The sequence below is a fragment of the Equus quagga genome, chromosome 22, assembly GCF_021613505.1.
Source record: "Equus quagga isolate Etosha38 chromosome 22, UCLA_HA_Equagga_1.0, whole genome shotgun sequence".
Classification (NCBI taxonomy): Eukaryota; Metazoa; Chordata; class Mammalia; order Perissodactyla; family Equidae; genus Equus; species Equus quagga.
Window position 1 is genome coordinate 12,862,422 of NC_060288.1, and position 72,089 is coordinate 12,934,510.

Here is a 72,089-nt window from a genome sequence, read left to right on the forward strand (position 1 = left end):
GATTTGATGTTTTCCTTCTCTTGTTTGAGAAGTGGCCCCCAGGCCGCCCCTGCTTTCTGCCTTGTTCTGGCCTGTTTGTTGGCCCAAGCAGGATAGCATTTTGTTAAACCATGCTTATCCCCTACAAATGCAAGGAAGGGGCCAGCAACGTCTGTCCCGTAGGCAGCAGCCCTGGACAAGTGAACTCGATTCTGTGGGCCAAGTACTAGAGCTAAGTTACCCATGGCATCAGCCCCAGTGGGCATACACCTCCTGACCCCTGGCCTCCCAACCTTTTATCAGCCAAATTACTCTGAAGGGTTTGGTAGGAGCCCTTACAGACCAGGAGGTCTCATCCAGTTGTTTGAAAGTATTAGGTGTGATTCCGGTGATTAAGAAATCCTGAAAAATGGGATAAGCCATGATAACTGAAAAGCTTGTTTGCTGCAGGACTGCGGGTGGGGAGGATCATGTATACTTAGTCCCCTGGAAGCGCGAGTCACGGCACTCTGGCAGCGTTTATGAGATAATCAGCAGGCCTTCTTGGTTAACTTGAAGTGCTGCAATGAATGACCAGGAGCAAGGTGGCTATGGCATTTCCAAGAGACACTGAGGCTGACAGAGTGACTCACGTCTGCAATATATTTTATGAGACTTGATTGTTAAAATGTTTTTTTGTCTTGTTTTGAAGAATTTATCTACTTGTATGAGAAGAGAACTGCTTAGCAGTACAGAGAACTGGTAGGAAACATGGTAATAACAGCTAACACTTAACACTATCACTGTGAACCCTCTGCGTGTCACATTTAAACCTTACAACTACCTTGTGAAGTAGGTACTATTATCCTCATTTGACAGATGTGGAAATGAAACAGAGAGGTTAAATAACTCAGTTGAGGTTACACATCTAGTCTAAGAGCTAGAAGTCCAGCAGTCTGAGCCCAGAGGCCACAGAGTAACCACTATGCCAAGATGCGTGCTACAATGTCAACCCTCAAGGAATCTATAAAGTAGTAACAAGGTTATAAAGTGTCACAAGTCTCAATAGTATTGTTTTGCCTGGTAACGGTTTTAAACAAGGCAAATGATGGTAACAAACATATGAAGAACCAGTAGTTGGGATATGTGGTCCAGACCTTGGTTATTTTTTTCCCAACTCTCCCTTACTACTTCTTCACCCCCCCATCCCCTGACATGGATAATCAAAAACTTGGTCGTCATCCTCAACTCTTCTTTCTCCCACACAGTTCATCAGCAAATCTGCTTGGTCATTCCTTTAAAATATACCCTACATCTCAGCATCTCTCACATCTCCATTGTCTCTGGGATCCAGAGATCAAGGTGTCAGAAGCAAGAAGCTCCTGTTACCACTTTTGCTGCCCCAACTGCTCCCTGAAGGTCAGGAAGCTGAAGGACCAACACCAGAGCCCTGCTCCCGACAAACACTCACCCCTGCCTGCTAGCGGACCGCCAGCTGGAGCAGAACAAGGTATGTCCCTCCACCTCACTTCTGCTCCCCAAATCTTCTCCTCCTATGAACCCCCATACTTCTCTTTTGGCATGTATAGGAATCAGCTTCCATTCATTTTTGTGTCTCTGTCTTACCTTACTAGATTGCTAATTCAGAGAGGGACTACATGTTCCCATTGTTTCTTCTATTCCCCAAAGTACCTAGAATGCTGTCATGTAGCATATAACTGCAACTGGGAACAAAGAACTTTTCTAGATGAAAAGCTGGAACCAAACATAAGAGTTTCAGCATAAGCATCTCAGTGACATAGCCAAGGTGAAGGACAGAGGTGTGAACACCAGACCATTTCTACCTAATTAGTTGGACACTCCTCAGTATCTAGAAAGTTTTTTTCCTTCTAAATAATTTATTTTTTGAAGACACTGTTTTAAGAATTGGACTGTGAAAATATCACTAGGCCATTTTTAAAGTCATTTCTAGTATGGAGTATGGCTTAAAACCATCTTTCTTTAATCCTTAGGAGATGTGGGGGAATTGGAATTTGTCACCTGAAAATGTGTCTCTTTGGCTTATTTTGAAGACTCAGAAAGAAACATTGACCTCCCCCACTAACTGCCTAAAAGAATTTAAGATAGAAGGCCTATTCTAGGAAGGAGCTAGTATCATAGGTAACTATAGTATAATATAAACTAAGCATGGTAGGCAAGGAGGAACCTAGCAAGGCCCATTTGATCAAAATCCTCCCCACGTCCCATTGTCTTTGAAAAGTATGGCAAACATTTATTTACCAAAAATTTGCTTTTCCATCTCCATGTGAATTGCCTTCCCCCCCTCTGAAGACCAAAACTACTACCCCCAACATCCTCCTTTGTCTTTAGCTGAAGATGGTATTTAAGGTGGTGGCTTCAGCCATTTTGGTGAGTTACTCAGTTTTCCTGGGTTTCCCCTACGTAAACATGTTATTAAATTTGATGTTCTCCTGTTATTCTGTCTCATGTCAATTTAATTCTTAGACCAGCCAGGAGAACCTAGCAAGTAGAGGAATATTTCTTCCTCCTCTACAAGCCTAATATCCTCTTCTTCACTGCTATACTCATAACTAGGTTTTAGAGCTGACTCTAACCTATGTTTTGGGAGTTGGTGATTTAGATTATGACAAAAATAAACTAAAATCCATCCATCTTAGTTTAATCCTAGGAAGTTGTTCAATTGTGAACACTTTAGAAACAAGTCTCAAATGTTCTGTGTAAGTGTACCTAGCTTTCAGGAAAACATCTGTCTTAATTTGGGGAGGTTCACAGATCTATGCCAGTTTATTGGCTTTTATGTCATAGTTCTATTTACATAATATTAAACAATAAATTGATCTGCCAAGAGAAAAAGATTATTTCTGATACTAAATGCCAAACTATAAATCAAGATAATTAAAGTAGTAATGCTCTTACAAACACATATGGAAATACTCATGTTTATTCTTTAATATTTTATTCTATTTGATGTTTTCTGTGGTTGTAAACTGCAACAAAGTTTCTCTTTCGTAGTATTAGCCCTTCTACTGGCTCCTGAAATAAAACATTCTTGATTTCCCCCTATTAGTACGGCCCCTAAATACAAACGAGAAACAGAACAATCATTGAAAAAGGAACGTTTTATGGTCATAATTTCTCATTTGTGGAAACACTGTTTGATTTTCTCTGTTTTATTCTTCCCAACGGGAATTTACAAGTTTTAACAATTAATATTTGAATTGTTGTGACTACAGTAAATAGTCCTAAATCCAGGGATGAATTCAAATAATCTTTAAGAGACTGGAAGCAAAATACATGGTGCAAAGTTTCTTGTAAAAATAAACTGTAAAATTGTCTTCATCTTCAGACTGTTTTAGTTAAAAACAAATGGTGAAGAGAGAGAGAAGATCTTAGCAATCAGAAAAAGTGTGATTAAGATTAAGATGAGTATCTTAAGCTCAGAATAACTCCTACATGAAAGTGGAGAAAACGAAACTCTACAGCTTCTGCGGCTGCCCTGCACGGTAACAACTTGCTGCCTGGTGCTCCCCCTCACAACCTCCCACTATCTGGTACACAGTTAAGAACGAGAGTTTTTTAAAAAAGCCTTTCAGCAGGAAGATTACTCATCACAAAGTGTTTCATTTGTCTAACAGGTGGGAGACATCCTAATGAAGGCCGCTGACGTACTGTGTACAGAACTATCTAATAGTCGATTCAGCCAGCTTGGTTACCTCATTTTTTCCCTCACAACTTTCCATTCTTACTAATATACTATAGATTAGACAATTAGAAACAAAAGAAGTTAAGAAGTGGTAGGAACAAACAGTTGTAAGAAAAGCCAGCAAAAACACAATTCCAGAAAAATACAGGTCTGGGGCCATTTAAAATAGGGGAAGAATAATTTATGATAAGCCTAAATTACCATGGAAAAATCAAAATAATGTTTTAATATATTCTAAGAAAGTACAAACATATATGATCCATTTAATACTTTTGTTAAAATAAAACAAATGTTAGCTCTTTTTGAGTTAAGCTTGTTATCTGGTATACTTATTTTATAAGATATGTTCTCGTCCCTGGGAATTCCAGAAAATTAGGAGGCCTGCAATAAAATAAGAACTCCCCAATCTCCACTGAGAGAAACGACAATACAGGCTTATATGGAAGAAATATGAATTTGAATTTCTCACCAATTTTATGTACCATAAAGCAAACCTGAGATCTAAAACATACATATCACTTAATAGTAATGTTGTGTGACTGCTTGTTAAATTTGATGAACTGGTTTAAAGTTATCTGAAACTTAAGAATCTAGTCACATTCAATGTAAGTATTCTAGCGTTTACTGTAGAAATCTGGATTATTTTCACAATGTCCAAAAAATCATATTAACACAGACACGAAGAACTCATGATCTGAATTTTTTATTTTTCATTTTTGGAGGAAGATTAGCCCTGAGCTAACATCCCTGCCCATCTTTCTCTACTTTTTCTATGTGGGGCGCCTGCCACAGCATGACTTGATGAGCGGTGCCATGTCCGCACCCAGGATCCGAACCGGTGAACCCTGGGCCACCGAAGCAGAACGTGCAAACTTAACCGACATGCCACTGGGCCGGCCCCCTGAAATCTTTAAAGTATATAATGAGATAATAATTAAGACAATTTGTGACAAGATTCATGTTTGATAAAAGAGAACAGTACGTTTCTCTGTTCACATTGCACCACACGGATGAATGTGTTTACCTTTATGTTTGAAATGTTTGCAAAAAGCAAAATGTTCTAATAATGAATGGTAATACGTACATAATAAAAGATGCAGTCATAAAAAAGTTCTGAAAATTTAAGAACAAATACAACCTTGACTTTAGACCATTAGTAGTCTTTTTATGTCAACAAAACCTTCTATGGCTGTTTTTGTAAAAGTTTAGGTAAAACCTACTTCTCCAGATTAATAATCCTTTAACTATAGCTCAAAATCATAGGGCTTCACTGTAATATTTATTACTATGGTTTCAATTTTATTTTAGAAGTGAAAGTTCTGCGAGTCTAACATTATAACTAATGTCATACTTGCTTTATATCACATTATTAAAATGGATAGTACACTTCAGGAACTTAAGTGTGTAGTACACTTTCATTTCAAAAACACCCAGAAACTAAAATAGATATTTAAAATCTTTATTGTTTCATCATCAAAAGTCTTCTTTCCATAGAAGAATGGCAATGCAATATCAGTGCATATTCTATGGAAAATTCATACTTCAAGTAACTAGCCTAGAAATCAGAGACAGCACTATGTCAAGCTAGTGTGCAAGGTCAAAGACACAATGCTGCCAATGCAGTTAGTATACAGAAAGAATATGCAGCTGTTAGAAAAAGAGTCTATGGCCAAGTGAATAAAACAGTAGCAGTGCACTGCACTGATGTTCTAGAACAGAAAATGGGGAAGGACCAGAGAATGCACTTCCTGCAAAAAAAATCGAGTAGATCACAGGCACTGAGTTCCCAACTGTATCGCCAGCTAATACACGTGTGCCTGTCCCTTCCTCTCTAGGTCTACAGCATTGTAACACTGCAAGCCAACTTCAGCCTAACGTGTAAATGGGACAGCCACAGACAGATATTCCACTCTGCCTCCCATCTCACAGCTAAAAGTAACAACTTCGGTTTAGCAATAAAACCTGTGGCCTTTAGGCATCATTAGTAAAAAGCTGAACAAACCCAAATTTTGTTCCCATTTTCTTGAGAAATAAACTTTATAAAACAACAAGACAGTTGTCATGATTACTCAGTTTTGTCTGAAGGCAAAACAATTTTTATGTAAGTATACTGAACAAACATCCAAATATCCTTAACAAAATACTGTCAGACCAACTTGAACATTTTCATAACTAGCTCCTGAAAAAGGTACTGATAATTGTGAGATGCAAATGACCACTACACTTTGGTCATGCCTGGTCACTGGGAATTTTTTGGTCAGGTTTGTGTCTGAAGCTGCTATACAGCTGGATTTGGCTACTTTGCATTAAACACACAATAAATGCCATTTGAAAAGAGACAGCAGATCTATCATGAGGAAATAAAAAATCAAAATAGTTGAGAGGTATACAGGAAACTTGTCTTAAATATTTTTAAATTACATATGATATAACCCTAGAGAATAAAAACTGCAATTAGCATGGTCTAAATCCTAAATTGTTAATGCATGAATTATCTGCAAGACTAACAAGTTGCTTGTTAATCATGGCAAGGCCTTGTGGGGCAGGGGGCGCTCCGCATGTATGCCATAGCAATGACTTTCCGGGTGAGTTAAACACCTCTAATTTAAAATGTTATTAAACTATATTTGAAAAGTTTTTTTACTTAATATATACAACATATAAAATAAGTTAAAAGGAGGAAGCGGGGAAAGGTTTTATGGTATATATGATGCAAACATATAACTTCCCTTATCAGTAGTTCCATGTATGTCCATTTTACCCACGGTAAAACATGAAAGGCTGATAGAAGAATCAAAATTTCACTTATAAATAGAACAGGCGTCAAAAAAATGGAATTTCAACGTCATTTCTCCCCACAATGCAACTCACTCACTTTAACTATAATAAACATAAATAAAAACCGTATCTCAAAAATCTTTTTACATCCTTACCTTTAACAATAAATTCTTCTAACAACTGAGAAGAAAAGCACTTCTTTGTAGCAATTCCATAAAATAATTTTCAATTCACAAAACACCTGCTTACAGGCAAAACCAGCAATCCTTATGGAGGGCGTGGGCATGAACTTGGCCCTTCTGAGGTATAGATACAGCTAGATTTGCAAAGAGTACATAGTCTATAAGGTGTGCCAACGGCCTGCAAGTCTGCATATAATCAAGAGTGATGTCATCCTGACTGACTGAAAACTTATTTTCATAACTTTTTGTAATAATGGAGGTTAAATAATTTTAAGAGAAAAGATGTCTTTTAGCCCAGTAATAGCCAGCAGAAATCCAATTCCTAACCAATGCAGATGGTTATTACATTGAAAAAATGTTTGACATTGCATATTGATTAAAAAAAGAAAATGAACAGGGAAAACACATAAATATTTAAATTCAGCAGGACACCACAAAAAGCATACTATAGATAAGTGTGAAATCAGTCAAGCTTTTTCAAAAGAGAAAATCCTTTTAATCCTTCAGCAAGTCTCTGTGAAAATAGTATGCTTACAATAAAAGTGAGAAGGGAGCACCTCGAATACCCCCAGGAGGCTTGCTATACCACTCAGCATGACCGCCCATCTCCGGTGTGCATGGATGGCCAACAAATGACAACAAGTCCACTTGGCGACAGTTCAGTAACTCCTTTCACCACTGCTGCCAGCTGAAGTCGTCATTGCTTCCAAAGACCAAGAAAAAGCCCAGTATAGTTGCAAAGATGACTGTGTTTCCTGTGAGAACAAGTGCACAAGCTCCCCACTCAATCTATGGAAATAAGATATAAACACTCAGTTAATACACATGTGAAAACAAGAAAACAAAAAGCAAATCAAGGTTCTAGCTGTATGGCAACCATGATTTAAAACAAATAAGAGACTTGTAGTAATGACTTTTGCACTACCGAACACTCAATGGCATGTCTGTTTTGCTGTTTCTATTTATCTCTGGTTCCTTTAGAAAGACAGAGTCATAGATGATGATGATCATTCAAAAGCAAGCCTGAGTTCTGGGCTATGAGGCGGTAGCACAAAATTCTGCAATTTTCTGTTTATAAAGAAATTTGCTCTGACTCTTCCTTAGCGAAACTAAAATTTTATTTAGAGAGCAGATCAAATTTAAAGAATCAGAGATGAAAACACACTTGCATACATTCTTTTAAAGGGGCAGCGGGAGTAATCGCCCGCTCCATGTGGAAGGGTGGCCAGCCTCTGTCCTCTCTGCCTTCTCTGCCACCGTGGGGATGGAGGAGAGAATCTGACTAGTGAGTTTTGGTGGGGGGTGGGGGGGTGGGGAGTGCATATATATAGTCCAGCCCCTTCCCCTCTTCGTACTTCCCCACCTGAAAAGAACACGAGATCTCCTCGGGTCTTCTGTGTCCTGTGGTTGCTCAGCACTGGGCGAGCTGATGTGCCCCACTCTGAGAGTCAAGTGTTGGCAAGCCAACAGCTGCTGCAGACCCCAGCCATGCTCTCCAATATCAATTTTATCAGTTAACACCAACAAAAGTAAGATTTTTATCTCTATCCTCCTCTATCCTCTAGGTTCCTATGTCTCTCATCTCTTCATGTCATTTAACAAAAAATTTTTCCTGAGAAAAGTTTCACACAGTCAGAAGAATGTATTCACTTACCAGATGTGCTCTGGCAAATACAATAGGGAGTCCAAAAGCGGAGACAACAATGCCTGTGGTAAGAAATATGGCAAGTTCCTTACAAGCATTGCTCATAGCGTCGGTGTCATCCACCAGCCTTCTTGCTATGCAGTATGGAATAGGTGAAAGGATGTAAAAAAACAGAACAAAGAGGGGCCAGTATTGGCTAGAAAAAGAAAAATAAGATAATGTAGTTTTTGCTCTCTCTGTCATTTTCTTACACATAAAGTAGGCTTTTATAAAATACGGACCAAAGGAACATTGCAAGTTACAAAACATGGCACAGTTTTAAAGTAAGCTACAACCTGAACACTGAAAAGAGAAACATTTAGAGTCACAGTATTCCTAAAATCAACTAGGACACAATGGTTAAATATTTCTCATATTAAAAGAAAATGTTCTATAAATTACAACAGTTGGAATTAAGACCCAAAATTAAAAATATTTTTCAATTTATGTTATAAATAGACACATGGAAAATGGGAATATTAACATGGCAATTTTTAAAATTTAAGATTCATGCCTTTCCTACTTCTAATGTATGATATCCTGTTTTAGCATAAAGCTGGAACACCCCAAAACTTTCTTTAAGTCACTAGGAACTCCCAAAATACTGAAACCAAAATGCAGAAAATGAACTGAAAGTAACAGTGAAGATTTTCAGTCAGAATACAGAATTTGTCACAATAAAAATAGATGGCGTTTAGCCTATAGTCTAGCTATTGTATTGTGCCAACGTCATTTCCTGGTTTTGAGAACTACAGTTATGTAAGATATTACCACTGGGGGAAGCTGTGTGAAGGGTCCAGGGGACCTCTGTACCACATGTGCAACTTCTTGAGAGTCTGTAATCATTTCAAGATAAAAAGTTAAAAAGAAGTAGATGGTCTTTAAAACTGCTATAAAATAAAATACACATCATACTGGAGGTTTGTTTGTACTTAGAGGCTTATAATAAGCAAAGATTTATCTTTATGTTTTTCCTAAAAATCTTTTCCTAAATATTTTGAGAATAAAAAAAATTGTAAATGGATACACGCTTAAGGAAAAAATTCAAAAAATACAAAAGCAGAGAAAGTGAAAACAGAGTTGCCCAAGTCTCCTCCGCCTTCTCTTTCCCACTCTCCTATTGAGCTTCTTCTGGATCCTTCCATATTTTCATACAGATAAACTTTAAAAATGTGAATGAATCCTGCACTTTTTCATTTAACAATGTATCTTAAACATCTTTATATATTAGCACTTACAGCTCCCTCATCCTTTTCAAGACTGCCTAGTATTTCCATTGATGGAGGTATCATAACTTAACCATTTTTCTTATGATAGAACTTTAGGATGCTTCCAGTTTTTTTTGGTTATTCTTATCAAGGCTGCCATGAACATCCATATTCTCCCTCCACTACACATATCTGTGCAAACAACTACAAGGAAATTTGTATGAGAAATTCTAAGAAGTGGAAGGGCTAATTCAAAGGAAATAAACATTTTGAGAGCTACAAACCCACTGGCTCCAAGAAGACCACATCTACTTACTCTTCCTCCCAGACACCACAGCGCCTGTCTGTACGTATCATTTCTATCAATGGATTTCACTTAATTTTGAGAGAGGATGAGTATATTTTCATGTGCTTATTAACAATTTTCAGTTCTTTTTTCATATTTGTTGTTCATTTTTCTATTTAGTTGTCTACATTTTTCTTACTAACCTATCTTAGTAATTTTTAAAAGCTCTTTCTATCCTAAGGAAATGAATTGCTTACGTGACTTTTTTTCTTAGGCAATTGTCTCTTGACTCTGCTTATGGCATTTTTTGCTGAAAAGATATTTTTCATTTTCTTGTATTTAACTGTATCAGTAGGTGCTCAAAATTGGGTAGTAGCGCGGGGCTCCTGCTGTGTTATCTTGCCGTTACAGACTGAGGAGTAGGCAAGGAGCAACAGCCCAAAGTCTTTTTCGCACCTGGTGTCCTAAAAACTTTACAAACAAATTTTAAGTGAAGACTTTTAAAAAGATTTGTCCTTGGTAAAAGAACTTTTTGCAGGATTACTTCTGCAGAAAAGCTTTAATTTTTAATTTTTTTAACAATTAAGTTTTAAAAATTAAAATTTTTTTAACGTTTTTAAAGCTTTAATCTAAAAGTAGAAACATTTTACCCATAAATACTCAAAAAGACAAAAAATTTACATACTTGTATACTGGAAGGGCACAGCCAAGCATCAAAAACATCAGCCCAATGGCTCCTCCAAAGGACAAACTAATCAGAGCTGCAAAGTAAATAAAAAGTCAAATAGAAATACCAATTAGATGAAATTAATGTTTTTAAAATTAATATTAATATTAGCAGTCTGAACATTACCTGTCATCCTAGAAGCAAAAAACAAAAGAAAACATGCAAAAAATCAATGTAGTCAAAGCGAGTTATTTTCAAAAGTGTAAGTTATCTAGTCTCAGAATAAGTCTTTTGTGGCATCCTCAAGGTAAAAGAAAGCAGTACTGGTTTTCAAAGCCCTGAGCTATTGCTAGCACCCACATGTTCCCCAGTTACTGGTCCCATTTCTAGCGAGCATTCCAGCCTGCAAGATCAATGCTCCTCCAGGTGTTCGTATTGTTTACTCCACAGATCATTACAGTTTGGAAAAAGCAGGATGGGGAGGGGCTCCACACTGTCAGCTTTACTGGACTTTAGAAGCTGCATCCTAGTGAAAACCTCTCCTGATCAGCTCCCGCTTCTTGTACGTACACTCGCAAGGGGCACACAACTGCTAAGAAAAAAAGGTCCCCGGATATCTGCAGATAATCATTTTAATTGACTTATTTTGTTACAGATGTTTAAATAGCGTGCAAAACTACTGCTGGGCTTCCTTCCCTAACCTCCCACACATTAGGTAGTGCGCAGGGTAATGGGTACAAACCCTTCTGCCGTCGGGCTATTTTAAGGCATTATCACAAGCAACAGATACATTCTATACGTGGAATAAAGTTTCTACAGGTGAAATACAGTATCTAAAGTTACACACACACATACTTACACAAAGCATTATATTTTATAAAGTGTTTCCACATATATCAGAGAGTAGAAACAACTTTCTTGAATAGACACATTGTTCATCAGTGGCCTAGAATTAAGCAAAGAACTAAATGATCAATTTATTTTGAGTTCTATATAATCTGTATTTCTGCAATTGCAGTGGCTAAGAGAATAACTGCCCTTTTTCTCTAAACGATGCAGTCTACTAACCTTAACAGAAATGTTAAAATTCAAAAGAGCTGCAGAAGGTCTAAAAGTTACCAAGACAAAAGCTACGATACACAAACCAAAACTAACAGTAAAGGGGTTAAATGCTGCCAAGCACTACTGATACACTTCTCTGAATTAAAATGGTCATAATCAAGGACACCACTGACATGGTAGCCTGGCAGATTTTGTTTTCATTAGATCACTGACGTAGGTCACGACAAGCCTGAACACATTTACTTCGTCCTTAATGCCACTATATTTTCAGTTACAAAAAAAAAGAGAAAAAGAAAAATTTGCAAAAAGAAAAAAAATTTTTTTTTTTTACAGCAAACGAGAAATTTTACGTTTACAATGGAATGCAATGGAAATTGTGAGGAAAAATGCTGAGTTTATCATTCGCTTTTTCAGTTCATAACAGGTGTCATCATCTGCCCTGCTTACTTCTCCTGACACATATCCCACCAGGCTGCTCCCTCCAGCTTTCTGCACTCCTGTTACACTGGCCTATCCTTTCCTGGAAATCAGCAGGCTCCCTCACCCACAGGGCCTTTGCACATGCTGTCCCGTCTACCTCAGACACCTTTTCATTTATTCATTCCATTCAAGAAATATTTACTGAAAGCCAAATACATAACAGGTGCTAGAGGTCTGTTAGTACACGAGACAAGGCCCTTGCAAACTCAGAGAGCTTGCATTCTAGTCCCACTCCTCTCCTCTTCCCTCCAAGTTAACTCCGACTCTTCCTCAGATCCAGCTCAATTATCTCTTCCTCAGTGAAGTTTTTCCAAACCTCCTGACTAGACCAAATCTCCCTATTATATTCATTCATTCTTCACTCAACAAATATCTACTGAGCACCTAAAGTGTGCCACATACTTTTTTTTTTAAAGAATGGCTCTGAGCTAACATCTGCTGCCAAGCTTTTTTCTTCTTCTTCTTCTCCCCAAAGCTTCCCCATCCATAGTTGTGTATTCTAGTTATAGGTCCTTCTAGCTCTGCTATGTAGGAGGCCGCCTCAGCACAGCTTGATGAGCAGTGCTAGGTCTGTGCCCAGGATCCAAATCGGCAAAACCCTGGAAGCACCTGAACTTAACCACTACGCCACCAGGCTGGCTCCTCACACACTCTTCTTGATGCTGGAGACAGAACAATGAAAAAGCTCTTGCTTTCATGAAGCTTACATTTTAGCAGGTGAATAAAATGATTAAAAAAAAAAAGCAAGCAAATAAATGTCAAGTGCTATGAAAAAAATCAGGCAGTGTAAGGAGATAGGAGTGCTGTTCTAGACCCAGTGGCCTGGAAAGGCGTCTCTGATGAGGTGACGCAGGAGCAGAGATCCATATGAAATGAGAGAGTAAATCACAGGCCCACCAACGGGGGGGGGGGGGGGGGCACGCCAGACAGAGGGACATGCATGGGCAAAAGCCCTCTTTGCACTCTACTCCTCTTTGCTCAGTTATCACAGGTGTAATTTTGTATTGATTTCTATTTGTCTTTCCTTCTAAATTGTTCTCTCTGCCAGAGCGGGGGAAAAAGTTTTTTTGTTGTTGCTGATGCTCATGCCCCAGCTCTTAACACTCAGTGATAAATATTTGTGGAATGAATGAAAGGAACCAAAAAGGAAAACCAAAGAGAAGGGGAGATAAGCGGAAGCAAGATAAAGATGTGTCTAATGCAGCAGAGAAGAAACAGCATAGAACTGAAAGTCAGGCGACACTGGGTCCTACCGCCTACCAGCCACTTCCTAGCTGTCTGCATGAGTTATCGGAGTGGCAGTTCTTTCTTCTATAAAATGAGAGATGGACTAGATCTAAAATGCAAATCATTCTCTGAACACCAAAGACACTTAAGACGTGGTGAAGAAGTAAAAGCCATCTCCACTTTTTGAATGTAGCTGTCAAACAGCCAAGTTCACCACTATAAATAGTCTATGTTAACACCTTATTTATTCAGAAGCCAGAATATAGCTTAGAATCCTGGAGGAAACAAAGGTCACTAAAGAGACACAATAGATGTCACGAAGCCTATACATTAAAGCTAACATTCTTTATAAGCAGACCCTTAGGCTCTTATTCAGAGGTTATTTATCCATTTTTTTTGGTGACAAAATTGTGTGTGAATTTCAGCAGAATAAAAAATTTTTATTTTGTGGGGCCAGCCCCGTGGCCAAGTGGTTAAGTTCTCATGCTCTGCTTCAGTGGCCCAGGGTTTTGCTGGTTCGGATCCTGGGCGCGGACATGGCACCGCTCATTAGGCCATGTTGAGGCGGTGTCCCACATGCCACAACTAGAAGGGCCCACAATTAAAATATACAACTATGTACTGGGAGGATTTGGGGGGGAAAAAGCAGGAAAAAAACTCTTTTATTTTAAAGAAGCATCTATGCTCATTTATATATATATATTTTCAACAGCAATGCATATATCCAGAACAAAATTAAGTGAAAAGTAACTTCCCCTTCCTAGAAATGATCACTGTTGCCTGTATCTTGTAACAAAAAGTTTTCTAAGTTTGAGGATCTTGTTTCCCATTTTGAAACAAATGAGAAATAGGAGGTAGAACTGCATATAAGCAAGATCTGCCCTCTGACAGGAGGGAGGAGACTGGAAAAAATTCATATCAGGCCGAAAAATCTCAAAAAGCATGCCAGTTTGCAGTAATCTTGGCTAAGAGGCAAGCAGACTTAGGACTGGATGCTCTCTGAGGGTAACTATGTTCCATGACAGAGAACAATTACTTATGTTCCTATCATCAAAAAACAAGTCTAAATTCTTTGAGTATACTTTTCAAAGTTAAGGAAAGATGATTTGTTAAAAAAAATCAAGGAACTAAAATTCAGGTATCAAAAAATAATTTTATGTGACATTTCACTTCCCAATCATACTAAGATAAAAGCCAATGGGGTTAACAGTGCTCAAAAAGTACTCTTCGAAAGTTTCTTCAATCTTATGAAGTCAGTAACTAGGCTGATTTACATACAAATTTCATCATTTGTATACAAATGGTTGTCCTGCATGACACATCAAAAAGGCCAGAATTTATACCGTAATTGAGTGATGCAACACTTGGAAGACAAAACTTAGATGAGTCTGGTTTCTACTCCCAAAGCCTCTCGGCTAGGGATGGACCAGCCCAATTATCTAAACTCTCTAGAGACAGGGTGCTGGTTCTGTGATTACAAAGAAATTAGAGTAGGAGAAGGGACCAGTTCCCCAACCTGGGAGTTACCAGAAAAATCCAATCTATAACAAAGTAATAGGCAAACAGCTCAAGAAATAAGTAATGGACTCCAATTACAGCAACACTTCTCCTTAATATAAAGGTAGGCCAACAGGAAGAAAATATCCTGGTAAACAATCATCATTCCTGAAACCAAAAGTGGAAGCACAAGTCCATCTGAGACACTTTCACCTGATTAATATTTACCTCTATCTGGAGAAGAGAATCACAAAGTTGTTTAAGACAGTGACTCCTGCATTAATGACACCGAAGAAACGGGGAAGAACAGGGAAACTGGCAACATCCTAAAAACCACAGCAGTCTACCATAACTGCCTTTTTTCATACGAGGATTTGAAAAGATCTACTATAGTCCAAAAAAAGATCGGAAAGTATGCCAGTTGCTCAAATGACAACGTTTTACATGGGAAATGAAACGCTTTCAGACATTAAAGTCAAAATGTGACTCTGGGAAAGCAGCTCAACAAAAGCTGTCCTTGAGGGAAATAAAATACGCAGAAAAACACTGCTATCAAAGTTCTCACTTCCTGTTCGCCCCTTCTACAAAGCCGCAGGTCAGGAAATCAATGTAATTCGTTGTCAAGATGTTTAAGGCGAAAACGCTTTATTTGCTCCTAATCGAACTAACAAAACATTGGAAAGAATGCAACATTCTTTTTTCTCAAGAAAATGCACGAATAAACGAGTAATTTCTCATGAAATTTTAACGCTATTTTATCTTTTAAAAAAACCCCAACTAAATAAAAACTTTGAAATGTGAAAAAGCCTCAACGTGCAACTGAGGAGAGGGAAGAGAAAAGGAGAACTTTGGGGTCGCTTATAGGATCTCCGCCATGCGACAAACACGACAAATCAAAATGCCTCCGTTTTAGGAGCGGGTCAAGCTTCGAGCACCGGTCCTGAGAGCGGATGTGATGGCCAAGGTTTCGGAAAGAACGGTCCCTAAGCCCTTCTAGGGCGTTCCTGGGGGACTCGGCTCGGCTCGGCACCCGAAGATCGCACTCGTGCCTTCAAGTGGGAGATGACACTGATTTTCCGTAACTGGCATCCCTAGCGGCCTCCACCCCCTCCAAACCACACTGCGCCCGACTCTCTGTCGGATGCAAACTCCTGCAAAACGAGTTCGATGGCCCGAGTCGCTGCGGGACTCCTCAGAGCCCGCGGACCACTTCATTCCCGGCACGGGGGTCGACGGCGGGGTACAGGCTGCTGAGATCAGCAGAAAGCGGGGTCCCCGCAGGCGCCGTCCTTCCCGAGCGCGCCGCGCCCACCTCCGCTCCGGGGCTGCGCGGGCGGCGGCGGGGGTCGGGTCCGGGGTCGCCCGCCGGCGCAGGGACCCCGCGGCGCGCGCCCGGCCGGGGCAGGCGGCGTGGGGGAGCCGCGGGCCCCTCCCCTCGTTCCGGCCCCCCGGCCTCCGGCGCCCCGCGCCCCCGGCCCACCTTTGATGCCGGCCATGGCGCTGACGTCGCTCCTGGCTCCAGGACCCGAGGCGGCTGCGGCCGGGAGACCGGAGACGCGCGGCGGCGGCAGCAGCGGCGGCGGGCAGACAACACCCGGAAGTGCGCGACGCAGCACTTCCGCCGGCGGCTCGCGATCGCGCGGGGGCGCGGGGGGCGCGCCGGGCTTGGGGGCGCGGGGCCGATCCCTGCCTTCCGTGCTCAGATCTCCGGCCGACCGCCGCCCTGCGAGGCCTTCCGCCCCCGGCCCGGCTCCGGGCCGTGCAGGCTGGCGGCCGCCTCCAGGGTCCGCTCAGGGCGACGGAGCCTCATGTCGAAGCCCCATCGCGCATCCCGCAACCTCGCGCATCCTTGGAGAAGGGAGAGCGAGCGGCCGCCGTCCTTTGGGAGGCGGGGTGTGATGTCTTTGGCGGATAACTGTGCGTTCGTTAAAGCGCATCCGTTTCTGTCTCCTCCCCAGCCTTGGACTAAAGAAGTGAGGCTAGGTGGGTCGTCTGCATTTGGCTCCTCGGTGTCTTGCACAGAATCGGGGTTCCTCTGAGAACCCACCTCCAGAGACAGGATCAGCGGGACCCAGGAAAGGGCGGATTCAGTACAAATCCGAGCTCTTGGGAGTCTGTGAGAATCGCTGGGTTTCTTTAGTAGTAACAGGGCTAGAAAAAAAAAAAACTGGAGAAAGCAGAGGTACAAATGCATTTAAGTCAGCCTGCAAATTTATTGAACATTTGCTATGTGTGGGAAGCAGGGCTAGGCACTGAGGTGAGCAGAACTAGGTATGGTTTCTGTCCTGACGGAGCTAGGAGCTTGCAGTTTAGTGAGAGACAGAGAGAGACGAAAAGGTGTAAAATTGCAACTATGATCATTGCTAGGAAAATGGGTCGACAGTCTTATGATAGCCTTTGATTTAGATCATCAGAAAAGATTTTCCCGAGGGAGGGGCAATGGAGGGATGAAGAGGTGTGTAACTACAAGAGAAAAGGGAAGCCCAGAGGGGATAGTGTACTGGGGGGGGGGGGGGGGTGAGCCAGGGGGCAAACTCTGGAAGCCAGGAGCTTGGTCTGTTGGAGAAAGGCGGCCAGTGGAATTGCTCCCGGTTGGAGTGGGGACAGGAGGGTCCTATACTATAAGGAATTTTTTTTTTTTTCTGTCTCACAAGGAGACTCTTTTGAAGGGTTTTAAAAAGATTCAAGAAGAGATGGGTGACATAAGATTCGAATTTTTCAATCTTTTGAGTCACCACAATAAGATAAACTGGCATATAAAACTCTGTTTTGTGAATGGTTGGAAGAGATGTTCCCAACATACTTTAAGATGAGAACCACTGGGAAGCGAAAGTTATTGTCCACCCTGCTTCCCTCCACTACTTCTGGAGTTGAATTACAATTTTTTTTAAAAACAGGTCACTTGAGGCTTCATGTCTCAAATAAATCTATAGATATCTTGTGGAGTAGAATTTTTTTCTATTCAAGTTAGTGCAGAAAGTTCTGCCATCTTCTGTACATGAAGAAAGAGTTTCCATTTAAGGATTGTGGTAGCAAAAACACTAGGCGCACTTGAACATGTTATGGAAATGCTGTTGAGACAGTCTGCGAACCACGAGCTTCATTCTCTAAACTGAAGCTGACATCTGCCTCCTCCTCCCAGCCATCTTGAAAAGAGTAGGTAGAATTCCTGGAGAAGTAAATGATTCCATCCCAAGTAGTCACCACTAACATTTTTTCTTGATTTGTTCCACAGTATTCCATCCACAAAAGCAGGGATGGCTGAGGGAACATAGTAGAGATAGCTGATCCGTGGTGTTGGTATTGGTGGTGGAAAGTGATAGGTTCTCAACTCATAGGCTCATAGCTTGACTTCTGGGGGGAAGGACTACATTTTAGGGAGCCTTTTGGGGCTTCCACAAGTCCCAGTGGCTGAGTTAAGTGCTAGTCCTCTAATTTCCTCTTGTGAATACAAATGGGATAGGCATTACAGACATGCATCCTTCGTGACATTAATGGGCAACTGGGATTGTTCTTCGGGTTAGAGAGATCTATGGTCTTTTGCTTCCAGTGTCATGGAATCCTAAGAGATTGTGCTCCTTTGACTTGTCCATGAGATCCACAGTATTTCTAGCAAGAAGAAAACACTCATTACCCTAAGGACTATTTTTGGTCTACAGAGGCTGTCTGGAGTCATTTGAGACCTTAAAAACAGTGTTTCCAAATGTTGTAATTCAAAGACCACCTATAACAGAATTCTTTGGGATGCTTCTTAAAAATGCAAATTCCTGGGTCCACACTCCAGACCTTCTGAATCAGAACTTTCATGGGCAGAGCCCAGGAATCTGAAACTTTAATAAGCACCCTAAGGCTTTCCTATGCAAACCAAAGCTTGAAAATAATTGTCTGAAAAAGGTAGAATGTCAGTTTTCTTCAGTTTACCAAGTGAACCCTAGAGATTAATGTTATATCTTTTAAATGTTCTCTAAGTATTCTTACATAATAATCAGTGTTACTTTTCATAGTTTCAAAATTTTTTATTCAGATGGCTTCCCATCCTCCAAAGTTAATTCGCAAAGATGGGGATGGGGTGAGAGGAAGAGAGCTGTGGTTTATTGAGCAGCTGCTATATGCCTGGTGCTTTAAATATTTCTCTGATTTAATCCTCTCCACAATTTTGTTAGCTTGGAATTACTAACTCTTATAGATCAGATCAGAGAAACCTCAGAGAAGACTTTAGTTTTTAAAAAACTTTTTATTATGCAAGAAGTTAAACATATAAAAAAGTAGTCATATTAGTATAATGAACTTCCATGTACCATCAGCTACCCTCAACAATTAACACACAATGTTGTTTTGTCTATACTCTCACCCACTTCCCTCCACCTCCCATATTATTTTGAAAAAAATTCAAGACAATTTTTCATCTTTAATATTTCAGTATGTTTCCAAAAGTATTCTTAGAAATAACATAGCCATAGTACATTTATCACACCCCCAAAATAATGCTTTAATATCATCATATATGAATCATTGTTCAAATTTCCAATTGTCCCATAAATGTCACTTATTTTATAGTTTGTTTGAATAAGGATCCAAATCAGATTGACACATTGCTATTGGTAGGTCTCAGAGACATTTTAAGAAACTGCCTCTTAGCATTTAGATCTCAGCTCAGATGGTAGCTTCTCAGAACCTTTCCTGGACATCCTGTTTATTATAGCACTTGAAATCATATTACCTTGTTGTCTTCTTGAGAGCACTTATTTATCTTAACTATATTATTTGTTGGCTTTCTCTCCCACTAGAGTGTAAGTTAGTACAACCTTTTATGTTTGTTCACCACAGTCTAGAACTGTACATGGCAAATGACGGGATGTCAAATGCCAGAAATTCTCTTGTTAAGGTAATTAGTGACCTTTATATTGCAAAGTCCAAAGGTCACTTTTTGATTCAAACTTTCAACAACAGTGCACACTGTTGACCATTCTCTTTTTCTCTCAACTACCACACCGCTACTCTCCTGGTTTTTCTTGTACCTCACAAGAGGTTACTTTTCAGACTCTTTCTAGGATCTTCTTCTGCTCAAGGTCAAATGACAGTGTTCTCTTCGTTTGGTCCTGGGACTCCTTTGCCACATCAAATCGTCTCCCTATGCATTGTATCACTTCCTGTGGCATTAAATACTTTCTTCATTTTGATAACATAATTACCAAGTTTACCTTAGCTTTGAAATTCAGACTTGTATATCCAAGTGTCTATTTGACCTGTTTACCTGGATGCGTAATGGTCACCTCAAACATAACATGTTGAGAACAAAATTCTCCATTACCTTTATTCCAATCCTGCTCAGTTCTACTCCAAGCTGCCACTGTTCTGCCTCCTCTTGTTCCAATCTTCCCCTAATTTACATTGCTTCAATTATACTGGCCTGTTTTCTTCTCCCAACCCTGGAATTTTGTTTTATTCACTGCCGTATCTCCAGAACGGTGCCTGGCAGGTGCTGTTAGGTACTGGTAGGTGCTCGATGTATAAAGGTATTGGTTGAATTGGTGAATGACTGTTCCTCAAAACACAGAGCTAAGGCTTTTGCATTTACTGTTCCCCAGGCCATGAAGGCTTTTATGGCTGGTTCTTTCTCATTATTCAGGTCTCACGCTTCAAAATCACTTTCTCAGCAAAGTCCTCCCTGAAGTTGCCTCTCGGTCTCTATTGTATAACCCTGTTTTATTTTAATCAATGCCTTTATCGCTGCCTATTATCTTTGTTTATTACTTTATTATTTAATGTGGTTTATCCTATCCTGCTTCAGTGTAAGCTCCATGAGCACAGGGACCTTGTCTGTATCCTCCGTGCCTGAAACAGTGCCTGGCACACATTAGGCATTCAACCTCTATTTGTTGAATGAATGAATGAATGAGAGAAACTCACGCCTGTCAGACCTCAAGGATAATGCCTGTGCACTCTTAGAACTGTTTTCTCTGACCTGGTTCTTTAGGTAGTAGTTTCTCCTGATATTTTGTAAAGTCTTACTGCCTCCGCTTACAAGGAAATACAGTATGTATGTAAAGGTTCTGAGCTCCTGAAATCTGACAATATATTTCCATGCTATTTTTCGCCCAAACCTCTGCATTTAGCAAACGGTAACAGAACACGAATCACGTGCCAGGCGCTATGCTAGGTGCTGAAGACATGAAGTTGAATAAGGCACAGTAACTTCCCGCGGGAAGGTTACTGAGGTTTTGGAAACACATAAGTTGACTACACTTAAATTTCACGTTGCGACCAATGGTTTCAATTTCTCCGAGGGCTGCAGGTCTGAGACCACACACCGCAAACCAACACCCTGCCCTCGGCCCCGCCCACAGCCTCTGCGTCCGGCCCTTGGCCCCGCCTTCAACGGCGGTGCCCCGCCTCAGGCCCCGCCCACTGTCGCGGTGAGCCCCAGGGGCGGGGCCCGCAGCGTCCACTCCCGCATCGCCAAGCGCCGCAGCGGCGGTGACGTGACACTGGCGCACGGAGCTTCGCCGCGGTTGCGGCTCCGTAGCTGCCGGCTCCTGTTCCCTGCTGCGCTGCCGTGGCCCTCGCCGTCGCTGCGCGGTGGCGCGCCGACTTCCGCAGCTCGGGTCCTGGCCCCGCGCGCCGTCCACCCCGAGCGCCATGGCCTCGGCCGGCGGGCCGGAAGCAGCCGGGCCCTGCCCTCGCCTCAGCCTCCTTTTGCTTCTGCTGATCGCAGGCCCTGCCCTGGGCTGGAGCGACCCTGGTGAGTGGTGTCCTCACTCGCCCCTTCCTGCTGCCTTCAGCCGGCGCTGAGAGGCCCCGCGGGCGACCCGTTCCGTTCGCCGCCCCTTGAGCCCTTCTACCGGAATTCCTTATTTCCATCTTCTCCCTTCATCTGCGCGCTGCCTGGCCCCTTTGCTCTCCCAGACGTCCTCCGGACGAGGGGAACTGTGGGGAGTGGGCGGGGCTGGACGACTCCGTATTCGTAACATCCCCTTTCTCCCTTCTCTGGACTCCCAGAATTTGTCCACTTTCTCCTTTCTTGGGCTACAGCCTTCATCCCTGAGTTTGACTGGAAAGCTCGACACTCACCTGCGCGTCTTGCTTTGTTGTTATGACTGTCTGATGTCATCGTCGCGGACTGTTGTCATGGCTGCCTGTTGCTATGGCTGGCAGTGGCCGTGGCTCCGGCAGGCTCTGAGTCACACTTAGTGGACAGGGCTGCAAACCTTGTAGGTAGGTTAGCAGAATCACAGACTGTGCTATTTATGTGAGCAGAACTCATGCTTCTTATTCTGACCATTACGGTGAAGTACATTGCAGTACGCCGGCTTTCCCATTGTTTATTCACCGTACGCTAGAATTTAGAACATATTTGCATCTTATTTTTTGTGTGTGTGATGGTACATGATAAGTGACTTCTAGGAAAAAGTTTCTTTTATATCACTGTGTTACTGGAATTGTCGAAAGAACTTTTATAGAATCGGTAATATTTCTGTGTAACTAATATATATGTGTATATGTATATACACACACACACCTACAAACAGATTTCTTTTTAGTAAACGATGGCATGCTGTTAAATTGGAATTATGTAAAAAGTGACTGAAACAAAACATTTTTGGTTGGGGAGTAAAGATGTTAAGATGTGGAAAGTGTACCAATATTGCATTGTGATTTGGTGATAGGAAATGCCCATGTTTTTGAACCTAAGCAACAGGTTTATTTCTATAATTTTCTGTTTTATTCCTAAGTACTGAAATGAGAGAGAAGATGCTGTTTGCCGGTACTTGACTTTGAGTAACTCATTTGATGTGAATGTTTTATTACTAATAAATAAAAAGCCATGTTGGATTTAAATGTACATTTTCCTTATGTATTCCTAGAAAGTTGTATGTAAATAGGAGACTTTGGTCAGAATTATAATTTAAAAACTGGAATGAAACATTAATTAATTGAACTCTCACAAGTCTTAAATAAAAAAGGAAGTTTACAGAGTCAGGGGAATTAAAAAAAAAAAAGAGGAACCAAATTTAAATAAATAGTGAACTGCTTCTTGGTAGCTCTTAGTCTGCCTACTATAAGACTGTTGTTCTGGAACAGAAAGCACCAAAATATTTTGCAGAATGACCACAATCAATTTTCATAAATTATACTTTAAGTTTACCTAGAGGAACTGTTTTATAAAGGTATTTTATTGGGTTAACTTTTAGCAAGTCCTTTGGTAAAGTAATAGTCACTCCCTAATTTGTCTTTTGTTTTGACTTTGGATGCACTTTGTCTTTAGCTAACATAGGAGCAATAGTTTGTTTGGAAAAAAATAGTACCGGTTCTAAAGAGATTACCTAAGAATTTTCAGAATTTATTGAGTTAGTCTTATATTTAAGTGACTCTTCTGGGTATTGGGTGTATAGCAAGTGTCTGCCTCCAAGGAGTTTACATCTATTTAGGAGAAATAGACAGTAAACAAATAAACATGTAGATAGCATTTCATATTGTGAAGAGTGGTATGGACGATGATAAAACAGGGTGAGCAGGACAGAGTGTGCAGGCAGAACTAGGGCCTTTCAAAACATTGGTTAGGAAAGAACTTGCTGTTAAGGTGACATTTGCTCAGAAACCTGAAGCAGGAGGAGGAGTAAATGACCTGCTATGACTTGTATTTTGAGACTGTAGGAGGTAGTGGGGAAGCTGGGAGGCCACTGCCTGTACACTGGGTTCCAAGAGTGGTGCTGGTTTGGGACAGAGGAGAAGCAGTGGAGTTGGTGAGAGTGGTTGGATTCTCTTCTCACCTATTTTGATGGAACTCACGGGATATTCTGGTGGATTAGATGTAGGGATGAGAGAAGGAGAGAAGTCCAAGATGACTCCAAGGTTTTTGACCTGAGTGATGAGAAGGGTAGAGTCACTGTTTCCTGAGACGTGAAAGATTTGGGGAGAATCAGGTTTGGGGAGTTTGATTTTGTTCATCTTAAGTTTGAGACCTGCAAGTGGATTTCGATTTGTGAGTCTCGACTCCAGGGAACTCTGTGTGTCCCTTGATTGATGTAACTAGTGGGTGTGAGCATTTTGTTCTTAGACCTTGATTTAGTTCAGGCTGCTGTAACAAAACACCATAGACTAGCTAGCTTAAACAAGCATTTATTTCTCACATTCTGGAAGCTGGGAAGTCCAAGATCAAGCTGCCAGCATATTCGGTGTCTGTTGAGGCCCCTCCTTCTGGTTTGCAGATGGCTGTCTTCTCATTATGTCTTCAGTGGCAGAGAGAGAGGCTTCTGGTCTCTTCCTCTTCTTTCAAGACCACTAATTCCATCATGGGGCCTCCATCCTCACCACCTTGTCTAAAAGTAATCACCTCTCAAAGGCCTTGCCTCTGAGCACCATCATATCGGGGATTAGGGCTTCAACGTATGAATTTTGAGGGACACAAAACACAGCAACCTTTAGGACTGCTAGGGAGGAAAGATGCTGTAGGGTTATGGTAAAAATACCCCATGTGTATATAGCACTGTAAACATTCTCAGTAATGTTTATCGTGCTTGATCTCTTATTGTGTGTCAAGTACTCTGCTAGATAATTTTAGTAAATCATGTCTAAACTTCACAACCAGTTTTAAGGTTGATATTATTGGCATAATTTTATAGGTGAAGAAACTTCTACACAGATAAATTAAGTGACTTGGCCAAAGTCATGTAGCAAGTTGGTGACAGGAATTTATTTCACTGTTCTTTGCGCTATCTCAACCCTGCCACAATACATCCAAGTTATTGTGATTCCTGTTATTTAGTCTGATTTTGTAAACAATTGAACATTTTCATTGTTCATAGTTTTTTATGTATGAGGAGGTAGTTTGGGTTTAATATAGCATATTTTATTTTAATATAATTCTTTGAAATTTTAGGTCGTCAGCCCATGTGGAATTAAGTTTTTGTATAGCTTTTGGTGGATTTCTTCCAGCAGTATAGTCAGTGATGCCAGGGTCATTTATTAAAGAAGCTATCCTTTTTACACTAAGTCAAAAAGCCCACTTTATCTTATATTGAATTCCCACATATATCAGGATTTATTTCTAGACTCTCTTTTGTTTCACATTTCTCTTGTCTCTTTCTGTTCCAATTCCAAACATTTTGATTACAGTAATTTTATAGTAAGCTTTATTATCTGGTAAAGCAATGCATTCTTTTTAAAAAAGTTTTTGGCTATTTCTAGACGTTAATTTTTTCATAGGACCTTTAACATAATTTCTTTCCAGTTCCAAAAAAAAAAAAACCCCATTGAGTTCCTGGTTGGAAGTACATTAAATTTATTTAGGTCTTATTATATTTATATATAATATATATATTTATATAATTATATATATTTTACGTATATCATATATTGATCTTAAGTTTATTTCTAGATATTTTATGTATGTAGTCACTAATTTGATATAGGCTTTCTATTTTCATTTCTAATTGGATGTTATAGGTATAGAAAAAGCTGTTGACTTTTGGAAATTGATAAAATATCAAGCTATTTTATCAAATTCTAACAGTGTTGTCTTTTGAGAAATTCTCTTGAATTTCGTAGGTCCAGAGACTCTCAAGACAATGTTATTGCTTCTACTCTTTGCACTAAGAGAGACAGACACTATTGGATGATTACTCAGAAGCCATTCTCTACCTTCTTGGTTTCCATGTAAATACTGGAAAAGCCAAATACTCCTTTTGTTACTGGACCAAATGCAGGCCTCTTCTTGGTGAGTTAAATCAAACTGCACCAGAAGTAGTTGTCTCACAGAGCAGAATTTTTATTTGTGGCATGTGGCAAAGAAAATGGAGATGATAGAGAACAGTTTCACAAATCTATGGCTCTCTGAGCTTGGGGATGTAGGGACCTTTATTTGGGGTAGGAAATGAATATTCAAAGGGGAAGTTTCATCATCACATGTAGAGGTGGGCATAAGCTTGCACATGTGTGGTTTGAAATCATGCTTTTACATACATTGTATGATCTAAAAATGGCTGCTTCACCCCTCCCAGAGGAGGATAGTTTAGGACCTTAATGAGGGCAGGTTACTTTAGTACAACTCTCTGCCTGTCTGCACAGGTGTCATTCTTGTGGTTGCCGTCTGGACTGGTCTGGCCTGGTTCAGAGTGGATGGGTCTGGAGCGGTTGTCGCTTAGAGCTTCTTCCTGGAACATAGTTGAAATCACTTAAGCTTAAAACCCCAAAGAAAGGAACATTTGCACCTTTTAACAAGACAAGAGAATTAGGTCAAACACATGAAAAAGGTTAGAGTTTAGGCAATACAAGAGAAGTGAGTTAGGGTCCATGGCTAGTGACAATTTTACTGGAACCCCTTGATGCTAAGTCATTCTAGTCAGACTACTGGAGGAATTCTGGGAGAGATATTTTAAATTTTGATGAAAATTATCAATCTTTTGATATTCTTTGTTTTCTTTCAACACTTAAAAAAGTTGAAACATTTTAATGTAAATTTTGGGCATCATGACAGGCCACTGCTAAATCCTTCAATATTCACCTTTATTTTTTAAAAAAGGAAGTTTTCCCCACATGGTAGAAATAACATTACACCTAACAAAATTAATTCTAATTTCATAATATCAACTAATTACCCATTCCATATTCGGATATCACAGTTGTCCCTAATGTGTCTAAGCTAGTTTGTTGAAACCAGGACCCAATCCTGGACCATGCATCACATCTGATTGTGTTATCTTGTAAGTCTTTTTAAATGTAGAACAATCCCTTTTTTTCATGCTGCTGCTTTGCTGAAGGGATTGGGCCAGCTGTCTTTTAACATCCTACCTTCTGGATATTCTGTTTTCTCGTGGTGTCTAGCTTGTTTTTTTCTTCCCTGTATTTCTAGTAAACTGGATGTTAGATCTGATTGATTAGATTCATATTAAATACTTTTGGGGACTACATCACAGGAGATCCTATAATATCAACTTGTTCTACCATTAGCCATGCCAAGATTGGCTGGTGGATTAAAATGGTCTTCTCTCTCCCTTGTGAAGTTTCATTTTTCTGGTTTGTGACTAGAAAGCAATCTGTGTAATGTTACTTGGCAGCACACCAATATTTGTTCACTTAATGAATTTAAAACTAATTAATCCTTGTCTGAATCAGTTTCTTTAGGGGCTATAAAATTAAAACGATCATTTTTCTAATTGTCATTTATTCTAAATTTATTAGCTGGCATTCTTTAGTAAAGTTGAAATTTCCCTTATCAACTGAGGCTATTTCAGATTGTAGCTCCTGCTGGAAAGTCAGGATAAATATTTAATTTTTAATCCTTAATTATCAATTTTCAAAGTAAGGAGGTAATTGGGTAGCCACTTTAAGTAGCGACAGATGAGGTTTTGGTGTTCGCTGAGTGTTATTATGGATTCTTGGATTTTCATAGATTGAGCATGATTTGATCAACCACGGTCATTATCTTACTGGTCAGTCTTTGCTTTTCAGACCTTCCCCATCCGAGGCTCATAACATATTCTGTTGTGCTTTATTCCAGTATTTTTAATTTGTTGTATGTTTTTAACCATCAGGGATTAATTTTTGTACATGGTATAAGATAGAGATCTAACTACCCCTGCCTGCCCATGGATAGTCTCTTGTCCCAGTATTACTTTTTGACTGATTGGTTCTTCTTTCTCTATATTGAAATGCCACTTTAGTCATATACTAAATTTTCATATACCCATGAGTCTCTGTTTCTGGGTACTTGTTTCATTGATCAATTTTTCTAATCCTGTGCCAATACTATACTGTTTATGTTACTATAGATTTCATGATCTGTTTTGATATCTATAGCCCAAATTTTCTTTCTTTGTTGGTTTCTTCAAATAGTCTCAGCAGTTTTTCTACATTTTCACACTTAAGTTTTGGACTCAATTTTCAGGATTCAAAGAAGTATTCTGTTGGTATTTTGATCAGGATTTCATTGACTTTATAGATTAATTTGGAGAGAATTGGCAATTTACTATGTGGTATTCCCATCTATGTATATCATGCAAGTTTCCATTTATGATTTTCACCTTTTATGTATTGAAGTAAAGTTTGTAGTTTTCTACAGAGCAGTTTTAGGTACTGCTTTTCTATTTTACAAAGAACCATCTTTTTTTTTTAGTTTTTTCACTTTTTTAAATTCTAAGATTTTTATCTTTAGTTATTCCCTCTTATTTTATTTTGATTTATTTTTTTCTGATTTCTTAGCATGAAAACCTAGTTCATTTATGTCCAACTTAAAAACAATAAAAACGTCTAGTCTGTAAATATTCCTCTATCGCCTATAGATTTTGGTTTTTTAAAAAAACTTATATCAGAGCCTGAAGTTTACAGAAATGTTTTCATTGGACCGAATCACTTTGCAATTTTAAAACCTGAATGGCTTTAGTTGGCATTTGAATTCTCCATTTAGCACAAGCCCTACCACTTCCTGCACTTAGCCACCTTCATCCAGTGACTGTACATATATTTTAGATATCTGAGTGGCACGAAGGCATTTGAGTTTGTAAGCCCAATTCTAAATTTTTTTTTTCCCCTATGATTGGCACCTGAGCTAACAACTGTTGCCAATATTCTTTTTTTTTTTCCCTGCTTTTTCTCCCCAAGTCCCCCCAGTACATAGTTGTATATCTTAGTTGTGGGTCCTTCTAGTTGTGGCATGTGGGATGCCACCTCAGCATGGCCTGACGAGTGGTGTCATGTTTGCGCCCAGGATCTGAACCAGTGAAACCCTGGACTGCTGAAGTGGAGCCTGCGAACTTAATCGCTCAGCCAAGGGGCAGCCCCTAAATTTGTTTTGATATCCTTTTGCTGCAAATGTTATGTTTCTTATTTTCCAATTAAGTTATTTTCAGTCACCTTTTTATTATTTTATATTTTGTTACATTATTTTATGTAATTATGTTTCTTATTTTATTGCATTTTGATGAGACAGTGTGGCTGGTACTCTCAGCCTAGTCAAATTTATTAAGTTCTTTTTTGGTAAATAAGTATAAATAGGATCTGTATCTACTGATATGAAGGAATGTCCATGATATATGGTTAAGTGAAAAAGCCATATGAAGAGTAATGTGCACTGTATGATTCAATTTTTACAAAAATAAACTAATAAAAATCAACCCTGTATATATCTCTGTTAGAGTGAGCAAGAAATAGGTACTTACCAGGCTGTTAATTTTTATCACTGAAGGGTGAAATTGGAGGAAGAGTAGGGTTTGCTTTTCAAGAGGAAAAGGTATTACTTTTAGATTTAAAAAAATCATGAAACATATCATATATAAAGTATAAGCATAAGTAAAACATATATGTATAGTTTAAAGAAGAATAATGACGTGAACACCAGTGTACTCCCACCCAGTTAAGAGAAAGAATTCTCTATGTTCCTTTCTAAGCACATTCCTTTTCCCAGAGGTGATCCCTTTCCTTACTTCTGAATGAATAATTTTCTTACTTTAGTTTTTCTACCCATGTGTGTGGTAACACTCTAAAAGTTTTTAAGAAACTCTCTAGCTGTTTTTCTAGCAGTATAAAGAGAGTCTCTTGCTTCCTAAGATTTTAAGAGCCTATCTGAGGAAGTTGCTGGGGAAAGTCATGGGAAACAGGGGCTCACCATAATTAGGGCATCTCTTGAGGGCTCTTGTGGTCCGGGTGCTGAACATCCAGCAGAAGTACGGTCAGAGGTAGTGGGTTGCTCTGTGTCTTTTGCTTCTGTGCTTACCATGGTCTATCTGAGCACTCAGGAATAGCTTAAAGCTAGAATGCTTCTGTGGGGTGACATGAGTGTCCCCAGCTGACCCAAGGGAGCAGGACGTGAAGTTAAAAAGAGGAACTTTCTCAGCTAAAGGTGAAAACAAACCAAATACAGATAAAAACCAAAGCTAGGGTCACCTGGGCACTCTGTCCTCAGGTGTAAAAGAGATGGTACAGTAGCAGTGGGGATCTTTTGCTGGCAGCCCTCATGTCTTTGGAGCAGTATGTACTCATCCCGTGTGGACTTGTTGCCCTGACTGGTCCACGGCTGTCATCCTGGTACCTTCATTCGTCATTCTCCTTGGGATTCCCTTTGTCCCTCTGTATACCATTATTTTTTCTTTACTTCTCTGATTTTCATGTCTTTCTCTTTGTTTATTTGTTTTTTCTCTTAGTGGTGAAAAGCTTCTAGTATCTTAGTGAGAATGGATACCTGGGAGATAAATCTTTTGAAACGTTTAGATACCTGAAAATTCTATCCTCCTGCGTGAGTGACAATCTGGGATTCTATACCCAGCCAAAGTTTTTCCATTAGAGTTTTTGAAGACATTTCTCCATTTTCTTCTTCTATCCCGTTGAGAGAGCAGAAGCTTTTCTAATTCTTAATCTTTTGTATGTGACCTGTTTTTCCCCTTTTCCTCTGGCAGTTTTTGTCTACAGTGTTCTAAGATTTTATGATATGCCTTTCTGTGGGTCTCTTTTGAGGCCTGGGTCTTTATTGAGTCTTTCGATATGACAACTCATGTCCTTCAGTTGTGGGAACTTTTGAATTGTATCAATGAGTTATCTTATCTGATTTCTCTGCTCTTTCTTTCTGGAACCCCTGTTGGATTTTTGGACTTCCTGAACTGGTCCTGCAATTTTCTGTTTTTTCCACTCCTACTTTCCATCTTTTTGCTCTACTTGCTAGATTTTCTTACCTTTAACTTTGAAACTTTCTACTGAGTTTTTCATCTCAGCTGCCCTGTTTTTAATTTCCAAGAGCTCTTATTTTGTTCTCTGAGTGTTCCTTTAAAAAAAATGATTGTTTCGTGAATATAATGTTTTCCTTTATCTCTCTGAGAATATCATAACTTTAACTTTTTTTTTTTAAAGTTTTCTTCTCCCTGTACAATCTCTCTTTCCTCCAAATTGTTTTGTTTTGTCCTGGTTGCTGTATTCTGTGTTGGGGGCTTTCCTCGTATTTTTAGTAATCCTTGCCTGTCTGCTCATGATTAAGGGTGTGAACCAAAAAGCCAATTGGAAGCCATCAGTATGTGTGGTTGGTGCTTTTGGATTTTGAGCTTTACTGTGGGGTGACCTTGTGCCTGTAGGGTTACTTGGCTGGTCCTTTTTTGGAGGGAAGTCTTGATGTCAGTGTATTTTTCTTATTGGTTAGATTATAAAGGGAATAGACTTCCAGTCTCTCATTCAGAGGGCAAAGGAGTGGTTGCTGGCATTTTGTGAGCCATGCCGGGAAAGAGGTCTGTGCTTTCAGCATTTCAGCGTTCAGACACTTTTGAAAGTATTTCCTATGCCAAGAGTTTTATTAGGATGAATCTTTCTGTGTTTGATAAGATAGTTATTATCTGTTCATCTGTGTTCTTACCGTTTCAGACAGAATTGTTGCAGGATGTAAAAGCACTTACCCTCCACTATGACTACTATACTACTTCCTGTAGTTACTTGGGCTTCCTGTTATGTCTTTATACCCATGGCCTCTAATGTGCCAGGTACGCCTCAGTGCAGAGCCCTTGAGTCTCCAGACATTTTCCTGGGTGCAGAAGGGGCAGGTGCAGCAGCATAGAGCTGGGGAGAGGAGATGGGAGTGTAGCTTCTTTGTAAGTAGCTTTCACCTTGTACTCTTATTGTAGGTATCTCCAGTTCAAGAGCTTCCATTTCCTGTTCCTTTTAGGGATTCTATTATGTATGTCAGGCTGGTTCTCAGTTTTCCCCCCTGCTGGTCTGGCATTTGACTTTTACTTAGGTCTGGTCACCGACCACTGGTCCATCTGCTTTCACCTTCCAAAACTGTTGCCATCTCCTTTTCTATTTTACCTGATCTTGTTCGTTCATATCACCAAGACCATCCATTTGTTGTAGTTTTAGTGGAATTTGGGAGGCAGCAAATTTGGCTCATTTGACAGGTTGAATATAGGGAGTTGGATGCTATACACTGTCAGTGAGACCCAGAGCCCCCATGACTGTGCTTGCCAGTCAAAGAACAGAGCACTTAAATCTAAGTTTAAGGGCTGCTCTCCAGACCTTGCTTGAATCCCTCTGGCTGGCAGAACCGAAATCACTTTTGGCAACTGTAGCCGCAGGAGGTTTGGGGGTTCTTGTAGCTTTGCAAGAAGGCGTACAAGTTTGAGGGTGAAATGGATGTTGAGTGAACCAGTCCAGAGCCAGTCATAACTCAAGGGTCATAAGTAGGAAGACTATTGATTTTCCAATAATACTTTAATGTTCATTTAGGTACATGAATGCCAGACGTAATTTCATTGTTTTGACTTATTTTTAAGCCTCTTTGTCAATGTGATTTTCAATTTGTGAAATAGTTTAAACATTTTTAATTTTTAAAATTGTGAAATATTTGAAATATTTAAACATACAGAAGTGCACGGTGAACTCGCATGCACTCACCACCCTATTTTGTTAAACCTTCACATTTTACCCTCTTTGTAGCAAATCATCCTCCCCCTTCCCCAAAGAATTAAAACATTAGACATAGAGCTAAAGTCTCTTCTCTCCCTCTCTTCTCAGAGATGCTTATCTGAATTTGGTGTTTAATCATTCCTGTGCATGTTTTCATACTATCATTTTATGTATATATGTATATGCATATATGTATAGACGTTAACAATATGTTACCGTTTTGCTGGTTTTCCAGGTTTATATAAAGCTATCATACTAAACATTCTGCAGCTTGCATTTTGCTTAATATGTTTTTACTATTTCTAATCTGAAGCATGAGTTCTAGTTCACTCATTTTAACTGCTGTAGAATATTCCACTGTGCAAATAGGCCAAAATTTTATTAATCCATTCACCTCTTGACAGACATTTGTCATTAAATGTGCTTCAGGAACATTCAGGTATACTTTTTGCCCTTTTAATTAACCATTACTGTTGCCATATAATAGTACAACCTTTCAGGTTAATGAACTTTTTGTTTTGATTTTGTAAAAGTTATATAGAACTTGTGATATAGAAGCAATTTGGGAGGCATCCAGCCTGAAATGAAGGGAAGCTTTAAAGGTGTGACCATCTGGATTTTGGGCAGAAGGCCTGGGCATTGTTGGGATGGCTTTGGGAAACTCTTTCATCTTTTCTTTCTTACTCGTCTCCTCAAAAGACGAGAAAGACACTTTTGAAAGTATTTGCTATGCCAGGAGTTTTATTAGGATGAATCTTTCTGTGTTTGACAATGTATTTACTATCTGTTCCTTTATGTTCTTTCTGTTTCAGACAGAATATTGTTACGGGATATAAAAGCTCTTACCCTCCACTATGACCGCTATACCACCTCCCGTAGACTGGATCCGATCCCACAGTTGAGATGTGTTGGAGGCACAGCTGGATGTGATTCTTACACCCCAAAAGTCATACAGTGTCAGAACAAAGGCTGGGATGGTTATGATGTACAGGTAAAATTCATTATGTTGATGGTATTTTAAATGGAATTTTTATTCAATAAAGTGTTTATTGGCACATTAATCAGTATTTTTGAGAAGCACATGTATCTTAGGTTAACCTAAGATATGTCGGTATAAATTCTCTGGAAGGACATCCTCCAAAAGAAATGAACTGATTTAAAAGCCTAGAAAGAGTCTTTTTAATTTTTGTACCATGAATTTCTTCTAAGACATTAGTAAATTTCCAAAATTTTTTATCTACTTGGGGGTGGGGGTAAAGGATCTCTTCTGGTTGTCGTTTTCCTGTCATTCCCCAAAGAATACCAGCCTACCCTTAAGAAATAAAGTTAAGATGATCAGGAATGAGAGATTGTAAGTAGTGTGAGTACACGTATCCGTACTGTGTTTCAAACACTTGATTTTGAAATTGTTCTAGAACTGAGGGTGGTTACTTCTGAGTGAAAGCATTTCAGTGGGCTTTATTTATTGTCTTTGAGACCCTGGCATTTTATACTTAGGGCAGAACATTTCCTTGAAATTTAATATGCTCTAGAAATGGAATAGAGTTTATTAAATAAATTCAGTTTAAATCACTACTAATATGTTTCTCCTTTATATTCTGCCTGCTTTCAAAAAGGATTTGAGATGGCTGGTTATTAGGCAAGAATGTTGTGTTGACTATTTCCCCTTCCATCAGAATGATCTTCTTGTTTGATAGAACCTTTATGCATGGGCTGTGCAATTCAGAGAGTTCATATTTACTGGATGGTACTTATTTCACAATATTTTTTCCCAGTATTGCTCATTGAATCATAGACTCATCTGGTTAAAGCAAAAGTCCCACTCTCATTTTACTTTTAAGTTACTTTTACAGTCTTGATGGAAAAGACACTAATGGTGAAGTCATTCGTTCATATTAAATTTGTAGTATACAAAAATAAGATGGAGTCCCAACCCTCAGACTCTCTTCCTAGTTGGAGAGATAAGACAAGCACTCAGGTTAAATGTAGACACCAGCAAAGTGTTGTAAAGTCATGTGCAGTTGGAGAGATTGGGGGAGGCTTAAAGGAGAAGGTATGTGCTGTGTTAGGAAGGACGGATAAGATTTTTAGAGCTGAGGAGATAGCGAAGAGAACAGCGTGAGCAAAGAAGTATAGAGGATGTCAACACTGACTTATGTTCAGTACCAGGAGAGAGCCTCTTCCAATTTCCAGAGTTTAAATATAATAATTGGAAGCCACTTTTAGTATACACTATTAAGGAAATGACAATTAACTTGAACTACCAGTAGAGATTTAGCTTGTTTTATTTACCTAAATCAGCAAGCTTATCAACCTTCCTTCAAATAAAATTATTTAAAAATAAAATAGAGTAGCAACAACAACAAAATAAAAAAATTGTATATTATCCAAATGAAAAATTTTGGAGCTTCAAAGGACACCATCAAGAAAGTGAAATGACAGCCCATGCAATGAAAAAAAAGTTTAGCAAATCATATATCTGATAGGGGACTTGTTCAAATCTAGAATATATAAAGAACTGTGACAACTTAGTAAGAGGCCAAATAACCACATTCAAAAATGGGCAAAACATCTGTCTAGACGTTCCTCCAAAGAACACATGCAAATGGCCTATAAACACTTGAAAAGATGTTCAGCATCATTAGCCATCAGGGAAATACGAGTCAAACCACAATAAGATTATCAATTCACACCCAATAGGATGGCTATACTCAAAAAGACAAGAGAATAACAAATGTTGGTGAGGTTGTGGAGAAACTCATGCCCTTCTGTTAGGTGTGTAAAATGGTGCAGCTGCTTTGGAAAACTGTCTGGAAGTTCCTCAGAGGGTTAAACACAGAGTTGCCATATGCCCCAGTCATTCCACTCCTGGGTGTATACCCAAGAGAAATGAAAACATATGTCCACACAAAAAGCATAAACGTTTGTAGCAGCGTTATTCATAACAGCCAAAAAGTAGAAACAATCCAAATGTGCATTATTGATGAATGAATAAGCAAAATGTGGTATATCCATAAAATGGAATATTATTCAGCCATAAAAAGGAATGAAGTACTAATACATGCTGCAACGTGTGTGAACCTTGAAAACATTGTGCTAAATGAAAGAAGCCAGTCACATAGGACCACAGATTGTATGATTCCAATTTATATGACGTGTCCAGAATAGGGAAATCCATAGAGACTGATGGCAGATTTAGGGGGAAATAGAGAATGAATGCTCATGATATGAGATTTCTTTTTGGGGTGATGAAAATATCCTAAAATTGTGATGATGGCTGCACAACTCTGTGAATATACTGAAAACCATTGAAGTGGGTGAATGTGGTATGTGAATTATATCTCAATAAAGCTGTTATAAAAAAATAGTGTATCTGGAGTTTGAGAGAGGAGGATAATTTGTCCAAAAACTTACAGAAAGGCAGTAGAACCAATCAAATCTATTTTAGCTTGAGTCTCTTTAAATGTTGTTAAAGAAGCATATTACCATTCAGCTCAAAATATGATTATAGAATTTAAACTAAATTTGGGGGTTTTTTAAGGTAAAAATTTTTGAAGCTAGTACAGATTCTTTTTGCATTTTTCTAGTGGTTAAGATTTGTCACTCTAACCCCTGAGGCCTGGGTTCGTTTCCCGGTCAGGGAACCACACCACCCATCTGTCACTTGTCATACTGTGGTGGCTGTGTGTTGCTGTGATGTTGAAAGCTGTGCCACCATTATTTCAGATACCAGCAGGGTCACCCATGGTGGACAGATTTTAGTGGAGCTTCCAGACTAAGACAAGAAGAAGGAGCTGGCCAGTTAGGACCTTGGAAAGTTAGGCCATGGTTTTATAAAATTTGTGTAGAAAGTTTTTATCAGAATGTTGTATACTATCTCTGATACTGTATGAAGATAACAGATCTTCATATGTGATGCTGATTTTTGAGCCTTAACATTAAAAAAAACCCTCTATTTTTAAAGAAAGCATCTTGAGCAGTGGCAAAAGGTGACATTTAAAAAATTTGCTTAAAATTTAGAAATTATGAAATACTTAATATGTACAAAAGAATTCCTTACATGTATAAATGAGGAATAAGGAACAGTAATAAAATAAACAGTCGTGTACCCATCACCCAGCTTAAGAAGTAGGACAGTAGCATCACCAGTGTCTTTGAAGCTTCTAATTTGCCCTCCCCTCAACACAGAATTACTCATTGTCCTGAATTTTATCATTCCTTTACTTCATTTTACACTTTTATGACCGCTGTATAGCTCAAATAATATATATTAACTGAAAAAAATCTTTTTGCTTCTAATAACCTATTTGTACTTTTCTTCGCAGTGGGAATGTAAGACCGATTTAGACATTGCATACAAATTTGGAAAAACCGTGGTGAGCTGTGAAGGCTATGAATCCTCTGAAGACCAGTATGTACTGAGAGGTTCCTGTGGCTTGGAGTATAACTTAGATTACACGGAACTTGGCCTGAAGAAACTGAGAGAGTCTGGAAAAAACCATGGCTTTAACTCTTTCTCTAATTATTATAATAAGCTGTACTCCCCAGATTCCTCTGGCATGAGTGGATTGATTACCATCGTGGTGCTCCTTGCTATTGCCTTTGGAGTTTATAAGTTGTTCCTTAGTGATGGTCAAGATTCTCCTCCACCGTATTCTGAGTATCCGCCGTATTCCCATCCTTATCAGAGATTCACTAGCTCATCAGGACCCCCTCCCGCGGGCTTTAAGTCTGAGTTCACAGGTACGTTTCCCCAGGCAATGGCAGTAAGCAGGGTAGACGTGAGGTAGGGAATCCTCTGCTGGTTTCTGAAATAGAAAATGGTTACGTTGGGAAACCAAAGCAAATTTGTCTTCTGATTTTTTTTGTTTACTTTCAACTTCTTTTACCTCTTCTGTTCTGTTTCTCTATAAGGATAATTGTGATTACTGTTTTAAGGATGCATCATTCAATTGTAAGTCATCTTAATCAGAAAAACTTGATCAGATTTGGTAATAAGTATTTACCTTGAACTCTATCTCACACCATAAACAAAAATTTATTAATTAAGTATTAAAGATCTTAACATAAAAGGTAAAACAATTAAGCTTCCAGAAGGAAACATAGGAAAATATTTGTTATGATCATGAGATAGGCAAAAATTTCTTAGAACACAAAAAGTACCAGCCATAAAAGAAAAGATAGATAAATTAGACTTTATTACATTAAGAATGTCTAGTCATCAAAAGAAAACTTTAAGAGAGTGAAAAGGCAAACCAGAAACTGGGAGAAGATATTTGTAAAGCATATTTCCAACAAGGGACATGTATCTAGAATATATAAAGAACTCCCACAAATCTGAGAAAAGACAGACAACCCAATTTTAAAAATGGGTGGAGGCCTTGAACAGGCATTTTATAATACAAGAAGATATCCAGGTATCCAATAAAAATATGAAAAGGTGCTCAGCATCATTAGTCTTCAGGAAAAGGCATATTAAAACCACACTGAGTTCATTATTAACCACCGTATAACCACCATAATGGCTAACATTAAAAAGACAGGGTAGGAGCTGGCCCCGTGGCTGAGTGGTTAAGTTCGTGTGCTCTGCTTTGGCGCCCCAGAGTTGTGCCAGTTTGGATCCTGGTCACGGACATGGCACCGCTCATCAAGCCAGCTGGGGCAGCGTCCCACATAGCAGAGCCAGAAGGACCTACAATTAGATTATACAACTATGTGCTGGGGGGCTTTGGGGAGAAGAACAACAACAACAACAAAAAAATGGAGTACCAAGTGATGGCAAGGATGTGGTCACCTGGGACTTGCTGGTAGAAGTTAAAATGGTAAAATACTTTGGAAGACTGTCGGTATCTACTAAAACTAGACATCCACCTAGCCCATGACCCAGCAATTCCATTCCTAAATACGTACCTCAGAGAAATGCATGCATGCATGCACAAAAAGACAGGCACAAGAATGCTCATAGCAGTTTTATTTACAACGGCCAAAAACTGGAAATAGAATGTCCATAAACGTTAGACTGAGACAAATTGTGATTGTTTTCACACAATGGAATACTGTACATCAGTCTAAAAAAAGCAAAAGCTGATATGTGCAGTAGTGGGAGTTGGCTCTCACAGACATAATGGTAAACCAGACATAAAAGAGTACCTACTATATGATTCTATTTATAGCAAGTTCAGGAATGGGTAAAACTATAGTATGGGGAGAGAATTCAGAGTAACGCTTATCTCTGATGTGGGTGAGTGAGTGTCTATTGGGAATTGTCATGAGGTAGCCTTCTGGGGTGCTAGAAACGTCTTAATGATGCGGGTAGTGGTTACATGCACGCATACGTATGTACAAATTTGTTATGCTGTACACGTAAGGTTAGCATGCTTTCTGTTATGTATATTATATATTTAAGAAAAACTGCCTCTGAGCAGAAGATAGTTTTTGGTCCCTTTAAAACCTGACTTCTCAGCTGATACAAACACCTGGCTGCCTCCACTTGGATTCCTCCATTAGACACTCAAGGACAGCTATCAGCTAGAGCTTTTAGAGATGTTCACAAGGCAGAAAGGAAGTAACTCTGACAAGTGGGGTCCTCTTCTAGTAGCTGATCTTGAGCAGGGCAAATGTGTCCTTATAGGAAGCAACCCCTGGCCTCTGTCCTGCAATATATCCCTCCCTTTCCATGGCTGTGGAAAAGGTGGTCCTTAGCTATAAACCAATATTTCATGAATACAGTTTTTGAATACAACTTGTTTATAAGTTGAGGCGTGAGTATTATTAATAAATAGTACAGATGAAATACCTGAAATGTCATGTTATCTTTGGTTTTGTAGACTATGTTTTGTTTGAGTGAGGATGCATAATAAATCATTTTTATTTCTAGGACCGCATGGTGCAGCTTCGGGTTTTGGCAGTGCTTTCACGGGACAACAAGGATATGCCAATTCAGGGCCAGGGTTCTGGACTGGCTTGGGAACTGGAGGAATATTAGGATATTTGTTTGGCAGCAACAGGTAGGTTTTGCATTTATCTCACTTGCTGTTCACTTCAGCTTTTCATTCCAGGCTTCTTTGTTTTGCTCACAGTTTGACTGGATTTGGCTTTGTTAAGGAAAGTAAATTGTGATGACATTACCGTATTAAACTAGGTTCTCTGGGGATGGGCAAGGTACACGATATGTGCTTTGATCAGTATTATATGTGTTATTTTCTTTCATATGTCATCCTTATAGATATGGGATTGGGAACATACTGTTGACATCAAAGTCAAAGGCAAGAAGGCAGGAAAGAACACGACATTTGGGGAACAGTTAGCAGTCTGGTTTGGTAGGAGAATGATAGAAGCAAGAGTGGAAAGAGCTTGGGACCAGATTTTCTATTGTCTTCAGTGTCAATGGTAGTTGAATAAACTTAAAATCTAAATGATTTTTATTTGTGTGTGAATTCAGAAAGAAACAGCCTTTATTCCCTCATTTTCTTCCCTCATAGTGGTGCCATTAACAATGACAGAAACGTGAAACAGTATTTCATGTTAATTCTAATCTACCAGCACACTGAGGAAAACACACTTGACAAAAGATTTTTTTTCTGATGGTTTAAAAATAGGAAGGTATTTAAAAATCATAGTGATGAGAAGATGCCTGACACACTGTTATGTCTCGATAGAGCAGCAACCCCCTTTTCAGACTCCTGGTATCACCCATCCTGTCCTTCCTCGTCCTCCAGCATGTGGAACAGCCGGGCTTACTCACCACTTCGCAGAGGCCCAGGTAGTTATTCAGCAAGTTCAAACTCAGAGACAAGAACCAGGGCAGCATCAGGTAAGAGCAAAAATGTTGACGTTCATGGGGCCTCCCTGTGGCCGAGTGGTTAAATTTGCGCCCTCCACTTTGGCGGCCCTGGGCTTTCCTGGTTTGGATCTTGGGTGGGGACATGGCACTGCTCATCAGGCCATGCTGAGGTGGCGTCCCACATAGCACAGCCAGAAGGACCTACAACTAGAATACACAACTATGGAGTGGGGAGCTTTGGGGAGAAGAAAAAGAAAGGGGGAAAAACAAAAGAAGAAGATTGACAACAGATGTTAGCTCAGGTGCCAATCTTTAAAGAAAAAAAAATATGGATGTTCCTGTAACTGAGCAATAAAAAGTACAGAAATGGTTTGGGAACTTAAGATGACTAACTATATATTTAACCATCACAGTTTTACTTGGTATACCCACCAGGAATGTTAATTGCACAAGTAACTGAGATTAAAATGTAATTCAGATTTATTCTTTCCTCTCACTTCTGTTCTTTAAAAATCAAACAGGGATTTGTTTTAGACTCACTTCTACCACTAACTGAGGTTTTAACTTAAGCTTTCCTGGACATGTTTCCACATGTGTTTAATTCTGTGATATCTAGGGATCCTATAAGCTCTAAAACGGAATTTTCTAGGTAGAAGTTTGAACTTTTTAAATTCAGTAAAACTCAAAGAATGTATTGAGCTATACTTTAAATACTTTTCAAAAATTTGACTGTAATGTTTATTGCTGTTACAAGAAAATTTTGTGAAAAGTAAAGCTATAAAAAACAAGTAACTATTTGGAGTTAAACCTTGAGCTTATTAGCAGGGACTGGGATGTAGCGGGTAGTGAGCAGCACTGGATTGCTGTGGATTGCATTTGTCTTCTTCAGTAGCGGGAAGTTATAGAATAATGATTAATTCTTGAAATTGATAAAAAAATTATTTAAATATGCTTTGAAATGTGAGAGTGGAATTCTCATAGTGCTGGTGTGAGTATAAATGGATACAATCACTTTGAAAAACTGTTTGGCATTACCTACTAAAATTGAACATAAGCACACTCCAGACCCAGCAGTTTCACTCTCAGGTATATAGCACCAGAAATGCATACATGTGCACCCTGAAAGATAAGTACAAGAGTGCTGATAGCATCCTTATTCATAGTAGCCTGCACCTGTAGAAACCCACATGTCTGTCAGCAGTAAAATGGATGAGTACTTTGAGTGATAGTCACAAAGTGGAATACTGTGCAACAGTGAGAATGAACCAACAGTTGTATGCTGTAATGTGGACAGATCTACCAAATATAAAGAAAGAAGCCAGACACAGAAGAATATATACCACATGATTGCAACATTCATATTTTATAAATATACATGTTTAAAAACAAGCAAAACTAACCTTAGCCTCCATTGGTCTCTGCAGTTTTGGCTGGGACTTTGAGTATTGCCTGTACCACATTGTCCTCACCATAGAAACCATTAGTTTGGTGCTGGCGCCGTGGCCGAGTGGTTAAGTTCGCGCGCTCCGCTGCAGGCGGCCCAGTGTTTCGTTGGTTCGAATCCTGGGCGCAGACATGGCACTGCTCATCAAACCACGCTGAGGCAGCATCCCACATGCCACAACGAGAAGGACCCACGACGAAGAGTTTACAACTATGTACCCCGGGGGCTTTGGGGAGAAAAAGGAAAAAATAAAATCTTAAAAAAAAAAAAAAAAGAAAGAAACCATTGGTTTCCTGAGCAAAGGTTATTTACAGCAAGCATGTGTGCGTGTAGTGGACTTGATGATGATTAGGTGATTGGGAGGGCTGTGGTGGGCAGAGGATGCGCTGTGTCCTGCATAGCCCTGGTCCACCCGGCGGCTCACTTTCTCCTTTCCTCCTATCTCTCTTACTCATTTGCTCATAATAAACATGTATTACTGTTGTAATTTTATAAGCAATTCTAATGCATTTAAAAAAACTAATAGAAGTTTAACTTTTCTCATTCTAGGATATGGTGGTACTAGAAGACGATAAGAAAGTGAAAAGTTCAAGTCCAACACTGGATGCAAAATTTCTGATTTTTCATCACTTTCTCTTAAAAAAAAGTGCTACCTACTAACAACTGGGGAAAGGGCATATTCAAAAGTCCTGTGGTGTTTTGTCTTGTATAGCTTTTTGTATTCTGTTATTTGAGGCTAGAATTGGTACATGAGAAGTATGTGAGTGTAACATGCAGAGGTGAATTACAGTTTTTGGAAGTGAGGATTCCTGTGGAATGCTGAAAGTGTATTGTTTAATGTCTAAAACCTGTGATGCTGTAAGAAGCATTAAGAATGAAGGCTTTATACCAATAGGTTCTCAGTACAAAAAGTTTCAATCTTAGATGGTTTTAGTTGGTGAGTCATTACTTCGTAGAAACAATAATAATCTATTTGGTCTTTATTACTTGGTGTTTGCTGTTCTTCAAACATTTAAACCAAGCTTTAAACTACTGATTATACTAATGTGTGGGTTTTGATCACTTTAGAGCTCAGGAGCTTTGAGTCCTTCAGTGGGTGGTGGGGTTCTGGTAAGTGAGAATTACCTTTTTTAGGAAAAGGTAGAAAGTCAGTATCTGGAAGATTGTTGGGAATGATTTTGTGCTGACAAAAATGCTTGAAACCTCCCTATTCATTTCTTAAGAAAGAGGTGAAGTTCAGATGCTTTGACAAAGGTCTTTTAATAGCAAAAGCATGTACTTCTCTGTGGAATCTCAAGTATCGTTGTAGCAATCTGTTTCAATCTTACATTAAAATGACAGAAAACATAAAAAAAAAACAAGTGGTTTTATTCTCATTCTTTCTAACAGCCTTGACACTAATTGGTGTTACTTTTTTACCCTTTTTCCCAGTGGAAAAGGGGTTCATGCAGAAGTTCTGTCTCCCTGAACAATAATTTCCCATGGTAGTTTTGCCTTAACTACCAGTCACTTGGTAAATATTTTCAAGAAAGTAATTTAAAGTGGTGTAGAAGGAAGCCTCTGCTAAAAAAGTTGCTTTAAAAAAAAAAATAAATCTCTAGCCCTCAAAGATTGCACAGTCTGTATGAGTTAAACTCTGTGACCCGAGAGTCTCATTTTTACCTTTTGGGAACCATTTAAAAACAAACAGACCCTTGTTTAGACTTTAAAATGTGATTTAGGGAGTAGTTGAAAGGGTATTGTGAATAGAACTATTCTTTCTCCATCGGTAAAACTTGGTAGAAGTTTTAATTTATGTTACGGAGGAGACACCATTTTCTTCAGGAATGTTGCAGTAGATCCTTACCCATTTTCCTGAGTAGAAGGAGATGGAATAAGAGAGAATCCAGTTTATTGCCTTTTTCCCCATTTGCTTATTGTTTAGGGTTTTGATTTGTTTATTTTTGCTACAAGAGTTGATAATCTTGTATTGAGTATGTTTTACTTGGAGAGCAAAGTAAAAAAATTTGTTAATTAAAAACTGCCATAGATTGGGCCAGTGATAGTGATCTGCATATTTAATTTGCTGTTCTAAAACACTGTGTTCAGATTTCTACTTGAACACGTTATTGCAGGTCACTGGGATTATAAGATAATGAGTGAACCTAGTGTTGGTGGCTCTCAGATTACTAATCCCAGGAGCCCGAGGGCTGTTGTTGGATGCCTCTCAGAGGCTACCTGGAGGGAAGGAAGCTGAGCGTGTGGAGCTCAAGGTCCTCCCCCCACCCCCACTGGACTGTTCCTCTTTTATCTGTTGTATGTTTATACTTCCTTGTTATTTATGGGAAAGATTATGGGCTGTCACTTCCAAAATCTAAGACTCAGAGAATGAAAGACAGTACAACTGGGTCCCATTAGGCAGTTGATGGCCCGTGATAGGAATTGCTGCCCAGGGAAGGTGGGGTACTTCAGCTGGGAGCTTGGTGTGCCTGGTTGAGAAGGCTTAAAAAGGAGAAAGAAGAGAGATGAAAGGGAGCTGAAGACAAGCTCTTCAGTTTTACTCACATGAGCGTTCAGCAGAACTTTTTGGATCTTAGGATGGGATTGCTGGTATTTTAACCAGTTAGGCATGTTTCTGTAATTTCATGGATGCTTCTCTCCAAAGCTCCTTGATCTCTTCCATTCTGACCCCTGTTCTCCCAGAATGACTTAAGTTTATCTATTGTTCTTCCCTAACGCATTGTACACACTTTTACTGTTGTACACGGTACATTGCATTGTAATTATCTTTCAAACGTAGGTATTTCTTTCTACTCTGAGCTCCTTAAGGAAAACAGTCAAATATTACTTCTTCCTGCCCTTTGCAGCTAGGGCATGGTCACGTGTCTAAATTCTGTCAATCAAATGCTTCCTCCAGGTCTTCGGAGAGAGTGGCACAGTTAAGAGGTTATTCCCAGCAGTGACAGAGTAGGGAAAGATTTAGCAGAGGTATTGGCCAGGGTCTGGTGGTAGTTTCTAGGGCAACATTTCAGTTGTACAGTTGCTGTGACATGTCTTGGCTAGGGTGTGTGCTGCCTGGATGCCAATGGCTGAAAACCTGCCTCTTTCTAAGCCTGGTTTTCCACACTTCCCATCAATTCTGTGAGCTGTTTGATACATAAGTTAATAAATTCCTTTTCTGCCCAATTTGGTAGAGTCATTTTCTGTTGTTTGCTACTAAGAACCTCATATGTGTGATGAAACTCCTAAGATTCTTTAATTGTAAACAACAGATACTGGCTAATTGTAATAAAACATTGTGGTTGACTCCTGACGTCTGTTCCTCCCTATTGATTTGGTCTCTAAACCAGTGGTTCTCAAACTTGAAGGAGCAGCAGAATCCTGGAGGGCTTTGAATACAGATGCTTGGTGCTACCGCAGAGTTTCTGATTTAGTAGGTGTAATGGTCAGTTTTATGCGTCAACTTTGCTAGGTTATAGTCCCCTTAGTCAATCAAACACTATTCTAGGTGTTGCTGTAAAGATCTTTTGTAGATGTGATTAACATGTACAATCAGTTGTCTTTAAGTAAAGGAGGTGATCCTTGCTGATCTAGGTGGGCCTGATCCAGTCAGTTGAACTGGCCTTGGGAACAGAGCTAAGATTTCTGGGAGGAGAAATTCTGCCTGTGGATGGCAGCTTTAGCTCAAGAGTCAGCACCTGTCCCTCCTGATGGATTTTGGGCTTGCTTAGCTAGCCTGCACAATTGTGTAAGCCAATTCCATCCAATAAATCATGTAAGCAGTTCCTCCATATATATCTGCTGCTGATTCAGTGTCTGCTTGACCCCTGACTGATACAGATTTTGGTACCAGAGTGATTCCAGAGAAACAGAATCTTAAGGATGAGTGTTTTGAATTGGTTCTTGGATCTGTAATATGTTCTCTAATCTGATTAAACTGAAAGGCACTAATGACTTTATTTCCAGTGGTAAAGAGGGCGCTGGTAGTCCATAGTGTGATGTGGCCATGGAGATACACAAAATAATCAAAGTTGGACGCTCCTAGTCGAATACCTGTAAAAGGCAAGATTCTGGGTAACCATGTACAGTCAGCACCGCATGATGACATTTCAGTCAAGGACCGCATATACAACGGTGGTCCCATGAAATTAGTGCCACATAGCCTAGGTGTGTAGTAGGCTATACCATCTAGGTTTGTGTAAGCGTAGTCTAAGATGTTCTCACAGTGATGAAATTTTCTAACAACGCATTTCTCAGAACATACGTATCCCTATTAAGTGACACATGACTGTATTTAATACCTTAGAACGTTTTAGTCAAACAAGTCGTGTAATGGGATTGGCTGGTTGCTCCTAATTGGGCTGGACAAAGCGGACAGAGAAAAGGATGAGCTCAGAGCTATCAATTCCCACCTGAAGCTTCGCATAGATGGCCTGAAAACTTTTTATGTCTTCCCAATAAATCTGGGAACATTGAATCCTAAATTTTGCTGAATCTTCCTTGCCAGTAGAAGCAGCTTTTCCACCCCTCTCTGAGAAGGTTAACCCTCCTTTGCCTGAAAGACTTGTAGTGGTCTCCAGAAGGGTTCCTTGCAAGGCATTGTGATTCTCCTTGGGAGTTGTCCTCACTACCCCGCTTTGCTTCTAGACCTCTAACTAGACTCAAGTCTCATCAGGCACCAAAAGGTGAGGTACAAAGTGTGATCCATGAGGAATGCACTGTACACCAAAAGAGCTCATGATTTTTCCAGTCTAAACAGACAGAAATCTGGGGAGTATGTGTGGGAATGGATCTTAGGAGTGTAGGATGGTAGTGGAAGGAATATAAAGTTGAGTCGGGCTAAATTTATTGATATGAACCCACCAAGAGATTCTGGGTTCAGTGTTTTAGTTTGAGGGATTAGAAAGGGCTCTAACAGTTTGGTTTGTCAGCTGAACATGGACTCAAAGATGGCCTACAGTAAAGTCAAGATGCCACAACTGCCTCGGTAAATTGTAGAGGAAGGGATCCAAAGGCTTAAAGAGATTGGAATGTTAGAGTGGATTTATCATGTAAGACCTACTCACCCATCCTAGGAGAGTCCGGAGAACACACCTTTCACCTTGACTGTGAGAAATAAATTTGTGAGGGGTGCCCCAGCATCCTTGAGCTCTGTGGTTGCTCTTTGTAGGTCAGAAAGTGCAATGCGAACTGCTACCATCAAACTGGGATCCCTAAATCCAATGAGGTTAATATGATCCCAGGGTAGCAGGGCCCATATGGTGATACTGAATTGCCAGAGACAACGTGATGTGGTTTCTGTAATAGTGTCAAAGCAGCAATAAGAGAGCCCTGACTCACAGAGACCTACATTGTTGGCTAGTTGATTATGGTGTACCCAGAAAAGAAAAGAAATGGACAGTCTACTAAATTGTTGCTTGATCTAAGTAGAAGACTTCTAGTTCGAGTGAACAGAAGTCTAACCCTGCTACACTGCCAAAATTTTATTTTGTTATTCTTTCTCCAGCCCTTCCACCAAGGGACATATGGCTGTTTACTTGGGAGACTGTGCACTGGGGAAAGGGAAATAATTAGACATTTTGGGGATTACTGGACACTGTCTCTGAACCGATATTCATTCTAGGAGGCCCGAAATGCTACTGTGGTCCACCAGGCAGAGTAGGTGCTTATGGTGGTCAGGTGATTAATGGAGTTTTAGCTCAGATTCATCTTATAGTGAGTCTACTGGGTCCCTGAATACCTTCTGAGATTATTTCCCCAGTTCTAGAATGCATAATTGGACCTATTCAGTAACTGACAGAATCCCCACATTGGTTCCCTGACCTGTGGAATGAGGGCTGTTATGGTAAGAAAGACCAAGTGGAAGCTACTAGAACTGCCTCTGCCTACAAAAATGGTAAACCAACAGTGGCTGCAATATGGACACTGGATTAAAGAGGCCTAGAGGGTGTGTGGGGACCCTAATTGGAAGGAAAAACATGTAAGTAATCAATGATGGTAGCTAGGAATACAGTGGGAGTGAGGAAATGAAGTGAAATGGAGGGACGTAGAAAGGTCCAAGAAAAATGTGTTTAACACATGTTATGAGTTGAATTATGTCCCCCCAAATTTCATATATTGAAGTCCTCACACCCAGTACCTCAGAATGTGACCTTAGTTGGAAATAGGGTCATTGCAGATGTAATTAATTAGATTAAGGTGAGGTTATACTGGAGTAGGGTGAGCTCCTAATCCACTATGACTCATGTCATTATAAAAAGGGGAAATTTGGACACAGAGATTCACAGACAGGGAGAACACCATGTGAAGATTGCAGTTATGCTGCCATAAGCCGAGGAACACCCAAGATTGCCAGCAAACCACCAGAAGCCAGGAGAGAGGCCTGGAACTGATTCTTGTCCAGCACCTTCAGAGGGAGCGTGGCTCTGTTGATGCCTTGGCCTCAGCCTTGTAGCCTCTAGAACTGTGAGACAAATTCCTGTTGTTAAAAAAAGAAAGTAAACCAAAGCAACACCACATTTCCGAGGGGGTTGCAGAGATTAGTGTCACCGTCAAGAACATGAAGGATGCAAGGCCGGTGATTCCCACCACCTCCCCATTCCCATTCCCTCCCTATTTGGCCTGTGCAGAAAACACATGAATCTTGGAGGATAATAGTGGATTATCATAAATTTAATCAAGCGGTGACTCCAGTTGCAACTGATGTTCCAGATGTGGTTTCATTGCTTGAGTACATTAGCACATCTCCTGGTACCTGATACGCAGCACTTGATCTGCCAAATGCTTTTCCTCGGCACCTGTTAGTAATGACCACCAGAAGCAATTTCCTTTCCGCTGGCAAGGCCAGCAAAACCCTTTTGCTGTCCTACTCTGACATATACGGACTCTCCAGCCCCATGTCAAACTTGTCTGCAGGGACCTTCAGCACCTTTTCCTTCCACAAGACATCCTGTTAGTCCATGATATTGATGATATTATGTTGACTGGACGTGGTAAGGAGGAAGTAATTACTACTCTAGACATATGTCAGAGGGTGGGAAGTAAATCTGATAAAAATTCAGGAGTCTCTGTGAAATTTCCAGGGGGGCCAGTGGTGTGGAGCATGTCCAGATATCCCTTCTAAGGTGAAGGGTAAGTTGTTGCATCTGGCCCCTCCTACAACCAAAAAGGAGGCCCAATGCCTAGTGGGCCTTTGGATTTTGGAGGCAACAAATTCCTGATTTGAATGTGTTAATCTGGCCCATTTACTGACCTGAAAGCTGCTGGTTTTGACTGGGGCCCAGAACGAGAGAAGGCCCTGCAACAGGTCCAGGCTGTCATGCAAGCTCAAACCTCACCTCACTAAGGCTTCTTGCCATTCTGTTGGTCACCCTTTCCAGGCAGTTACTGTCCCCCATTTTATTTTTTTCTTGTTTAGTTTTGATTTCCTTCATTTGATTGCTGGCTTTATGAGGGCAGGGATTTCTTTTTTTCTTTTCTATTTTGTTCATGGCTATATCTCTAGTGCCTAGAATAGTAGATAAGATCCTAGCAGAAAATAGATGACACCCGCAAGTTAGAATAATTTGAGGGTTTAATAAAGGGACTATTTACAAGGTGTGGGGAGATGTAGGGAAAGCACAAGAGTTAGTATAATAGGACAGGGCAAGAAACAATAGGGCTGTTGTACCCGTAGGCCTGAGGGACTGTTTGGGAAGGAGTACTAAGAGGCGTAGACCCCTTGTCGTCACTGAGTAGCAGCAACCCAATGTTTCCTTGGTAATTAGGATGGATTACCCCAGTCAGTTCAATGACCCTTTTCTTTGCCTGTTTGTTCAGTAGCCCAAACTGGTCAGAGGACAGTTTCAGGTTTCCAACTCATCATGATAGTGTTTCCTGATGGGAGCATTCCTTCTGTAAGCCCTAGAACTTCCAAATCCACGGTATTAATTTCTATCTTGTGCACCTTCTCAGATTTTCTCTACTGTCCTCCTCTTTCACTTGGTCGGTGTCTCATCACCCCAGGCCACTCCTCCATTTTTTGATTTGAATGAAACATCGTATCGCTATGCATGGGATATGGCTTCCTAAATGGCTGCCAGATCATGGAACTCAGAAGTTTAGAGAATTAGCTCAGTGGAATGTGCAATGACTTGTGGGAAACAAATTCTCCCTCCTATGAGGAACTACTACAAGGTGTGTCTTCATCTCACAACTCTTGGAGAAGTCCTGTGTGCACAGTGAACATGCCTGCACACAGGTCACCTGCTGTGTCTCTTTAGCTCATTGTGAAGCAGTAGTGCCATCATGCATTACATGGCATCATATCACATCTTTACTCATCTCACTTCTCGTTTTTTCTCACCGTTGTGTCTCTGGCCATGCTCGTCTCTAAGTCCCAGAAGTTTAATCTTTGCCTTGGGTTCTGCCTTCTAGAGGACTTGTGCTAAGACAATTGGTTGTGGAAATTGTTCAGGAGCATTTCCTTTCACTAAGTAATAAGGAATGTACTAGTTAAAGGGATATTGGCATTTTAAAAAGCTCAGTGATGGTTGCCTTCTGTAGGCTAAAGTTAACAGTAGGAGATGCTCTCATGGAAATGGACTTCCCAGTATCAATAGGGATGGTAGATTTCTAAAATGACAAGTTGTAGCTCTTAATTGTCAGAGGCACAGTGGACGTCATTCCACATTAGGCAGCAAGGCAGGAGGCCTGGATTACAAATGGATCTGCATGGTTTGCTGACACCACCCTAAAGCACAAGGGTGAGAAATCCTCTGAGTGAGTAGAATTTATCTGAAATGATAAATGGCAAGGAATATGTATCTACACTTTTTCATGGACAGTGGCTTATGGTTTGGCTGGATGATCAGAGACTTGGACAAATAAAATTAAAAAACTAGTGACAAAGAGGTCTGGGGAAGAAGTAGGTAGATGGACCTCTTTGAACAGAAAAACAAAATGCAATTTTTTGTCCAATGTAAATATTCACAAAAGGGCAACCTGAGCAGTGGAGGCTGTTACAGGATGACTTTTCTATGGCTATTATTCATCCTCTTTCTTCAGCAAGCCCCATTCTTGCTCAAATGGTTCATGAATAAAATGGCTGTGGTAGTGGAGGTGAAGGTTATGCATGGACTCAGCAACAGAGGCTCTTACTCACTGAAGTTGATCTGGCTACAGCCAGTGCTGAGTGCCCAATCTCCAAAAGCAGAGTTCACTGAGCTTTGGATATGGTACCATTCTTCAGGGGGACCAGCCAGCCATCTGGTGGCATCTTGATGACATCAGACCACTTCTCTCATAAGGTTGTTGTCATTAGAATAGACATTTACTCTAGGTTTAGATTTGCCTTTCCCACTTGAAATGCTTCTTGTAAAAACCACAATACGTGGGCGTGTAGAATGCCTTTTTCAGTATCACAGTATTCTGCGTTGCATTATTTCTGATGAAGGAACGCATTTCATAGTGAATGAAGTGCAACAATGAGCTATGCCCACATATTTTGTAGGGGCCTCTGTCCTCCCCTGGACTCAGGAGCAGTAAGTCTTCATGGTTTTGTTAGCTCTGTGATGCCTTCAGGAAGATGTCTTTCATATTTTGTTCGGTATTGCTGGTTCCCTGTGTGATGGGATTGGTCCAAATCATCTAGTCCTCCTCAATTACTTGAAAGTGCAATTCCCCTACTTTACATATTTCAAGATAGCTCTATCTTTTGCCCAAGGTGAACATCCACAACATCTGCAATCATTTCTCACTTGATTTAGTATTTAGGTCCCCCACCTCCTGGTCATAATTCTAGGTTTGACAATAACTATCTTTTTATCCATAGTGCAATCTTTTTTAGTTTCCTTATAATACTAGAGGAGAAAAGGTGCATTTTTTTCTCCTTACATTAAAACATTCAAGATTATGAATATTTATTGTTAAATTATTTAAATTGTTATATTTAATTAAATTATAACAAAATTATTAAAATATGTATAATTTGCAATTATACATATTTTAATAATTTTGTTATAATCATAATATACTTATTCCACAATTAAAAATAGAAGCAATGCAAGTTCTTTGTAAAACATTCAAATAGTTTAGAAGGATATAAAGAGAAAAGCAAAAGAAGTCTGTATCTGCCCTACTCTATAGCTATTCCTCTGCTCCCCTTGACATGGCCCCTCTACCTAGAACTAACCTCTTTTAACAGTTTTTTGGTTATTGTTCTAGAAGTAATACATGATATCCAGAATTTTCTTCACAAAGAATAGATCTACTTTATTCTCGTGACAGCTGCATAGTATTCCACCATATTAATTTAATATTTAATCTGCCCATTCCTTTATTGATAAACATTTGCCAGGTGTACCAAAATTTTTCTATTTTTTAACAACACAATAATGAACATCCAGAGATATCTTTAATACATGTGTTTATGTCCCTCTACAAAGAGACAGGATGGACCCCAAACAATAGAGTCACTTTTTATTGTAGTTTAGATCTGTAATATATGTGTTTAGATTTGTAGGATATATTTCTAGCGTGATAAGGTACATGCTTAAATGTGGCACACAGACTGAAATTAGAATGTGGATGTAAGAGGAGCTGCCATTTAATCACGGCCTTCCATCTTTCCACATGGGTAGGTAAAGTGAGTAAGTGTTAAGCAGATCTTCTTTGTTCTGAGAAGGCTCTCTTTGTGGCTCTTATTAAATAAATATAGGGTAAGTAGGCATCTATTGCTCTTGCAGAAGTGTATAACAAGACTTTTAAAAGAGGCTTGATGAAGGCCAGTTCTTTTAATACCCTTTAATACGTAGAGATCAAAGGTAGCTTAAGAAGTAAGTAATTTTCTTGGAAACCAAAGTGGCTGTTGGAAGAGAGTGTATCAATGTCATTCACTCCTCTTTTTTGGGAGTGCCTCATGAGTAGTACCTCCTGGATGGTTAGAGACAGCTCTTATTGAGGGAGGGCAGGATGAGTTTAGACTGGGGATTCTGGCTTATTACCAGATTCTAGAAGGTCTTAGGGGAAATCTGGTTCTGAGTTAGCTCGTGGCTGTGTCTGGAACTGGAATTGCCCCAGATCTCACAACAGGGCATAATGAGTGTGCTTTTGAGAGAATGGCTGAACATACAGGTCTAACCAGAGAGCTATAAGCTAGGAAGTCTAGGAGTAAGTAGGGCACCACTGTGGCCTGCACACGAATAAGGACTGAAAAGAACGGTGGAAAAGAATACATCAAGGCCAATTTTCAGAGTGTGGCAACAACAATGGTAGCTGAAAATTTGGTCTTCTGGGGATGGATCGGATTCTCCAGATTGCTCTCCAGAAGGCATTTAAGAATATGTTCAGCTACTCTGGACAATGTCCCTGGGATTCTTGAATAAGTGGGTATAAGAAGAGAGGTCCCTCGAGAGGTATTTTACTTGCTAATCTAAAATATTGGGGTTCTGGCCAAGTTTAATTAGGAAAAATAAGAGATGCAACTGTATTTGTTCCTCAGGTGATTAAATAAACCATCCTGGTTATACCAGTACAAAGTTGAGTGGATTTATTCCTTCCTTGACATAGACAAACATTTTATTATTGCAGCATTTTTGGCAGCTATCCCTCTCTACTACTTCATATTGAGCTTATGAATATGATAAAAAAATGCCCCTCTGTTTCATATGAACTATAGTCAGGAAGTTTGCCACCATCCTGCATTTGTACAGTTGACTAAAAAACCCAAAACCAAAAACGTAAACTCAGGAATTCCCAGTTATACTCATTAACCTTCATCGTTTTTCTTTTATGGATGACAAGAAAAGATCTATGTTGTTGATATTATTACAAATGCTCCTAATTCTCATCCCTGCAATAGTCATGGTACCTTAACCGGCAGGTTTCAGGATTCTTGCTTTCTTGAAAATTATGGATAACTTTGAAGAGCAATGCCAGATTTTATTCTCCCTGATAGAAAGTGGCTCATGGTATCTCCTAATCAAAAATTGTTATAAAGTAACCTCTCAAGGCACAAAGAGAACCTCATATTTCAAAATGTATATTTCTCAGCAGCATTTATTGCCACTTTCTAGCTTCTTCTAAATTCATTTTTTCTTTCATCACTAGAGGGCGATAATGCTCCACCATACAAAGTTAGTAGGCAGTGAAATCTCTCTCTCCCTCTCTCTCTCTTTTTTTTTTTTGGTGAGGAAGATGTGCCTTCAGCTAACATCTGCTGCTAATCTTCTTTTTTTTTTTGTATGTGAACCTCTGCCACAGCATGGCTGCTGACAGACAAGTGGTATAGTTCCACACCTGGGAACTGAACCCAGGCTGCTGAAGCGGAGTGTGCCGGACTTAACCACTAGGCCCTTGGGCTGGCCTATTCTCTCTCTTTTTTAATTTAATTTAATTTAATTTTTAAGGATTGGCACCTGTGCTAACATCTGTTGCCAGTCTTCTTTTTTTTCCCTTTCTTCTTCTCCGCAAAGCCCCCAAGTACATAGTTGTATATTCTAGTTGTGAGTGCCCCTGGTTGTGCTATGTGGGATGCTGTCTCAGCATGGCTTGATGAGCAGAGCTAGGTCCATGCCCAGGATCTAAACCAGTGAAACCCTAGGCCACTGAAGTGGAGCACATGAAGTTAACCACTCGGCCATGGGGCTGGCCCCTCTTTTTTCACTTTTAATAGTGGGTTGTTTACACCATTGTAGACCTACTAGGTAGATTATTTATTTTCTCTCAGACTGTTACCAGATATAAGGGTTACTCAGAGATACTTTTCACACAAGATGTCTCTGACAAACTATTAGAACCAAGGTGGTCTGCTGTCACTTGTCTCACATTTTCAGTCATATAGGACTGAATTCTTTTCTATACATAAAAATATGTCCAGATTCTGATGATGTCTCATCTTTTCCACTACTGTCACTCAGGTTCCAGCCTCCATCATCTGTCACCTCAAGGAGGTCTCCTCTGACTACTTGCATCAGTTAGGATAGGCTAGCTTATTTGCAGTAACAAACAGTCCCCAAGTCTCACTTGCTTAATCAACACGTAGCTCACACGAAATGTCTTGCACAAGTTGGCAAGGGCTTCTGCTCATCACAGTTACCCAGGGCTTCTGGCTGATTGAAGCTTCCTTTTGGCCTGTTCTTCTGCATTTGCTGCAGCAGAGGGAAGGGCATGTGGGGAATCATGAACTATTCTTAAAGCTTCTGTCCAGAAATGACACAGGTCATTTCTGCTTTTCATTGGCCAAAGCAAGTCACATGGCTATGCCTAACATTAATATGGTAGGTAAGTACAATCCCAGCACGGGTCTGGAAATGGGAAAACCAAATGTATTTTGTGATCAACAATAATGAAACCAAACTACTCTATCTAAAATTTCCAACTCCCCATTTCTGCCCTAGGTCGTTGCATCTTCCTAACTCTGTTGCATTTTCCCCATAGCACTTATTGTCTTCTAACTTATTATATAATTTACTTTATTACTATTTTTTTCTGCCTCCTCTTACTAGAATATAAGCCCCACAAGAACAGGGCTTATTTTTGTTTATATTGATCTATACTATATCCACATTGCTCAGGACAATGTTTGTCTTATAGTAGGCATTCAATAAGTACATACTGAATGAATGAATAAGCAATTGACCATACACCAGCTTTGTTCTCCTCATACAATAGCCCACCATATATCCTTTGGTTACCAAGAGAGGGACGGCGGCATGAGTTAAAAAAATTACTTTCTATGGTTATTCAAAACCATATTAGTTAGGAAAGTCTTTGCAAGTAGGATGTCTTACTGGGAGACGAATTCTTCTTTTGAAACTGGGAGCTCCTAAAGCATCATTACAATAAACAGATTGATAATATTGTTTACCAGATTATCTTTACAGTTGGATTTACAAATATAGTGGTAAACAAATGTCACTTATTTTAAATATATGCTGTTATGGTCCTTCCAGAGGCAGATGGACCCCCACCCAAAGTTTGGTTTGGATGTTGACACTGATGACACTTCATATATGCAAGAGGGTATCAGAAAGATTTATTACTTACATAAGGTCTCCTGGGGAGCAGGACAGGCCTCTCAAGCAGGTTTGAAATGGGTTTTAATCGTGATTAGGTGAGAGCTCCCATGTAGGGGTGGGAGCTTGCATGATGTGAATTTCCTGCCAGTGCTGGAGGAAGGGGCACTCAAACTTTCTCATTAGCTGGTCCAGGTGTGGGGCACTGAGAAAGAAGGAGGGGTGAAGCTTGGAAATGAAAGGATCTACTGTTACTTTCTTCAGGGAAGATGCCAGCATTGGTGGGAAACAGACAAAGACCAACCTCTTAGATGGCTTCCATCTTTAAGTGTTGTGACGGTTAATTTTATGTGTGAGCTTAACTGGGCTATGGTGTACCCAGGTATTTGGTCAAACATTATTCTGTGAGGGTGTTTTTGATGAGATTAACATGTAAATCAGTAGTGTCAGTAAAGCAGATTGCTCTCCCTAGTGTGGATGGATCTCATCCAATCAGTTGAAGGCCTGAATAGAACAAAAAGGCTGACCTTCCCCCAAATAAGAGAGAATTTCTTCTCCCTGACTGCCTTTGAACTGAAACATCAGCTCTTCTTGGGACTCGAGCTTGCTAGTCTTGAGACTGGAACTATCCCTTGGTTCTCATGGGTTTCCAGCTTGCCAACTCACCCTGCAGATCTTGGGACTTGTCAGCCTCCATGCCAACACTACCTTCCAGAAATAACAATGTGAAACTTGAAAAAGAAATCATTTTATCTCCTTGCTTTCCTCTCCAGCTTCACCCTGTAAGCTTGGGCATAAGAGGGAAGAATAGTCAAGAAATGGAGATGTTTGATGATTACCTTGATTTCGAACAAGTCATTGAAAACTTTTTTCTTAAGGATAAAAAATATGGGGTATGTATGTGTTAAAATTAAGAACGGCATCCATTGGAACAAGCGTGAGGATCTTAAATGGCCAGATTTCCTCAAATTAATGACTGCCTTTTCAAAAGCATCAGAAACACCTATTGACTAAAATTTTGAGTTCTAATAGGACAAGCTGTTTAAAAATAGGACACCTCTTTTGCCTTCACTTAAAAAGTATATGAGCGTAGTATAAAGTATGAATTACAGTCTCCATTTTTAAAAGTAGCGTTCATTAGTACTTTGAAAAAATTATCATGTGTATTCCCTATCCTATGCTAATTTTGGGCTGTCTGATAGTTCTCTACCTACAGTGACCAGCTCACTATGCACAGCCTCTTGGGAATGGTCCACAGTCATGGGACCTTTCGTCTCTACCACTTTCCATTCCTGTTTCCCTCACTCCTCCTCTCTTCCTGCCTGGGACCACTCTTTCTCTTTCTTCTCATTTCATACTATTATAGGGTAGGCCTTGGGGAGTTTAGATGACTGGGGTTGGGAGTGTAGCACAGGAGGTAGTGAGAGGGGGAGGAAAGATGGAGTAGTAAACTCTCCTGGCCACACCTCTCCCTTTTCCACTTCCAGCCACCACTGTTAACTACTGATGTGGGAGTGGCATCCTCTTTCAATCCCTCAGTCTTTTCTCAGAGTCCCTAATTTACTCTACCCCCATGCTTCCCTTTGAGGTAATGATTTGCTCTCAAAACAGAAGATGTGGGAGGAAATGAGAGATGAAACAGCAGAGGCCATCCAGAAGGCACCACCAGTACTCACAAACCATGACTCAGGCCAGGAATAGGGCTGATTCCCTGGTCTAGTCTGATCAGGAAGTCAGATGTCCAAAGTCAATGCTTTGTTATTTTCAAACCTTAGGTAAAGGTTTTTTTTTTTTTCTCCCTTGACATGAGGAAAAGAAAGAGGTGGACTTATACTGACAAGTCTGCAGATCATGATGGCTGTGCATACTCTGTAGCCAATCTTAACTATTAAAAAAATATCTGGGGTGCCAGCCTTGTGGCATAGTGGTTAAATTTGTGCACTCTGTTTCATTGGCCTGGAGTTTGCAAGTTCGGATCCTGGGCATGAACCTAGCACTGCTCATCATGCCATGCTGTGGTGGCGTCCCACATAAAATAGAGGAAGATTGGCACAGATGTTAGCTCAGTGACAATCTTCCTTAAGCAAAAAGAGGAAGATTGGCAACAGATATTAGGTCATGGCTAATCTTTCTCACCATAAATAATACCAAAACCAAAACCTGAGAGTAATGTCAGCATCATGGTGGAGTGAGTTCTTCCTTTAGTCTCTCCTCACTAAGATACAATGAAAGCAACATTCATAAAGCAACAGAGGATATTCACACAACACAATAGATGTCTGAGAGATGCAAGCAGCCATACTTCTGAAGGTGGAGGTGCTGGACCCCCTGGGAGGCAGTGGAAGGAGGTAAGGGGATCTTCTCTCCTTCACTAAACAGCAGTGATCTAGGGCATAAGACTGCACATGTCACTCTGAGAGGAGAAGGGGGAAAGGGCAGCCTTCTGTGGGAAGGCCATTGCTCTCAGAGCTGCTTCCCAGTCCATGGGAACGCTCCACACTGAGGAAACTAAGCAATTGCAGTGGCATCTTCACCAAGCTGAGCAGCCCAGGAGAGCAGACAACAAGTGCAGAGTGAGAGCTCCCCTAAGATCCTGCACATGAAATAATGAGCTCCTCTCCCCTTCCTACCTTGCACACTAGTTCAGCCAGTAGGCCAGAGTAGGGGAGCCCTGCCAGAGCACCTGTGTGCCTACATGTGTAATGCAGTGGTGGCCAGTGGGCAAAAGCAGACAGGCCCCAGTTGGCACAGCTTCCAAAGGACAGGCACAGATGCCAGGAATCACGGCCAGCTCAGAATACACAGTTCCTGCCCCACACCCAGTGGAGGCAGGTAGAATCTGTGACTAGATACTACCACTATGTGACAACACAACTCCAACCCATCAAATAGCATGAAGAGGTATGTTAACACTCCAGACTAGAAGGAAAATGACAAGTACCCAGAAATCAGTCCTGAAGTTATAGAAATATACAATCTAAATGACAGAGAATTCAAAATAGTTATCATAAAGAAATTCAATGAGTTACAAGAAAACTCAGAAAGACGGTTCAATAAATCAGGAATAAAATTAATGAACACAGAGGATTCTTCATGAAAGAAATTGAAACTATAAAAAAACCCAATCAGAAATGTTGGAGAAGAAAAACACAATGGATGAAATAAAGAAAAATCTGGAATCCTTAGATAACAGAGCTGATATTATGGAGGACAGAATAATTTGGAGGACAGAAATATAGAAACTGTTCAGATGGAGGAGGAGAAGAGAGAACTAAGACTAAAGGGAAATGAAGAAATTTTCCAAGAAATATCTGACTCAATTAGGAAAAGTGACATAAGGATTATAGGTGTTCGAGAGGGAGAAGTAAGGGAGAAAGGAGTAGAGAGCTTGTTCAAAGAAATAATAGATGAGAACTTCCAAAACATGAGGAAAAACTGGAATTACAAGTAAATGAAGCCAATAGATCTCCTAATTACATCAATGCAAAAAGACCTTCTCCAAGGCATATATTAGTAAGACTGGCAAAAGTCAATGACACAGAAAAAATATTAGGGGCAGCAAGGCAGAAGAAAATAACTTACAAAGGAACACCTATCAGGCTTTTAGTGAACTTCTCAGCAGAAACCTTACAGGCCAGGAGAGAGTAGAATGATATATTCAAAATTCTGAGAGACAGAAAGTTTCAGCCAGGGATAGTCTATCCAGTGAAAATATCCTCCAGATATGATGGAGAAATAAAAACATTCCCAGATAAATAAAAGCTGAGGGAGTTCATTGCCACAAAATGTCCCTACAAAAAATGCTCAAGAAGTCCCTCATACCTTAAAAAAAAAAAAGGCTTTGCAAAGCCTTGAGCAAGGAGATAAACAGGCAGACAAAATCAGAAAATTGCAGCTCTCTATCAGAACAGCTTAGCAAACATTTAATTATAACATTAAAGATAAAGGAAAGTAAAACATCAAAAATAACTGTAATTACTTCATTTGAATCACAAACAACAAAAAATGAAATAAGTTGTGAAAACAATAACTTAGATGGGAAAGAGGAAAGGGATGGAATCTGCTTCGACTCAGGAAATAAGGGGCTATCAGAAAATGGACTATCTCATCTGTGAGATCTTCTATACAAACCTCACAGTAACCACTAAACAAAAAATCAGAACAGAGAGACAAATGATAAATAGAAAACTGAGAAAACCATCATAGAGAACCACCAAACTGAATTGGCAGTCAGAAATACATGAGACTAGAAACGGGAAATATGGAACAACCAGAAAACAAGTGGTGAAATGGCAGCATTAAGCCCTTATATATCAATAATCACTCTAAATGTAAATGGATTGAATTCTCCAATCAAAAGACATAGAGTGGCAGGATGGATTAAAAAACAAGATCCAACAATAGGTTGCCTCCAGGACACACATCTCAGCTCTAAAGACAAACAGGCTCAGAGTGAAGGGATGGAGGATGGTATTGCAAGCAAATGGCAAGCGAAAGCTGGTGTTACCATACTTCTATCAGACAAAGTAGACCTCATGGTAAAAAAGGCAATGAGTGACAAGGAGGGGCAGTAAATAAGGATAAAAGGGACGCTCCACCAAGAGGACATAACACTTATAAATATATATGCACATAACACAGGAACACCAAGGTTCATAAAGCAACTATGAACAGACCTAAAAGGAGAAATGAACAGCAACACAATAACAGTGGAGGACCTTAACACCCCACTTACATCAGTGGATAGATTCCAGACAGAAAGTCAACAAGGAAACAGTGGATCTAAACAAAAAACTAGACCAGATGGACTTAATAGAAATATATAGCATGTATACATAATATGGATTTATATCCATATCCATATATCCATATATATATGGATATATAAATATATATAAATTTATATATATTTATACATATATAAATACATATAAATATATATCCATCCAAAAACAGTAGAATACGGATTCTTCTCAAATGCACATGGAATGTTCACAAAGAGAGACCATATGTTGGGAAACAAGTCAACTTTCAATAAATTTAAGAAGGTTGAAATCATATCAAGCATCTATTCTGACCATAATGCTATGAAACTAGAAATCAACTACAAGAAAAAAGCTGGGAAAGTGACAAGTATGTGGAGACTAAGCAATATGCTACTGAACAAGCAATTGGTCAATGAAGAAATTAAAGGAGAAATTGAAAAATGCTGAAGACAAATGAAAATGAAAATACACCATACCAACTCATATGGGACACAGCAAAAGCAGTCCTAAGGGGGAAATTCATAGCAATACAGAGCCACCATAACAAAAAGAAAAATCTCTATTAAGCAATCTTAAATGACACCTAACAGAACTAGAAAAAGAAGAACAAACAAAGCCCAAATCAGCAGAAGGAGAGAAATAATAAAAATTAGAGTGGAAATAAATGAAATTGAAACAAACAAAAAAAAAACAGTTGAAAGGATTGATGAAAAAAGAGCTGGTTCTTTGATAAGATAAACAAAACTGCCAAACCCTTAGCCAGACTCACTAAGGAAAAAAGAGAGAAGTCTCAAATAAATAAAATTAGAAGAGAAACAAGAGAAATTACAATGGATACCACAGAAATACAAAGGATTATAAGAGCATACTACAAAAAAACATATGTCAACAAATTGGACAATCTAGAAGAAATTGATAAATTCTTAGACTCATACAACCTCCCAAAACTGAATCAAGAAGAAATAGAGAATCTGAATAGACCAAACACAAGTAAAGATATTGGAACAGTAATCAAACGCCCCCCCCACCCCAGCCAAAATAAAAGTTCAGGACCAGATGGTTTCTCTGTAGAATTCTACCAAACATTCATGAAGATTTAATACCTATCCTTCTCAAACTATTCTGAAAAATTGAAGAAGGCAGAACACTACCTAACACATTCTACAAGGCTAAGATTACCCTGATATCAAAGCCAGACGAGGACAACACAAAGAAGAAAAATTACAGGACATTATTGCTGATGAACATAGATGCAAAAATTCTCAACAAAATATTGGCAAACCAAATACAGCAATACATTAAAGGTATTATATACCATGATCAACTGTGATTTATAGGAGTGACACAGGGATGGTTCAACATCTGCAAATCAATCAATATGATACACTACATTAACAAAATGAGGAATAAAAACAACATGATCATCTCAACAGATGCAGAGAAGGTATTTGACAAGATCCAACATCCATTTATGATAAAAACTCTCAATAAAATGGATGTAGGAGGAAAGTACCTCAACATAATAAAGGCCATATACAACAAACCCACAGCTAACATCATACTCAATGGGCAAAAACTGAAAGCCATCCCTCAGAGAACAGGAACAAGACAAGGGTGTCCACTCTCACCACTCTTATTCAAAATAGTACTGGAGGTTTTGGCCAGAGCAATTTGGCAAGAAAAAGAAATAAAAGATATCCAAATTGGCAAGGAAGAAGTGAAACTTTTGCTGTTTTCACATGATGTGACTGCATGTATAGAAAGTCTTAAAGAATCCTTCAGAAAACTATTAGAAATAATCAACAGCTACAGCAAAGTTGCAGGGTTCAAAATCAACTTACAAAAATAAGTTGCATTTCTATACTCTAATAATGAACTAACAGAAAGAGAACTCAAGAATACAATCCCATTTACAATTGCAACAAAAAGAGTAAAATATCTAGGAATAAATTTAACCAAGGAGATAAAAGACCTATACAATGAAAACCATAAGACATTATTGAAAGAAATCGATGATGGCATAAATAAATGGAGAGATATTCCATGCACATGGATTGGAAGACTAAAAAGAGTTAAAATGTCCATACTACCTAAAGCAATCTACAGATTCAATGCAATCCCGATCAGAATGCCAATGGCATTCTTCACAGAAATAGAACAAAGACTCCTAAAATTCATATGGGGGAACAAAAGACCCCAAGTAGCTAATGCAGTACTGAGAAAAAAGAACAAAGCTGGAGGCATCACAATCTCTGACTTCAAAATACACTACAAAGCTATAGTAATCAAAACAGCATGGTACCAGTATAAGAACAGACACACAGATCGATAGAACAGAACTGAAATCCCAAAAACAAAACCACACATCTGTGGACACCTAATCTTCGACAAAGGAGCCAAGAACATACAATGGAGAAAGGAAAGTCTCTTCAATAAATGGTGTTGAGAACTGGAATGCCACATGAAAAAGAATGAAACTAGACCATTATCTTTCACCATACATAAAAATTAACTCAAAATGGATTAAAGTCTTGAAGGTAAGACATGAAACCATAAAACTCCTAGAAGAAAATATAGGCAGTGCACTCTTTGACATTGGTCTTAGCAGCATCTCTTCGAATACCATGTCTACTTGGGCAAGGGAAACAAAAGAAAAATTAAGTGGGACTTCATCAGACTAAAGAGCTTCTGCAAGGCAAAGGAAACCAGGAACCAAATGAAAAGACAATCCATCACCTGGAGACCAGGAAAGCCAGGGGTGTAATGTAGTCCGAGTGTGAAGGCCTGAGAACTAGTGGCGCAGGTGGTTTATGGAACACGGCCACAGCATGGCTTGGTGAGCAGTGTGTAGGTCTGTCCCTGGGATCCAAACCTGGGAAGCCCAGGCCTCTAGAGGAGAGTGTGTGAACTTAACTTCTATGCCACCAGGCTGCCCCCCACTGCCCATTTTTTGCCACTGGTTCCTTTTCTTTCTTCCTAAATTACATTCTTTACAATTCCTTTCAGTCAAATTTTGGCAGAAGTCAACTCTCTCATTCTTTGTTTGCCTTAAAATGTCTTTGGTTTGCCCTCACTCTTTAGTGATAGCTTAGTTCTCCATCTGTGTAGAGTTCTTGGTGATAATAATTTTCTTTTTCACTTTGATGATATTCTATTGTTTTGTTTCTATTGTTGTTGAGAAGTCTGCTCTTTGTCATTCCTTTATAGGTAATCTCTTCTTTCTCCTGGGGTTTAAAGTATTTTCTTTGACTTGGTATTTTGCAGTTTACTGTAAAGTGATGAGGTGTAGATTTATTTCTATATTTTCTGCTTGGTCCTTTTTGTGCTTCATGAATCTGATAATTCGTGTCTTTCATTAATTCTAGAAAATTCTCAGCATGTCTCTTTAAATATTACCTTTCTTATATCTCTGTGTTTCTTTGGGAATTCCTATTAGGCATATGTTCATCTTTTCATTCTATCCTCTGTGTCTCTTAACCTCTCTTTACTATTTTCTATCTTTTATCTCTATCACAGTCTGAGTAATTTCCTTAGTTCTATAATCTATTTCCCTCTTCAGCTACATCTAATCTGCTGCCTAATTTGACTAGTGGGTTTTTAGTTTCAGTGACTACATTTTCATTTCTAGAAGTTTTTTCTGTAGTCTTATCTTCTTTTCTGTTTTAATTCCTTTTTGAAATGTCTTTAGTCATTTTATAGCCCTCATTTGATTAATTGTTCAATTATCTGAAGTTCTGAGGGTCTAATCTCCCTCCACTTGAACTTATCGTTATGTGCTTGGTACCTCTGCTGGCTCTTGTTTATGATGGATTATTAAGCAATGAGTTTTGTGATTTTATATTATGAGTTCATCTCTAGTAGGATTTTATTTGTGAGAATAGTGGTAAATGTGTGGCCCTCCTGTGTGGTTTTCTTCTGTCAGGTGCTGCATTATATAACCATCCTACGAGCTATTTATGTGTCAATATTTTGGATTGGGAGTTTGTGGACTCTCATGTGACATTGATCCATCATTGAATTTCCAATGAGGAAACTCCATTTTTTTTTTCCTACTCAGAATCTAGGCCAAAAGAGATAAGCTTCCACACCGTCTCCTTATGCCAAGGAGAGAGATTTTTCTAGTCCATTCCTTTACTGTGCTTCATTTGGGGCAACAGAGAGAGGGTGGCCCAGTTTCAACTCTCTATTTGCCACCGTCTCCAAGCTTTTTGCTTTATCACCACATGCACACTAAAACTCAGTTGTCTAGATTCGTCCCTATTTAATAAATGGGAATTCTGATGCTTAGAAATGGTTGAATAGAGGGGATATCACTACATGGCCTATGGACATTAAAAGAATAATAAAGGAATACTGTGAATAATTATATGCCTGCAAATTTGAAACAACAAAACCAAACCAAACCCAATTCCCTAGATTAGTCAAAGTGCAAATATACCCTATCAGTCCAGGTTAGCTGCCACAATAGCTCACTCATATGGTGCTTTGTTTTGCATTTCTGGTGTTTGGGAGTTTCTATTACTTTCTTATGAGCTTAGCTATGCATTCAAAAGGATGTTTCAAGTGGCATTCCTCTGTGTTAATGGTAGGAGATGTTTTCAGAATATTGAGTCTGCCCTATAACAAAACTAGAAATCTTCAGTATTCTAGTTAATCTATCAAGCGTCTTTGTCTACACCACAGCATCACAGCATAATTTACATACATAGCACACACTTACACAGACACATAGTGCATAAACACACCTGTATACATGCCTGTGCTCTCTCTCTCTCTCTGTCTTCTATTTTCTAGTCTCTTAACCTGGTGAAAAGCTTAGTAGATTCTTAATTATAAGCAATACAGCATAACTGAGCTTATCAAGAGCTGCAAATCCTGAATTTAAGAAGTCTGTTGCATACAGTAGGCTCACTATTAGTACCCATGTGTGACTTTATCCTTTATAGGGCCTAAGTGAAAAAGCAGAAATTCAAATAGCTAGAAAAGCATGTGGAATCAGAGGGAGTTTTTTACTTTATTTCCCCACTTATCATCAATAGAAACTTTGCAGGAAGTACAGTGCAGTGGTTACCAACCATGCAGTCAGACAAGCCTGTGTTTGCATCTAGCCTTTGCCAGTCTGTGACACTGAGAGACCTGACCAGTTTATGCTTCAGTTTTCACATCTGTGAAATGAGAGTGTTAAATGTTATAAGGGTTAAATGAACAAGTATATATATCAGCATAGGGCTTGGCATATAGAAAGAGCTCAATAATATGTTAACCACTGCAATTATTATTATTATAATTATTTATTTTTATGTTTGAAAAAACTCAACCCCCTTCAAAAAACCTCTGAGGCTCTTACATTATGTTGAATTGTATGGAAGTGCCACGATTGTAGGTCAAAAATCATCAAAGATCAGCAGCTTCATGAGGTTCAATCTAACACTTGCTTCAGAGTCTGAATCCTATTTTGAAGTTGTTCAAGGAAGAAACATCAGAAGGATAACATTTTGATACTAGAAAGACACATGAAGGCTCAGTCTCCGGAGATAGAGAGTAAAGTCCCCAGGTACTGAATTTGTGCCCATTTGAATTCCTCATTGGCTGGGCATTTCTTCAATTTTATTATAATTAAGTTACTCAATTTTAACTTTGCCTAATTTAGATAAAGTTTTACTGGAAAGTTGCCGAAAAGTTATATATTTCAGTGTATTGAACCGGCCTATGTTTTTGAAGTAAAAAATCCCACTTTGGAAGTGATCTTAAATTAAGAACAGGAGCCGGCCAGCTTGCTAGTTAGCTGGGCGGGCACCTCATTAGTGAGCTCCTAAGGTGCCTGCTGCGTGATTAGGAGAAAGAATGGAGAGTGCATTTACAGACTTCTAGATCTGATCTTCTCGTTAACAGTGGATGGCTGACTAAAACTGTGGAGAAAATAAAGGTCCTGCTGGGTGGCCCACAGGGAGCAATACATAATTAGAAGGAACATCCCTTGCCAAAGGAGAGCCGCTGCTGTAGGCTTGATGAATAACCTTCTGACACTGGGAGTTGGAATTTAGCCGAATTCCTGTCACTTTCCCCTGTAATTTGACTGTGCCATTCACTGACGAGAAAAGTGGCTCAGCGGAGGTAAACCCTCCCACACTGCTCCTCTCCAGCGCTGTCTGACTCCTTTTGAATTCACTTCTCTTTTAGAGATCAGTGATTAGGTAACCTCTCCAACTCCGTTCTTATGATTAAGGTAAATTAGAAAATTAGTGACAATTAAATCGGCTATGGGAGAGGCTTCAGATACACGACCCATCAAGACATAGTTATTACATTCTGTAGCACTTAATATGATCTCCCCAAGACTCTGGCTCATCTAGCTTCTTCGTGGGCAGAATTTAGTTTCTAGTCCTACCCTAAAATTACCAAATGGTGGCTGAATGTTGATTCCAATGGCAAATGCATCTCCAAGTGTGTCTGAACTTTTAGATGACAATGGAGCATACCTTTTCTTAGATTCTTCTTTCAAAAAATTGTATAAGTAAGCCATGGTAACTTCTGTAATACAGATAAATGAAAGAAAAAAAAAACACCAACCAGATCACCCATAATCACTCAGAAATAGCCATATTAACACCTTGGGGGTACAGTAAGGCCTTGAGAGGAAAGAAGATTCAGTCTAGAGCAGATATGGAGAAATATAAGTTTCATTAAGGGAAAGACACTTCCTCTGAGTAACGGAAGGAAAAAGAAGAACACAGTTGCAGATGGAGAATTGGTAGCTGAAGGATGAGGGTCTTGCGCGTTGGGCTCTGTATTTGTGAGGAAGTGGGAGGAATGATCATCAGCTGAGGGGAAAAGGAAAGGAGGAAGTCAGAGTGTTAGTGGAGAAGAGAGGTATGAAATAATGCAAAATGGGAGAAGGGCTTAGCAGAGAAAATTAGAAAGATTTAGGGTATGGTCGAGTGTAAATTTAAGGTTTGTCACTATAAATTTGATGGTAGTTCTGTCTAATAGGGTGTTTTTCTCCAGCAACAACTAATGTTTCAGGTTGAGGCCCAGGGGGGCAGGTGATATTGGATCTGTGCATAGTTAGGGTTTTGATTTGAAAGGAGGAGGTCAAGGAATCGAAGGTATTTGCAAGAGAGCAAATTCAGTGTTAGACCCCAGAATCGAAGCTGCAGGAGGAAGGACGTGCTGGATAAAATGAACGTAGACGCGTCAATGTGCTGGGGATGTTGATGAGGTCAAAGAACCCTTGTACTGAGATGGGAGGAATTTGAGAAAGTGATGTGAAAGGAAAGAGGTTGTGGTAGACCATTGAGATTTTTGAGTTACTGCCTCTTCTCTCTTTCTTTCTTTCCTTCCTTCCCTCCTTCCTTTCTTTCTTTTTTCTTAGAAGCTCATTGCAAGAGGAGGAATCTTCAGATTGAGTGATTGGAGAGGCTCCTTGAAGTGAGATGTGAGTTGGCCTTGGAAAGATTTGTATGGGCAAAGAGACTGAAAGTTATGTGGAACTGTAATTTTGGTGAACGCATTGCACGAAGTGGAAATTCACAAGATTTGTCTTCCCTTGCAACAAATAGCTTTCCCCAGTCACTGCTGATGCTGCTTTAGAGATGAACTAGTAGATGTCAGCCAGGCTCTCAGGGGTGTGTGTGTGTGTGTGAACAGGCTCTCAACATTTTAATTCAATGACTTTATTATGTCATTTTATCAGGTGTTTTGCCTTTAGGGGACTGAGTCATGCTAGGCAAATCTAAAGAAGAATGATTGATAAATTACAAAATTCCTACTAGTTTAGTTTCAAGATGGGAAAGTTCCTGTGGGCTGATTAGCACATTCTTCCCAGTAGGAGTCTATTTATCTTTCTTCTCTCTCACTGTCTCTCTCTAACTACATAGGTATCTATTATCTCTGCATTTATTTATGGTTTACCCTATTTATTGAGAGCTTACTATGTTTGTGGGCACACGATATGTTTTTTACTTTCATTGGTTCATTTAATCCTTACAACAACTCTACGAGGCAGACCTTATTATCCCCATAGTCAGAGGTTAAATTTTTTCTCTCATTCACCTAGCTGGTGGAGCTGGATGTCAAATCCAGTCTATGGACTGACCATAGTTTGTGTAACTTAATCCTATGGTATACGGTAGTCTCCCCTTATCCATGGTTTCACTTTCTGCAGTTTCAGTTACCTGTGGTCAACCAAGGTTGAAAATATTAAATGGAAAATTCCAGAAATAAAGAATTCACAAGTTTTAAATTGTATGCTGGTCTGAGCAGCATGATGAAATCTTGGGCCATCCCACTCCTGGAAGTGAATCATATCTTTGTCCGGTTTATCCACACTGTGTAAGCTACCCACCCGTGAGTCACTTTGCAGCCATCTGGGTTATCAGATCGACTGTTGCGGTATCGCAATGCATATGTTGAAGTCACCCTTATTTTACTTAATAACGGCTACAGAGCTCAAGAGGAGTGATGGTGGCAATTTGGATATGCCAAAGAGAAGCTGTAAAGTGCTATCTTTAAGTGATAAGGGGAAAGTTCTTGACTTAACAAGGAAAGAAAAAAATCATATGCTGAGGTTGCTAAGATCTACGGTAACTTTTAATACAGTGTATTGTTATAATTGTTCTATCTTGCCTTTAGTTACTGCTGTTAATCTCTTATACTGCCTAATTTATAAAATACACTTTACCTTAGCTATGTATGTATAGGAAAAAAACATAGTAGATATAGGGTTTGGTACTATCCGTGGTTCGAGGCATCCACTGGGGGGCTTGGAATGTATCCCCTACAGATAAGGGGGAAATACTGCACACACACACACACATTTTTAAAATTGAGGTAAAATTCACATAATATAAATTCACCATTTTAACCATTTCAAAGTGTACCATTTAGTGGCTTTTAGTACATTCACAAGGTTGTGCAACCATCACCACTATGTAATTCTGAATATTTTCATCACTCCAAAAAGAAACTCCATACCCATTACAGAGTCATTCCCCATTTTCTCTTTCCCTCAGCCTCCAGCAACCACTAATTTGCTTTCTGTTTGTGGATTTTCCTATTCTGGACATTTCATATAAATGGAATCATACAATACGAGGCCTTCGTGTCTTACTTCTTTCATTAGTTTTCAGGGTTCACCAAATTGTAGCACGTATCAGTACTTCACACCTTTTAATGGCTGAATAATATTCCATTGTATGGATACACCACATTTTGTCTATCTCTTCATTCGTTAATGATTTTTGAGTTGTTTCTACCTCTTGGCTGTTATGAATAATGGTATTATGAACACTTCTGTACAGTTTTTTACTTCAGCATACATTTTCAGTTCTCAAAGCTATATACCTAGGAGTGGAATTGCTGGGTTGTATGGTAATTCTATGTGTAGCTTTTTGAAAAACTATGTTGTACACAGCAGCTACCCCATTTTACATTTCCACTAGCAATGTATGAAGGTTCCAGTGTCTTCACATTCTTGCCAAAACTTGTCATTTCTCTCTCCTTTTTTTTTTTTTTTATTATAGCCATCACAGTAGGTGTGAAGTGGTATCTCATTGTGGTTCTCAGTTGCATTTCCCTAATGACTAATGATGGTATTTTTCATTTCATTATTGTATTTTATTTTTTAACTCCAGAATTTCTATTTGGTTTCTTTTTATAATTTCTAGATGTTCATTGATATTCTCTGTCTAGTGAGATAGTCTCTCAGTTTCCTTTAGTTCTCTTTACATTGTTTCCTGTGCCTGTTTGAGCATATTTAACATAGTTAATATAAAGTTTTTGTCTAGTAAGTCCGATGCCTGGGCTTCCTGAGGGACAGTTTCTGTTAATTTCCTTATTTCCTGTTTATTGGCTTTATTTCTTATTTCTTTTCATGTCTTGTAATTTTTTATTGAAAACTGAACATTTGGAATATTAGAATGTGGCAACTCTGCAAATCAGATTCTCCCACTACCCAGGGTATTTTGCTGCTGCTTGTTGTAGTTGTTGTTTGCTGAGTGACTTTTATGAACTAATTTTATAAGCCTGTATTCTTCCTCACGCGTTGTTCTATTATTTCAGTGGTCAAATAGTGATTCTACAGAGATGGCTTTAAACGCCTGGAACCATAGCAAAAGTCCCCCCTTCTTCGGAGATGGGATCTGTGTGTTGGGGCGTCCTTCAGTGCTCAGCCAGGTAGTTCACAGCTCTGCTTTAGCCCTCACTTCCTGCCCATGTGGAGCCTGAACGTCAGCCAGAGGTGAGACCTTAGAGCTTTCTCGGGTCTTTGGTGAGAGCTTAGAGCTTTCTCGGGTCTTTTCTGAGCACGTGTCCAGGCTCGGGCATGTGCATGGACCGCTAGATTCCTGGGACTAGGTGGGAGCTTTTCAAAGCCCCTATTCTCCAAAGCAGTTCACACCTCAGCCTTTCCTCTCAAGCTATTGTTTGTGTATTTATTTCAACTTTTGTCTCTTGCCTCAGGTGGCATCAGCGAATACATTTATCCTTTAAATGTTTTCAAACAAATGACCCCCGCCCCAGCCTGCTGGACTGTCTCCCCTCCAGGTCGCTGCTTTAGTCCTGGGAAGGTTCTGAAATAAGGGCAAGCCCTGTGGGCTAGTTCTTCAGGGAACCACTAGACAGGTCAAGACAAACAACTACAGTCTTTAAGAACAAGGTCTGCTCTGCTCCCCCCAGTACTAGGTGCCTGTCCTGGGAAGGTGGGCTGCTGCCTTCAAGGCCACTGCCACGCTGGAGAGTGAAGGATGGGGCCAGGGTGAGTTAAAAATGCCAGAAAGCTCTCTTCCTGAGTTTCAGCTGTTCTTTCTTGATTAAATGACCCCTGGTTACTATAAGCTGATTAGATTCCAGCATTCTAAAAAACTTGTTTCTAACAAATTTTGCCACTTTATTCACTGCTTCTTTGGAGAGATGGACTTTTAATTCCCCTACGCCACCATTTTCACTGACGTCACTCAGTAATTGAATCCTATGGTATATTGCCTCTTTCATGACACTAAACTGGTACCAGATGTTTACTTGATCTGCAAAGCCAGAGCGAGGATTTGGATGATTTGGGGGCTTCTGTCACTGGATTGTGAGAGCTTGGCCATTCCTTTATCATACAGATCCTCCGTCTAGGAAGGAACCCTTATTCCTTGAAAATAAGATGGACACATTTTTAATGTTTCACTCCTTTTCTACATGTTTTGCAGACTACAACTCAACCAATGATAGATGCACATCATTAACATGTGATAAATACTTCAGTTATGTCTATATGATGCCTTTCCATAGACCAGGGGAGAAATATATTTGCAATCGAAAGATTGGGATATTTCATTGAGAACTAATATCACCCATTTTATGTTAATGTTTGTTAGCTTAATTTTCAGAATATGATGTTTTCTGATTTTGTTTTAAATTTCATGTGCTGATAGTTTCGACTCAGTTTCTTTCTTCTGTTGTTCTTTTAGCATTTTATTTTGGAAAAATTCCAATATATTATAAAACAATATATTTAAAAATAATATAATCCCCCAATGTCAATAGTTTTCTACTCTGGCTAATGTTGCTTCATCTCTTACCACCCTCGAGGTTATTTGGGCATCATATTATTTCATCTGGAAATATTTCAGTAGATGTCACTAAAAGACGAGGGCTCAGTTGAGAAAACAAAACCCCCAACATGGGGCGATGCTCTTTTAAAGTGCAAAGCTACCTGAGGATAACAGTCAATTTCCCAACTCATGAATGAGAAGGAAGAGCCACTGACATGCTGAAAAGAGAAGGCTGGAATCCGGCTTTGCATCATCCCAGCTCTGTGAGCTCTAATACTTAATTCAGCTCTTTGAACCTCGGTCCTTCATTTATTCAAAGGGAATAACAATGCTTCTCTTAGAGTGGGATGTAAAGAAAGATGTACGCAAAGTGCTAGCACTGTGTTGGACACATACTAAGTACTCAGTAGGTGGTAACTATAATAATATGGGTGGTTTTGGCTGACTTTTCTTTGAC

At 39.6% G+C, this 72,089-nt stretch overlaps 2 protein-coding genes across 4 annotated transcripts; one reads left to right on the plus strand and one right to left on the minus strand.

Moving 5' to 3' along the window:
* Nucleotides 1-5,127: 5,127 nt before the first annotated feature.
* Nucleotides 5,128-16,358, minus strand: LEPROTL1 (leptin receptor overlapping transcript like 1). Its single transcript, XM_046648714.1, has 4 exons — nt 16,234-16,358; nt 10,506-10,581; nt 8,297-8,483; nt 5,128-7,431 (listed from the first exon to the last, which is right to left on the minus strand). Exons 1-4 carry the CDS (start codon nt 16,247-16,249, stop codon nt 7,315-7,317), a joined length of 396 nt encoding a protein of 131 aa, XP_046504670.1. The 5' UTR covers nt 16,250-16,358; the 3' UTR covers nt 5,128-7,314.
* A 4,885-nt stretch (nt 16,359-21,243) lies between these two features.
* On the plus strand, nt 21,244-44,648 carry SARAF (store-operated calcium entry associated regulatory factor). 3 transcript variants are annotated; one of them, XM_046648598.1, is made up of 6 exons: nt 21,244-21,495; nt 32,942-33,120; nt 36,455-36,872; nt 39,007-39,136; nt 39,793-39,942; nt 41,906-44,648. In XM_046648598.1, the coding sequence occupies exons 1-5, from the start codon at nt 21,393-21,395 to the stop codon at nt 39,893-39,895; spliced, it is 933 nt and encodes a 310-aa protein (XP_046504554.1). In that variant the 5' UTR covers nt 21,244-21,392; the 3' UTR covers nt 39,896-39,942; nt 41,906-44,648. The 3 variants fall into 3 exon arrangements, with proteins under 3 accessions (XP_046504554.1, XP_046504553.1, XP_046504552.1); XM_046648597.1 differs by having other exon boundaries at nt 39,848-39,942; XM_046648596.1 differs by having other exon boundaries at nt 21,248-21,495; nt 39,788-39,942.
* Nucleotides 44,649-72,089: the final 27,441 nt, after the last annotated feature.

What these genes read in the sequence shown, in the direction of transcription:
- LEPROTL1 (XM_046648714.1), bottom strand. An exon ending in TGTGCCCTTCCAGTATACAA is followed by an intron (nt 8,484 to 10,505) that starts GTATGTAAATTT and finishes TTCTTTTTCTAG; the next exon opens with CCAATACTGGCCCCTCTTTG. An exon ending in TATTTGCCAGAGCACATCTG is followed by an intron (nt 7,432 to 8,296) that starts GTAAGTGAATAC and finishes TTATTTCCATAG; the next exon opens with ATTGAGTGGGGAGCTTGTGC.
- SARAF (XM_046648596.1), top strand. Translation starts at nt 21,393, where the DNA reads ATGGCCTCGGCCGGCGGGCCGGAAGCAGCCGGGCCCTGCCCTCGCCTC. An exon ending in GGGATGGTTATGATGTACAG is followed by an intron (nt 33,121 to 36,454) that starts GTAAAATTCATT and finishes TTTTCTTCGCAG; the next exon opens with TGGGAATGTAAGACCGATTT. An exon ending in AAGAACCAGGGCAGCATCAG is followed by an intron (nt 39,943 to 41,905) that starts GTAAGAGCAAAA and finishes TTCTCATTCTAG; the next exon opens with GATATGGTGGTACTAGAAGA.